General features: G+C 42.2%; 2 protein-coding genes across 5 annotated transcripts in view; one reads left to right on the top strand and one right to left on the bottom strand.

Annotated features, from left to right (window-relative positions):
* Nucleotides 1-3,243: 3,243 nt before the first annotated feature.
* Nucleotides 3,244-37,666, top strand: ZNF217 (zinc finger protein 217). 4 transcript variants are annotated; one of them, XM_081867563.1, is made up of 6 exons: nt 3,244-3,473; nt 23,498-25,263; nt 27,940-28,065; nt 29,022-30,563; nt 33,185-33,311; nt 35,001-37,666. In XM_081867563.1, the coding sequence occupies exons 2-5, from the start codon at nt 23,862-23,864 to the stop codon at nt 33,292-33,294; spliced, it is 3,180 nt and encodes a 1,059-aa protein (XP_081723689.1). In that variant the 5' UTR covers nt 3,244-3,473; nt 23,498-23,861; the 3' UTR covers nt 33,295-33,311; nt 35,001-37,666. The 4 variants fall into 4 exon arrangements, with proteins under 4 accessions (XP_081723689.1, XP_081723686.1, XP_081723688.1 ...); XM_081867560.1 differs by lacking the exon at nt 3,244-3,473 and adding an exon at nt 5,219-5,316; XM_081867562.1 differs by lacking the exon at nt 3,244-3,473 and adding an exon at nt 5,434-5,603.
* Nucleotides 37,667-63,826: 26,160 nt separating this feature from the next.
* TSHZ2 (teashirt zinc finger homeobox 2) overlaps nt 63,827-72,089 on the bottom strand; it is a 335,004-nt gene continuing 326,741 nt past the window's right edge. The window contains exon 3 of the mRNA XM_081867567.1: nt 63,827-65,490. The gene's annotated coding sequence lies outside the window, so the exon portion shown is untranslated. The remainder of the gene's footprint in view (nt 65,491-72,089) is intronic.

A 72,089-nucleotide genomic window follows, 5' to 3' on the forward strand; every position in this document is an offset into this window, starting at 1 on the left:
CAGGTGACAGGGTGGAGTTCTGCTCAGAGAGTTGTTGGCTCAGATCTCAGAAATTCCCACTGAATTCTGTTACATCACAGTACATTAGCAAAACCTCACAATGACTCTGAGTGTGCACGTTATCCATTAGAAATTAATGGATGACATTCATTTCTAGGGGGGAAGGCTATTGTGAGGTGCTTGGAGACAACATTCCAGTGCAGACAAAACATGCACACTCAGCCAGTGCCAGTGACCTGGTTGCACAGAGAAGGTCACCAAAGAGGATAATGCGCTTTAATATGCAGGGTACATAGGCTGTGTACACATTACTGGCTTAAAACATAGCCAGGTCATTCTTTAGTTCTAATTTGGATTCAAGTTGGTCTGGAGGGGAAATGCCAAAGGGATGCCACTAATTTTTCAACCCAGAATCACATAACCTGAAGCATCTGTAACCTGAGGTACCACTATACAGTTCAGCTGCCAGTCTGACAAGCTTCTCTATGTGGAACTGGGAGCAAAGTGCCTTATTTGGTTATTTTTTATTAAAATATTTCTATACCACAAATATTTCTATACTTACTACAGCAGTCCTGAGGCAGCATAGCATCTATATCATCATCACCATAGAACTGTAGAGTCGGAAGGGATAACAAGGATCATCTAGTCCAACCCCTGCAATGCAGGAGTCACAACTAAAGAATCCCTGACAGATGACCATCTGTCCTCTGCTTAAAAACCTCCAACCTCCCAAGTAAGTTCATGCCATTATCAAACAGCTCTTACTAGAATACAGCTGGAGAGCACAGATGTATTTTTGGTGCATCAAAACGGCTTCTATCTGCCTATCTGAGCTCTGGCCTTGTGGCTTCTAATGCCAGAAGTAAGCCTGGCTGGGAAAAATGTATGGGGATGGGCTGCTGGAAAAACGGGAAGAGTACAGCACAAATACCAGCTTGTCCTTTTAAAGTGCAGCCTCACCTTACTGAGTGGGTAGACGTGTGTTCAAAGATCTAAAGCTAGGCAGTCATCAGGAAAATACCTGTCTTTGCTCTTTTTGTTTCATCCCCATATTGATATGTGTGGGAAAGTGTTAATGTATTCTAAATAAATGCAGCCTGACTGCCACACTTCCAAGATTCCAATAGGTAAAGACAGTAACAGTGTTGGATACAACATTACCGTAAAACACAGTCTTCCAAAACTGCACAGCTGCTGTTTATTGTTGCTCGAGTAGCCTTGGAGGACAGATCAAAACAACAATGCCTATTACCGGTATTTCAAATTTACAGAATGCTGCAGTTGTTGGGTGCCTGTTAACCTAAACTATGCCAAAGGAAGTCAGATAGAAGAAACAAAGTAAAATTTACAGTAGTGTAATTTACAGTAGTGTCCTCTTCACTATTTAAAAAAGAAATTTACATGCACAGAGAGAAAAAGAGTTTGCTCAAAATGTACTTGCACTGATAAAGAAACAACTCAACTTTTGTTAATAACCTTAGTCACTATTCCAAAGCAACCTTGAAAGCTATTGTTTTGATTGATGAGGTACAACAGCTCAGGCCCAATGCATGGCCTGCTCTAGAAATGTACTGCTCTATCTGACCAAATTGTCAGAGTAAGGAGTAAATTAGAATAGAATCATAGAGTTGGAAGAGACCACAAGGGCCATCAAGTCCAACCCCCTGCCAAGCAAGAAATTACAGAACTCCATTCTCCTCACCACAGTTGTGACCATTATTTCTCCTACATGTTGCTCAGTCCCTTTATTCTTGCTGGTCCTCCATTGTTTTTAAATTAATTCTTACACCACTTAAAATGCACTGAATAAATGGGGACACATTTAAAGAAGTACTAGCAGTGCCTTTTTTGATTCACATCCACCAATTTTAAACAGCACCACCATGCTAGGTTCTCTGCTGCATTGAGAGACACGCACCACCCCAGACAGTGATAGCATATTGTTTTGCTGCACTTTATGTGGCAGTCCAGAATTCAAATCTCACCCGTCATGGTTGCCATCTATCTGTCTCGGGAGACAATGGAAGAGTGCGCTATCCGGGGTAAAGTCAAACTGCTGGCGAATTACAGTGTTGTAGAGGATGTAGAGACCAACATGGGAGAAACATGTTATACTGCAGCTGGGGCAAATGAAGCCATTCTCTTATATATAGATATATATATAGAGATATATATATATATATATATTAGGTAAATAAGGCTTCAATTCTATTAGACAAACCTCTATCACTCAACCTGAGGACCTCATCTACCATTTAGAAATAATAATGCTAGCCTGCCTTACCGAGATAATGCGAGGCATTTCAAATGCTTAAATATTGTTTTATAACTATTAAATAATATATCAGAGGGCCAGAGGGTTGCAGGTAACGCTGGGGAGATCCATCCCCACGACCTGGATAAGTGACCAATAAGACATTAGTTTTTGGCCTCCCAGATGAATAGGGAACATTCCCCCCCCCGCAACATCTGGGGGGGCAACGGTTCCCCACAGCAGGCCTAACTTACTTCACAAGGGTGTGAGCCTGTGAGGGTGGGGCTCCATGCACAACTCAATGTGCCAGATTCAGGGGTGGCTGGGTGACTGCACATAGTGGGGAGTGGGACAACACTGACCAGTAAATAAATATAAAACAAATGTATCTGCCTCCCAAAGCTAAACCGAAAGCATTTTTTCTTGGCCTCATAACTTCCTCACTTCCCTTGTTCTTCATTCCATGTCTGAAATCTTTGGCCCTCCCCCCAAAACAAACCCACACATTTTCTCTCCTCAAATTTATGGGGGAGGGAAGGAAGATAAATAGCATTCCTCTTTGTTTCGGGGTTCGCTATAACGCTTTTTCTTTGTCGCCACGACTAGTCTTGCCTGAGAGAGTGACTCGCCGCATCCCCGCGGCAGAAGCGAAGCGACCTGCAGCCCGCGGAAGCCGACGCCACGGTAAATTTTGCTGAATCTTTTAAGGTGCCCCCTCGTTGTCCTCTGCTCTCACAGACTAGGGAGGAGGGGGGGTCTCTCTCTTTCTGGAAACTTTCTTAAAATGCCCCCCTCTCCGCCCTAGATGAAAGAGCCCCACCACCAACAACCCCTTCTTCTCCTTCCCGCCCTCAGGCCCAACCGCTCTCCTTGGCGCGCGCGCGCGCGTGTGCCTTGATCTCCTCAGGCCGCGGCGGCCTCATCTCTCGTTTCCCTCCTCCGAGCTGTTGGGGCTGAGGCGCCACGAGGGCAAGGGAAGAGCGGAGGCGGCCCTGATCGAGGGCTGCGGGGAGGCCGAAGCGCCCTGCCCGCTGCGGGGCGGACGACGAGACTGGGCCTAGCCGAGTGGGCCGCCATGGCGACAAGCCAGCTCCTCAGCTTGGGCGAGTCACTGTGCAGGGAACCTGCAAGGCCACTAAAACAGCCCCTTTCCCTGTGGGATTTTGTGTGCTTGACTATGGGGATTATGGCTCGAGGGTCATTTTCCCCCTCGAAGGTGACTAGCCTTCCCCCCCTTTCTCCAGAGGATGTGCCCATGGGCAAACCACTAAACGTTAGGCCGCGCTTTTGTAACCACTGCCCCGGGAGTAAATGCCATTGAACTCAATGGGGTTTTTTATCTGAGTAGACGGGGATAGGACTGTGCCTTAAGGATTCCGCCCCCACCCGCCCCCTGCTGCCATCCAGAGGGATTAAAATAACAGAATTACTGCCTTCAGAGCTGGCACTTTGCGTTGGGGAATTGTTATCATCCTCATAATCATTTATTAAATTTGTATTCCGCCCCTTCATCCAAAGATCACAGGGCGGGTCACAATTTCAAAATACAAAATAACACAAAATGTGTAACGAACCAACACACACACACACACACCCCCCTACCTCCCACAAACACCTTTAAAAGACTTTAGAATATTTCTTTCAGCCAAAGGCCCTGGTTATACAGAAACGTTTTTTGCCTGGTTCCTCAATATATGTTATAATCCCACTATTTTGTTGTTGCTCAAGTGTGTTTGATGAGGAACGAGGCATCTCTGGAAGGAGGTGTTGAGTTATGGGATTAGGGGTTTAGGCCGCAACCTTTGGGCGCATTCACCCACAAATCCCATTGTGTTCTGTAGGTTTGTTTTATTAAACGTCTTAGTAGTTGTGCCAAGGACTGTTCACTACACAGGGCCTCAGTGGATCTCAGCAAAGCCTTGCGACATGGCAGTGGGTATGGCGCTTAACAGCATCCTAGATAAGTTTTGAAACGGCTTAGTATTTGATTGTTATGGTAATGATGCATTGATTCTCATTTTAGTTGTTCTGTCGTAAGCATATTTACATGGGAAAGTGGCTTACTAATTTTAATAATAATAATAATATTCCTTGCTTCAATGAATATTCTTCGTTTTAGATTTTTAGATTTATGTGTTTTCCATTTGGTTGTGTACTTTTTGATGTGTTTTATTTATTGCTTAAGACTTTTGTTATGTTGGTAACTATGTAAATCTTGTCATGTTGTAAGCCACCTTGAGCATTGCTTTAACTATGAAAAGGTGACATACAAATAAGATGATGATGATGTTTACAATTTAAAATAATTGGGGAGGGCATGTAGACACTTTAAAAAGCATTTTACGTATATGGGAGGGGTCATAATCCTGTCCTGAAATTTTGTAGGGAATTATGGAGAAAACTATGGCAACGGGATGATCATGTGTATGTACTCTTTAATCAGTATTTTAGTGTATGATTGTTTATGTTTTCATGTTCCTCTTTCATTCCTTTTGGAACTAAGGCAGTGTATACATGTTTAATGTAAAGTAAGCAAATGAAATGTCCTTTTACCAGCATCCTTGCTAAACCCTGGGACATAAAAGGTGTCACATTAATTCATCTCTGCTATTGAATTGGGGAGGAATCGCCCCCTCCCCAGTAAAAGTGGACAAGTGTGTGCTTGCATACACCTAACTCTTCTCCCACCCATCCCTTTTCAAGACTGGTGGTTTCCAGCAGTGCCCTCATTGCAGCATCTCTCCTCCTCCAATGACTTTTGTTGGGAAATGCCCTACCTTAACCTTTCTCCCCAATCCTCCTTTTCCCCAAATGGTATCAGGAAGAGAAAAGCCAAAAGGATCAGGGGTGTGTGTGTGTGTGTGTGTCTTTAGCTCACGCAACCAGCCTTAAAAAAAAAAAAAAAGCTAACTCCCAATAGCCCTCCTTCCTCCTCCCACAAGAATCCCTCCTCCCTCTCTTCTTTCTCATTCAAACGCAGCAACTCCTGTTGTGTCAGTTTTTATCTTCTTCCTACCACCACCAACAGCCACCACTAGGCAGAGGAAGATCAGCAGCAGGTAAAAGAAACCTCCCTCCCCCCCCTCAAAAAAAGCACCCCATTTTAAAGGTCTCGTCGTTATGCTATATTTCTTCCTCTTTCTTTCCACCCCTCCCACCCACCAAAAGGGAGGAAGATAGATAGATGAGGAAGGGGAAGATTAGCCTCGCTTCCTCTAAACTTCTTGCTGTGTGTGATTTCTGCCTCGTCTCTTCTGCCTTGCAGCCTCTCTCTCTCTCTCCCTTCCTCCCTTCCTTCTTTCTCTGCCATCCAAGTAGAGGTTTGAAACTTCCATTAGAGACATAGGTATTTGTTTTCAATACTCGATATGTCGATCTTAAGGAGGAGGAGGAGGTGGGGGGAAGAGGAAGGATCTTCTTTGTGAGTCAGGGATGTTCCTGGAGGAAAGGTTTGCAATGTGTTTTGCTCCTGGTTTGGGGAGGGGGGGCGCGGGTGGAGGGGGGGCTTCAGATTTGCTAATGAAAAGTTTATTGATCCGTTTTTTGTCAGTTTCATTTTGAATGCTGCTTCTGCGGAATCTAATCTGCCCCGGGGCGTTGCAGAGTTATTTCTCCCCCACCTCAAATTGTGTGTGTGTATACAGTATATATACTGTATGTGTGTGTACACAATTTTTTTTTAAAAAAGGGGAGTGGAAAAGGAAGAGCTGTGGCTCTTCAACAACAATAGACTTTGCTAGGAGAGGAGGAGAATACAAATTCATTAAAGTGTGTTTGGTGATGTGAACTGACTTCCGTATACTGATACCTTACCTATATATGGGGAGACATTAATTATTGGCTAATCGGCTTCACTTTGGGTGTGTTAGGGTTTCTGCAGTTGAAATAAACAAAAACCTATTCGCCAAAAGCAGTCATTCGACACGCAGTCCCGTGTGCCCACCCCTCCCCTCCCCTCCCCCATTATAATGTATGCTGTGTGTGAATCGCCTTGTGAGTATCAGAATCGAAGTGTTAAAAAGAGTTTCTGAAGTGGTGGCCAGCAAAATTTCTGTCTTGGGTTTCTAGCTTGAAGGGCTTTTAGATGTTCGAATAACTTCGGCATTGTGGTTCAGATGGAGTGTTTGCAAAGGAAAACAAAACGAAAAGGTTCCTTGTGGTTATTTTTTTGTCCTTCCTAAAATGACCTTGAAAGCTAAAATATACACATTGCTTCTGATGGGTGGAAAGGGTGGGGGGGGCTGAGGGGCGAGTAGAAGAAAGAATCTAGCATATAGCCAAAAGCAGAAATAGGAACTTAATCATGTAGATGAAGTGAAATCTTTTACAGAAGAATGTGAAAAGGGAAGTTTCTGCATGTGAAGGGAACAGAAGGAAATAACACACTTACAAATATGTCGTGGGGGGGAGAGAAGAGTCATATCATTCTTCACAATGTATTAGGCCTTGAGAAGCTTGCCTGATATGATCAGGAAGGCAGAGAAATAAAACTCCTAACTACACACTGAATAGCAGGCATTGACTTGCTGACCACTTCTGTTGGCAGCTAGGGGCTGGTTTTTGTGTCTGCAAAGGTATCTGAGCACAGTGCTCTTATAACAATGGCTTGCAAATGTTTTCTCTCGCCATGTTTTGTTACACTTCAGGGGGTCTTCTGTAGATTTGGGACTTGAGATGCCTTTTTTTAAAAAAAAATGTTATGACTTCATGATTAGTTGTTTTCTGGATCATCATGAAAGGATTGGCTCACAAAAGTAGGTTAAACTGCTTTCTTTGGGGGTGGGGGAGGGAAAGTAGGTGGAGTTTGATCCTCTCTTCTCCCCCCCCCCCCAGTTTTATGTGAATTGATGAGTCAGTATTTAATATGTGCAATAGGCATGCCAGCTTGTGATGGGACATCAGTTACTTCTTTTTATTAAGAACTCCCACTTGAGAGAATACTAAAATGTATATGTTGTATGGTTAATAAATCTGGGGGTGGGGGAAAGAGAGAGAGGAGAATTCCCTTGGTTTTCTTGAAGTGATGCTACTGTTGAGGCTTTATTCAGATAATCATCATGCATAACAAACAGCTGTAGCTGAGAAAATATTTCAGTGGACTATTGATTGATCTGACATACCAAGTTATATTCCCTTCTGCAAAGTTTGAGTCGTTGATTTCAGTTTCATTGTGGTTGTGTGTGCATGCATTGGATTTGTTTTTGTTTTTTGGAGAGAAAGAAGAGTGTTAGCCTGTTTGGAAAAACTTAGCATGTACATATAGCTAATTGATAATAGTGGGTTTTTTAAAATATAAAATAAAAATGTATAAGGTTGATTCAATTATGTCTTCATCGCTTTGGAGCTGCTTGAATGACTTGACATGAGATTAGGTGCAACAAAAGAGAAGGCAGGGGAACAACAGCTGCCTTCCAGTTCTGAGGCACTATTGCTCTTAGCAGGAAGGCATTTTATCTTTTAGTGCTGTGTTGTCAGGTTTAAATGTTAAATATTTATATTCCTGTGAAAGGTTGTTAGACTACACTTGTGTGTTAAAAAAAAAGCACACACAAACCATGCATTTACTAGAGCCTTAAAAAAAAAAAAGATGGCTTATATTTCTGCCTTTACCACAGCCTGTTTAAGATCTGATGTTAAAATACCAAATCATCCCAACTTTTAGCTCAACTTATTTTTTGGCTCTGAAAAGAGCCACCACTAGTTTGTACTTGCTTGGCTGCTGTGTGGTAAGAACTTTTTAAGGTGTGGCTTTAATGGCAGCTGACGATTCTTGCTGAGAAACAAGTCTTATTTTTGGTACGTGTCTCTATGGAAATTCTATGTGAGGCAAAATTGCAACATTTAAAGTTCCCATTTAAAGGGGGAAAAAGATTTTATATTGTCCACTGAATAGCTCTTCCTTAAAGGAAATAAAGAAGAGTACTGAAAACTTCCTCCCAAGTTACATATACAGCATACATATTTTAAAGTATGGGTGTCTTTTCTATAAAGTAGAAAATAACTTTTTCATGACCTATAGATGTTGGGGTTTTCTGGTTGTTGTTGTTCCAAACCACAGCATGTCTTATAATGGTAACCCATTTTAGAGTAGATGGGAAGCCATTTCCTGGATTTGTTTTAATTAAGCAGTGTTATTTATAAATTTGTGGTTCTTAAAAAGTGCCATAGCGAAGGGAGGCTATATTTATAGGGGTTTTAAGAGGATTGCTATTGACTCCTTCAAGAGAAATTGCATTAGATTCCAGATGGAGAGCTATTGGGTAGCTTGGAATATCTCCTTTGTTTTGGTGGAGACTGGCAAGGCGAGGGGGTGGCGATATGACTGGAAAAAAGGTACTCTGCACTATTCTTTCACATTTGTTTGTTTCATTTAGGGCTTCTTTGAAAAACTCTCTGCCTCTCAAACACTTAGCTGCATTACTTAAGAGTGTTGCTACACTTTGCATCAATGAAATTGCACGGTTGAGGATTTTATTTGCCTCCTATATGTACAAGATCAAAGTGAAAAGCACGTCCCTGATACTAATCGTGTTGCTTGAAAGTAAGTCCTACTGCTATTAGTGTGGTATAATTCCAAGCAGTATGTTCAGCATCAAGGTGCAAATTATTGCATGTTTGCTTGGAAAAATAGTTGAAAATGAAATTACAGATCTCATTTGACTTTCAGTATGGTAGCAGCTGTGTAAAACTGAGACTTTGTAATTAGGCTTTTATAGGCCAGGGAAGTACTGTAGTGATAAATATGGCCTAGTTTTAAAAATATCTAAAAGAGAAAATTCTCACTACTTCTATGCCAGGTATGGTGAAATGTTATTCATACCACATACAAAAAAACACACTCTATTGGCGAATGAAGGACTTCTTTCAGCTCTTTACCTATAGTTAAAATGACTAAGCTTTCCTATCTTTAGGCAAATTTGAAAGAGAAGCTTGACCTTTGAGTTTACTTGCTTCCACAGAGATTCAGATGATTAAATAAGTAAGGTTATTGGACTGTCATTTACTTATTTATCTCATGTCATCCTTTCCAGTTCAACCTACTATTTAAATGTAGAAAATCAGCAAAATTTCTGCCACAGCAGGGCTGCCATTACTAAGCTTACAAGCCCTCCTTTATTCTCATTCTCTTGATTAGAACATCAGGAGTCCAATACAATTGCCCCCCTTCACATAATTACATTTGCTACGCCTTTGGCATAAAAGATATTCATTCATTATGAACACTTTTTGAGCATTTTTAATGACACTCAAATCTGTGTAAGGCTCCAGCAAATAAAAATTAGCAGATGAATAATACAGAAAAGTATAAAAAGGTTGGATCCTATCACTGGAGATTTGTAACCACTTACAGTATTTGAATTGGGGAAAACATGTTTGTATAATGTCTTGTGTAATCAAGTTTTTGGACCTTAGAAATTGGGTGAGTAATCTGTGCAGCTTGTGTGTGTAAATGTGGATTAACAATTGTAAATTTAAGTTTACTAGCCCAAAGTTAGTGAGCTGGTAGCATTTATATTCTTGTCCCCAATCTGGGGCAAACATGTGGTGGTTCTTTAAAAGTATGTTTTGTAGTTTATCAGTAGTTAGCTGAATTCTTGGTTTAACCTTTTTAAAATTGGTTCATAATAAAGTTAAATAACGTTTTGCTCTAAGCAAGGAATCCTTGGGTCTGTTCAAGAATTAGAAGAATTCCACAAGTAGGAATTTTCTCCTTTTCTCAACCTCCTGAACTGTTCACATCAACTATATCAGCAGCTTTAATTAGCATCCTTGAATGACATAGCAAAGGAGGTTAGTAAATAGCATTTTGTGTTGCCTGTTTGTGTATGTTAGAAAAGTAGGGGGATAGCACATAAATTGGCTCATGAGGGCGTTCCACTTTTGGGGAAACAATTTCTGGCACTTTGGATAATATGACAAATTCCTTTTTGTCAGATGAGTCTCTTAGTCAGTTGGGTTGATCAAAAGGACCTCATATTCTCCACTTTAAATATTGAAAATAACCGTCCAGGTTTAGAAACCATAGATCAGGGTCAGCAACCTTTTTTCAGCCGTGGGCCGGTCCACCGTCCCTCAGACCATGTGGTGGGCCGAACTATATTTTGGGGGGGAAAAAAAAAGGACTTCCTATGCCCCACAAATAACCCAGAGATGCATATTAAATAAAAGCACACATTCTACTCATGTAAAAACACCAGGCAGGCCCCACAAATAATCCACAGATGCATTTTAAATAAAAGGGCACATTCTACTCATGTAAAAACACGCTGATTCCCAGACTGTCCGCGGGCCGGATTGAGAAGGCGATTGGGCCGCATCTGGCCCCCGGGCCTTAGGTTGCCTACCCCTGGCATAGATCTTGCATCTGATATATATTTAGATTGCAGTGCTATGCACACTTACATAGAAACAACACTTACATACCTGTGAATTCCATTTAATACAGTGGAGTACACATGCATAGGATTGTGCTGTTAGGAGTCTTCTGGTTTTGCTTCAGACACATTGGCTTGGTGTCCAGTAAACATTAAATGTAGGATTGTCTTCCTAAAAAGAAACAGAGATCTCCAGAGTAGGTAAAGGGACCCCTGACAATTAAGTCCAGTCACGAACAACTTGGGGGTTGTGGCACTCATCTCGCTTTACAGGCCGAGGGAGACGGCATTTGTCCGCTTCTGCAGACAGTTTTTCCGGGTCATGTGGCCAGCATGACTAAGCTGCTTCTGGTGAAACCAGAGCAGTGCACGGAAATGCCGTTTACCTTTCTGCCGGAGCGGTACCTATTTATCTACTTGCACTTTGACGTGCTTTCGAACTGCTAGGTTGGCAGGAGCTGGGACCGGGGGTTTGAACCACCGACCTTTCAATCGGCAAGCCCAAGCGGCACAGTGGTTTAACCCACAGAGCCACTAAATCTAGGGCAGGGACAATGACTTGTTTCCTCCCCAATACTAGATATCAGAGAAGACATTTAGTTCTTTGATACAGTTTTATTATGTAAACATCTACTCTGAAAACAAATTAGCATGTGATTTTTCTTTACTGGTGAATACATTTTGCTTGTAGGTGTCAAAATTAAACTGTAGGAAAGGTACTTGGAATAAAACAAAACTTGTTGCAACATTTTTTCACATGATCCTCAAATGCATTTGAATGGAGTAAATAATTTTACCCACTGGGAAATCTTTGGCCTATACTTTCAAGGATTATTGGGCTCCTGAGCTGCACAGATGCCGTGAAGTGATCATATTCTTGCTTGTTTAACTAAATATAATTTTTGTTCTTATTAAGGCCGAGTGATTGTAATTATATAACTTGAAATCATGCTGCTTGATAAGTTGATTACAGCATATGCTGGGTAAGCCAGGGTTGGTGACTATTTTAACAAATGTTGGTTGTTTGGTCAAAAAACACAAATACCAACCATTGCCTTCTTAAAGGTAAAGGGACTCCTGACCATTAGGTCCAGCTGTGGATGACTCTAGGGTTGTGGCACTCATCTTGCTTTACTGGCTGAGGGAGCAGGTGTACAGCTTCCGGGGCATGTGGGCAGCATGACTAAGCTGCTTCTGGTGAACCAGAGCAGCTCACAGAAACGCTGTTTACCTTCCTGCTGGAGTGATACCCATTTATCTACTTGCGCTGTGTGTTTTTGAACTGCTAGGTTGGCATGAGCAGGGACCAAACAACGGGAGCTCACCCTGTTGCGGGGATTCAAACTGCCGACCTTCCGATCGGCAAGCTCTAGGCTCTGTGGTTTAAACCACAGCACCAAGCTCAATTATGTCTTGTGTATTGTTAAATTGGTCATAGTGATCTTTACAAAGAAGAAACCAGCTGTATTGCTAAATGTTAGTTGTACTGCAATGATGTTTAGGTTGTGAATTATAAACACCTGGGAGTTACTTCCATGTACCTTCCTTTTTTATCCTTTTCTTTTTTTTTAGTAAAACCTTGGCAATAGGTTTAGTTTTTATTTGAAGAGTTGCAGCTAATCAGAATAGCAATAATCTTTCAGAGCTGTGGTTAATCATAGAAATTGTTCTATATTAATTCATGATTTCTATAGAACTGGTTAATTTAGGTTATATGTCGGCCATGAACAAGTAAGACTGTGCTTTCTAGGGTGAGATAGAAGAAACTTGAGAGTATATATATATTCAGAAGGAAGAGTTCGGTGTGTCTTGATTTTATAGCTACAATATTTCGGTGCTTACTGCATTCTGCAGTCAGCACAAAATGGTAGAAATTCCTAGGTGTCATATAATGTGTGAATGTTTGAAGTGGCACACTCAAAGACACACTCTTATCAGCTAGAGGCCCGCATGATGAATGTTCTGCTGGAGTGTATCTCTTCAGACTACAGGTGGGGGAATCAAATGGTTGAATCTTTTCTCCATGTATAAAAAGTTTGCTAGCTTTTGTAGCTTTAGGGAGCCACTTCTTATTCATTCTCTTACATTAAAGTTGCAGGCGAAGTGTTCATACTACAAGTGAAGTATTCAAACGTTTGATTTTCCCACCTGCAGTGTGATGTAGTATAATTTAGCAGCAGATTATTTGGGGGGGGGGCTTCTGATCAGTTGGCTCTTAATGAAAACTCATTTATTGGCTACAGTCTTATCAGGCCCACTGAAGCATTGACTCTGAGACAGTTCACATATTCAGATGAATAAAGTGGAATGAAACTCTGGGAATTAACCAGTTCTTCCTGCAGGTGTTGCATCATGTGTTTATATGCTGCCCATATTAAACAAAATTAAACACATCACAGTATATGGAAAGCAGCAAGAAGTTGGTGTTTCATTTCTTTTCATTTCATGCTGAGAAACATTTGAATGTCCAATACCGTCCAGAGTTTAAAATGGTACAGTCCAAGTAACTTTGTGCCATGCAATTTATTTGACTATGTTGTAAACTGGTTTGGCAAAACACAGATGAGGCCAAACAGAAATTCTTACAGCTTTTCTACCTTAAGTGATGTAGGGCTGGTAGCAATATCAAAATCTGGTATTTTATACATGGTAGGCCTTAAATAGTAATAGCAGTAGTAGGATTTCTTGCTGCAATATTACACACAGCATCCAAAAGAAATTAGATACTATTTGCCAGTTTGGGGTTTCTTTAAAATCCTTTTCACCGTTGAGAGCCTTAAATACTGGGCTGAATCATCTATTTTTTTTTTTTAATATAAATATTTATTAAAATTTTTGAATACAAATGCACAAATAATAAACAACCTTACTTATATCATAACGTGGTTTCATCACTTCTTTGGACTCCCTCACGTCTCCCGCTCCCATTTACATCATAAAAAGGTTTTTCCAAGCAAATTATCAACTTGTTTAGGATCTTATATCCACTCATTTAAATATAATCTAGCAATTCTCCAAAAAAATTATGTTTTCTTTAATCTCACTTATCATCAAATTCAAATCTAATTTAGTGGTGGCCAATTTTTTATAATCTAGCATCCTTCTTAACATTCAACCAAATTGCAATGTTTTTGTAAATACGTCTTAAATTTCTTCCAGTCTTCCTCAATCCTCTCTTCTCCCAGGTCTCGGATTCTGCCAGTCATCTCGGCCAGTTGCATATAGTCCATCAGCTGCATCTGCCACTCTTCCAGTGTGGGTAGATCTTGAGTTTTCCAGTTTTTAGCGATGAGTATCCTTGCTGCCGTTGTTGCATACATAAAAAATGTTCGGTCCTTCTTTAGCACCTTCTGGCCGACAATACCCAGAAGGAAGGCCTCTGGTTTCTTAGTGAAGGTATACTTAAATACCTTTTTCAGCTCATTATATATCATTTCCCAGAAGGCCTTCACCTTAGGGCATGTCCACCAGAGGTGAAAGAATGTTCCTTCATTTTCTTTACATTTCCAACATTTATTATCAGACGAATGGTATATTTTGGCAAGTTTAACTGGGGTCATGTACCATCTATATATCATTTTCATTACATTTTCCTTCAGAGCATTACATGCGGTGAAGTTCAGCCCAGTGGTCCACAACCTTTCCCAGTCCTCAAACATAATGTTATGCCCAATGTCCTGTGCCCACTTTATCATAGCCGATTTAACCATTTCGTCTTGTGTATTCCATTTTAACAGCAAGTTATACATTCTAGATAGTACCTTAGTCTTTGGTTCTAACAATTCTGTTTCTAACTTCGATTTCTCCACCTGGAACCCTAACTTTTTGTCATTTTTAAAGACTTCTTTAATCTGAGCGTAATGTAACCAGTCTCGCACTTTATCCTTCATTTTCTCCAAACTCTGCAATTTCCAATTGTCTCTATCTTTTTCTAATATTTCCCAATATTTTGGCCATTTGGCCTCCATATTGGGTCTTTTTCGGGCCTTAGCTTCCAGAGGCGAAAGCCACCTCGGAGTCTTGTTTTCCAATAAGTCTTTGTATTTTGTCCAGACATTAAAAACTGCTTTCCTAACAATATGGTTCTTAAAGGCCTTATTGATCTTATTGGGCTGAATCATCTAAAAGTTGATACCCTGCAATAAATCGATACAAATAATTTTTAGTACTTAATCCAATACTTATGAGACATAGGATAGCTGCACATTATCACCATGGAGGTATTTGATTATACTGTAGAATTATTCTTGGTAGGCTAAAGCTTGATCTTAATATTATTAAAATAAAATTGCTTTATAAAGTGAGGTGTTGGGGTTAGATTAACCTTTTATAAGCAGTATTTTAAGGAAATTCAGAGAGTCTGAGAACTTTTTTGAGGACATAGAATGTTTAAGTGCTTCCTGCTCCTATATAAGAATGAGAACCCCTAACATAAGGAAACTAAAGAACATTGGGCATTTTACCAGGACCCATGCTAATAAGGGGTAGCACCTCTTCAAATGGGAGCCAGCCTGCATTCCACCCTGCCTCTGCCAGCCCTGTAGCATTTACATATAAAGGATTACCAAATACTAAACATTCCCCGTCACTTCAGTGGATATTGTTTTTCCTAGACTAAGGTACTTTTAAAAAGCACCCCTTTTAAGGCTGAAGTATTTTAATGGTAGGTCTTAATGTTTTCACACATAATGTATCTTATCCAAATGTAGAACTCTTTAGCCTAGGCTCCAATTCTCTCAAATATGCTAATCCATACACCCAACAAAAGGCAGATACAAAAAGACAGAAGGAGTGTTTCAGCTGTTTTGTTTCTGCTCTGGGTCGGGCTGACAGAACTAATTGGTCCCTACTCTGTATGTGCTGGAACTTCTAGTACTAATTAGAATGTGTTTAGTGTCTTGTTCGAAGCTAGACACAGGTCTCTCTCCATCCCAAAGATACTCCAGTGTGATAGTGTTCTTCTGTCTCAAACTTCAGATGGGAACATAGAAAGGGATTAATAAAGGATATGGGGGATAAGATAATTTTTTTAGAGATGTCTGGCAATTCTTAGGCACATTACATGCCATGAATATTTTTCCATTGTTAACTGGAAGCTACTGCATGTTTGCTGGTTTTAGTGAGATGTGTTGGTGATTCTTTGGATTGCAACCTCTTTCTTTCAATTACAGATAGGTAGCCGTGTTGGTCTGCCATGGTCAAAACAAAATAAAAAAATTAAAAAAAAATAAAAAAAGGTGCTACTGGAAGGAATTTTTTTATTTTGTTCTTTCTTTCAACTGGGCTAGTCCTAGTGGGATTTTGGTTCCCTCTCTCTCAAATAACAGGCCCTTGAGATATATCTTACATTAATTTCTGTAATTCTGCACCAGCATTAAAAGTAGTTTGCCAAGCGGCCCAGAGGCTGCCCTTCTAGAAACATCAATCCCCAAACCCCTTGGGCATGTGAAGCAAACGGAATGACTTCTTTGAATCCTGACCACTACACTAAAAAGCATGAATGCGCCAAACTAAGACAGCTGTGATACTGTGTAGATTGAATTGGCTCAAGTGGCGGTAATACTTGTAGAAATAATTCATTTAAAATGTTTGCATTTAGCCAAATGGTGTGTGTAGTAGAGGGAGCAACAGCAGTGCTCCTTTCTGTGGCTACTGGGAGGGTTGACTGCCTGGGGAGAGATTCTCAAAATCCTACAGACTTTACGACACCTTCCCATGGACCATATGATTGTGCCCTCAATATGCTATAGCAAAAAAAAAAAAAAGGCCCTTTCCAGTTCTGATACCCTTATGGAACTTGTGTATGGAGATGTACATTGGCAACCTATTAACATGTAAAATGTTCTTGTGGCAAAACCTGAAAATGTCCTTAAGTACCAGCATTCACTATTTTATGGACATGCTTAGTAAAGAAAAGGAATGTAGCTTTCTCTAATGAAGGCAGTCAACAATTGATACAAAATATGTGACTCTCGACTGGCTGTAGCTGCTCATGGCTGTAAAATCTGTGCCTGTAGTGATACATGACTATTCTAGCTTACTTGTAAGATCAGTACATTTTAAAATAATGTTTATGCTAAAACTATGCAGCTGTTGGAAACATTTACATGGGAGTTAGGGTCAAATGCCCAAACTTCTAGATTATTTTATTTTGATCTCTTCTGCAGCTGAAACAATATGTAGGGAGTTCTTTTTCTCACAAAATAGTTATGCTTTGTGTCCTACTGATTTTAATCTTTTGAATCAAGTATACTTTGTTTCCTATGCATACACAGGAGTTAAATAGTTCCAAAATTGGGCAGCATATATTCCATAAATAAAGCGTAGGCTGTAATACACAAAGTCCAATTTAAATGTTTCTCCCTTTTATGTGTGTGTATTTAAAGATACCTTCTCTGAATCATGGATCCTACCTACACTCTAGATATGTTATTATATAAAATACTAGGTTGATAAAATGGAAGGAAAACTTTCAGTTGGTTTATAAACTTCTATTTCAAGTGATTTTTCAAATGTTCTCTGATACCATTACCCAGAAATAGATCTTACAAAATTATATGATGATATAAAGATTCTTAAGTTTCTCTTCTATAAGAAGAAACTCAATCTGAGTACTAATCAGGTCTTTAAAAATTGTAGCACCTCACATTTAAACAGGAATTTGAATAGATGATCGTCTGTGCTCATCCAATGCAGAGTGCAAAACAGATTATCAGTTTGCATTTGTTGTCTCATTTTTGTGTGTAACACCAAGAATTTTGAATGAGCTGTGTGAAGTTGTTGTGCTGTGCCTTGCATTTTGGCTACCTTTTTACAAATGCCTCTTAATTGGTCTTGGAGTTTGTTTAATAAGAGCCTTAATACACAGCAGAGTTGAGTGTTGGACTAATGTGATGAGTTTTCCCAACTGACATTCTTTATCTACACAGTTGAACTTTTAATTAAACATCTGAGTTCATACAGATACCTGCTCCATTCACACATGACGTCTCAGTGAGTCAGCACCTGTACAGAAGCCACCCAGAACTTGGAGTGTTGGTTGCTGCCTACTCACTCCAAAGTAGCCTCATCTTTTCTTACTGAGAAGCACAAGGGAGTTGTGTTCCAGCTATTTTGCTTTCTGAAGCCAGCTGCTTTGCTTGCTGTTCAGTCAGGAGCCAACAGGGAAAGAAAATGGTCAGGAGGCAACTTCCTTGTTCCTTTTTTATGAAAAAGTGAAGCCCTACAAGAATGCCATTGTTCTTCCTCCACTGTTGCAGGTAGTATGCAACTAAACACCTGTTGCTAGGAATCACAAGTGGGAGAATTCAGATTCTGCTTGCAGGTTTCCCATTGTCATCTGGTTGGCCTTTATAAGAACAGGATGTTGCACTAAATGGCCTTGGTCTGGAAGGCTGAAACAGAGTGTTTGGCTTAAAGGCTGTCGTGTGAAGAGAGTATAGAGAGGTAAAGCATATTTCCTCATTAAACTGAAGCAACAGTAAAATGTAAAACTGCTGTTGTTTCATTAAAGTTTATTATTCTTGCAAGATGCATTGTGGTCTCAAGGTCCCTTAACACTTAAACAGGGAAATTGGAAGTGCTGCAATGCCAGGTCAGAATTAAGCTACACTAAAGAAATGCAGTCTGGTCTGTAGAACTCTCTCAAACAGAAGTGGTCTGCAATAACATACATTGGTTATGTTTTATGAAGGTACCACAGATTCACTTCTGTTTTCACAAAATACCCTATATTAAAAGCCTAACAATTGGACTATTATGTTAATAAAAGGTATATCTTCATATACTGTATGTATAATTTTTAACAACCAGAGAATGAGAAAATAGATTTGAATACTGTCAAGTAGAATTGAAAATTCGTAAGGTATTTTTGATCTTTCTGTCCTTCCCCCTGCCCTACAAATGGTAGACATGAGATTACACAGAGGACTTTCAGGCTCATGTTATTCAACAAAAAGAAGCACACAGAGGTCTGTTCAGCTATCGGAGAAATATGAGCAATGTAGTTTTGCATCTAGCTTAAGATTTAAGGGCCTACTGACATGAATGGTTTCTAAGGTAATGCCTGTAAACACAATTATATTGTTCACAAAGAAAAGTCAGTTGACTGGTGTACAGAGAGAAAACATAGCACACATCTGCCAATGTTTGTTGGACTTAAGTAACAAAAAACAAAACAAAAAACAGCCATTATCCTTGTTGGATGAAGTAATTAAGAAAATATTGATATTTTTCATTACTAGGATTTGCTGGTAGCTTGTTAAATACATGATGAATTTAATGTGCAGTTATCACAGGACAGACATAAATTCAATATATGAAAGTGTTTCTGTTAGTTATGAAGTCAAGGGAAATCTATACAAAACAAGAATTAGCTGTTGGACAGGATTGCTGTAGATACATGTCTGAAAACCACTAGGAATGATTGGTTCCCTGTGAGGAAAAAGGAGCAGTTCAAACTGCTTTTTTTAAAGCTGCATGTGATACATACTACATTTTATGTATGAGCACAAATGTGTATTACACAGGAGTTTAATTGACAGGAATATGCATGATCCTGTGCCTTGTGTGCACACAGGAATATTGTATGATGAAAATGGGGTAGTGAAACTTTTTTCAAAACTATATCCATTCTAGCTAGTTGAATGGCACCTTTAAACACACACACACACACACACACACACACACACACACACACATTTATGGGTATCATACAGTGAGTTGGGCATGGAAACCTTTCAGTTTGGGCTATGATCCCAAGGCTATGATCCTATGACTGACCCTGTAATGTAGAAAAAGCTCACATAGGTAGGTTAAGTGGGTCCAGAAATCCAGATGTCATGTCTGCATGGGCAACTCATCATACCCCCAGGATTTATAGCACAAGGATTCTTTTCCATCTGCTCACCCACCCTCTCTTGTGTATTTCCTAGAATGCATTAGTTTCTATTGTTCTCCAAAGCATGGTGTAAAGTGAAAGGAAAGACCCTTCCCCTCCCCTATACGTGCCAAAGGCCTTTGTGTGGGGGTTGGAGGCTCCTGCAGTACTGGAATTTAGGTTATAGAGAGGAAGATGCAGTGCTGATCTCTCTTGCTGCTTCTGCCACTTCCCATCATGAAGTGATGTGAACTTCAGTGGGCCTTGATTCCCAGTGATAGGCAAACTCTTTCCTAACTTGAAAGTAGACACGTGGTATACTGTAGTTTTAAATACGTTAACTCAAATTCTCTAGTTTTTAAAAAGGAACAATTTAACCTAGCTGCATGGTGATGGTGGTTTGGCACTGTTGCCTTTAGAGAAAGAAAGTTCTGTAGCTTTTCATGGGTGAATGTTCAACAAAATGAGGAAAGAAGATGATCTAAATTTGTCCTAATTGTGGTTTTCTGGACACAGATTTTTTTTTTTTTAAAAAAAGGTACAGTCTTGTGCCTTATTTTGTATAAAGTCTGCATTGTAGACTGTTCTGTTTCCAAATATAGATTGACATCTCCCATTGGTTTCTATCATTCTCCAAAGCCTGTTTACTGTGCTTAAAGTGAACACTTGATCTTGAAGCTAAAGAAATTCTCATGTTGATTTATTTTCTATGGTCAGTTTTCAGTACAGTCCGTGGTATGCATGGGTGTCATTTCTGCATAAAAAGCTCAGTTCCTGCTCCTAAAAGCTTCCTGTCTGATCATTTCATTTGTCATATCTTCCCTTATGACTTGTCATCTGCTCGGTGTTAAAATGAAGTGGTTTGCTCCAGAAGCGGTTTAGTCCTTGCTGGCCACATGACCTGGAAAGCTGTCTATGGACAAACACCGGTTCCCTCGGCCTGAAAGCGAGATGAGCGCCGCAAACCCATAGTCACCTTTGACTGGACTTAACCATCCAGGGGTCCTCTACCTTTAACTTTACTAAATGTAGTGTGTGTACATGTGCCAATTTTGGAAGTGGCAATTTGGTGTTAAAGGGCTTTGGCTTTTCATACTGACTTCTTTGTTTGCAAGAATGGAGCTTCTGAACCCTAGAGTTACATCCAGTACCCCATGTGGAAAATCTGATCAAGGATTTATGAGTTGTGGGTTCAGAAGACACTGAAATGAGTTGTGAAACTCCAGGTGCCTTGGGTGTTGCTTCTGTAGTAACTAGAACATTTGGATTTCAAACCACAAGGAATTTGTGGTGTGCCTGCATGTTTGGCAAGGTCATTTTAGATTTGGAAATGGTTGCAGTGTTTACCATTTTTTAATACAGTACTTACAAATAAATTCTAGCTGCACTGGGATCCATGGAGCTGAAAGCGAAGAGACATTACATCTAGAATAGGCATCAAGCATGTAATGGAAGGATGGGGAACCTGTGTTCTTCAAGGGGTTACAGGACTACAACTTCATTCCTCAATCCATGTCACTCTTGGTAGACATAATGCTATTGACAAGTGACATCTCTTGGTTTAATCAAAAGAACCCATGTGGTGGTGTGCTTAGAAATGTTCGACTAGGACTTGGGAGTCATGGGTTCGGATCCCCTGTCAAGTCATGAAACTCACTCTTGACTTGGATCATATCCTAACAGGGTTGTTGTGAGGATGAAGTGAGGGTGGAAGAACTAAGTGCCTTGAGCTCCTTGGAGGAAATGTGTGATAAAAATGTAGCATTTCTTATTAATATGTTTTGGATTGTGAGTGAAGGCATAAGCCTGGTACGCTTGGAGGGAATGCATTGTGTAGTGTGGTTTCAAATTGTGGTGTCTACGCCAGTCCTGTGTCAGCATTTCACTTTATTTAACAAAGTTTTTATACTGTTTAACTGTAAATAACATCTTTAAGTGGTTTACAAAGAATATGAAACAGAGAATTGGAAGGGACCATGGGGGTCATCTAGTCCAACCCCTGTCAATTGGGGGGTGCGGGTGCTTTTTAAAGTAACACAAAACTCTCCTCCCCACATCTTGGAGAGGAATAGAAAGCTGAACCGTGTATAAATACTAGTAAATAGGGATAAAATTGTTCCCTGTTAAACGGCATATGCTGGTGTATTGTGGTGACTGACTTGGGGACAAGCTGGTAGTCTTCTGTTCAGTCATTATGAACTCATTAGGTGGACTCCAGGAAGACACTCTTTCCAACCTCTGCCCCTCCACTCTCACCATTTTATTTGCTTTTATAGTTGTAACCTTTGTGTGGTATACACCCCCCTTTTTATACAAAAGTAGTTTATAAATATTTAAATACATTATTAAATGGTGATAATAATACTGACCCATCTTATAGGGTGATTTAGACAAGAATTAAGCTGAAGTACTTTGAAATGCCATTTTATTTCTGCCAAAATGCAGCCCTGTACAACTTGTTGAGCTTTTTTTTTTTTTTTAAAAAAAAAATCAGAAATAAGTGCCTTGAAAGCTAGATTACCAGGTCTACTGGATCAGTGAAATTAGAATAATTTTTTATTCTGCTTGCTTCTCACTTGAGATTTAAACATGTTATTGCTTAGAATGGATCACCAAAATGCAGCTGCTCAGAAGAGTTTTATTTTAGGGCTAACGTAGTCTTAATCTCTTATCTGGTAGGTCTGCTGCTGATGGTGCTGTTAAGTAATCCAAAGGGTAGGAACTCCATTTGCTGAGTTGGCTGCCTGTTGAAGTAGCAGCAGACAGTGTAGCTTCAAAATGGCTGCCAGATGGGCACTATCCACAGCAGATGTTGCATATAGTCATGAATAAGAGCTTTACTCACACTTTAAATTAATATTAAAAGTTCAACCATTTTTGCAAGGTGAGGGCTCATATAAAACAATCCAAATTGTTTGGATGCAATACAGTGGAATGTAATTCTGCTTCACCTGACTTTTTCAGATTTAGGATTTTGGAGGCGAAAGAACTTTAGTAACAATTTCTTACTAGATTTCTTTCACTGAAGCAGCTTCCTTCATATGAATATAAAAGCATGATGTGAGTGTTAACAGTAACTCCCTAGGGCAGGTTCCTCGCAGAAATTAGTAACTTCCTTTGACAGTTGCATCATTTTAAAGATAACTATGTATTGAAATCTGAATTCAATAGCTGTGTTATATTTACTTAATTGTGGAATACACAGAATTGTTTTTTAGACTTGCCTGGGCAAACTGTTAGCTGTAGTTGCAGTTGTTTTTAAACGAATTCTAGGAAGAATAATGTTGTTTGGACTAAATGTGTGTGTTTTGCAATAATTTTAAAAGGGAGAAGTCACTTTTTATAAGACAGCCTTAAATATTAGCCATAAAAAGCTACTAGCATGCCAAAAAATAAGACAAAAGAAATACCTGCCCACTTTGAACTCCGCAAGAGGAGCTTGGTAGGATAGATAGATGGTCAACCTCTCTTATGAATAAAAATCAGGCTAGTAAAAAGCCGTGAAATGCAACAGACTGGCTGAGGAGGCATTAAGTGTTTCCTGCTCCTCTGCCTTCCTGCTTGATTTCTGTGCTAGTCCCAGAGAAAGGGCTTTGCCTCCCTTTTTGCCAGCTCATAAATGCAGTAGACTGGACAAGGAGAAATGCTTCACTCTGTCCCTTTTCCATAAGCCCTGCTGCATTTCTATGCTGCGTAGAGAGAAATGACCTTCACTTTCTCCAGCATAGAAGCCTAGTAATACACATATTTTCCTCTAAGCTGTAATTTCTTTTATCAAATTCCATACATTTTCCTCCCTGACATTCCTGGTTATCTATGGTGACTTAAGGGAGTAGTTTATTACTTAATCTGAATATTGGTAGCAGTATAAAACATGAATAAATCATATAAAATATACTAGTTTAATCTCTTGTTTTTAAACAAAAGTATTTTATTACATCCATGTTTCCTTTGTTAATGTTTGTGTGTTAAATCTTCTCTCCATAGGTGGTGAATTTCTTGGTGCTGCTAAACCATTTCCATATTTCTTTGGGCTTAAGAAGAGCTAACTTTTTTACATGTGGAGATATATGCAGGCTAGTTTCTTTGAAGTTTAAATGAACTGAAAAAGCTTCACGGAGAGCATAAACAATCCAATACCTTCATTGGAGAACTGATGGGACACTTTTATAAATAGTTTGTATTGCGTGAGGCTTTCTACCCCTACCAATGAGCAAAAACATTCAGCAAACTTCTCTTGATGGTCCTCTGGGCTTGGACATTTGTGAGTAAACAGGTGGGAAGCCACTGAAGTGGCCTTAATCTCCAACGCAAAAAAACCTAGAATCCATGTTAACATCTTCAAAGGAATATGCCTACTCAACCTCTTTTAGCATATATGGATGGACCAGATGGCATAGCAAGTACTGTTGGTTCACGTATGGAGAACAATGATGCCACTATGCCAATAAAAGGGGCCAACACAATCTCGTACAAGAACTTGCAAGACAAGTTCTTAATGCAAGGGGAAGGATGCATGCCTTTGGATTGCATGTTTTGTGATCAGACTTTCAAGCATCCAGAAGATCTTGGTAAGCATGTCTTAATGCAGCACAGGCCAACACTCTGCGAACCAGCAGTTCTGCGTGTAGAAGCGGAATACCTTAGCCATCTTGATAAAGGACAAGTGAAAACAGACTTGCCACCCTCAGATGCCAATGAAAAGGATAGCCAAGATTTCAGTTGCGTGGTTTGTGGACAAACATTTGAGGAGGCATATGATGTTGAGGCCCACATGAGAAAGCACAAGGACTCTTTCACTTACTGGTGCAGTGTTTGTGGGAGGAGATTTAAGGAGCCATGGTTCCTCAAAAATCACATGAGAACACATACTGGTAAGCCTGGTTCTAGAAGCAAGACACCTCAAGGATCAGAGAGTCCTATAACCATAAATGAGGTTGTACAGGACCAAGTAACTGAAAGTATTACATCACCTTACAAAATCTGCATGGTTTGTGGCTTCCTATTTCAGAATAAGGAAAGTTTAATTGAGCACAGTAAAGTACATACCAAAGATTCAGTAGCCAGTGATGATGGCTCACAAGCTGATCCAGGTGACAAAGGAAATGGATCGCCCAGGGAAGAGTTTTTGCAGTTTTTAAACTTAAAACCACGTATGCCTCCTAGCAATAAAAAGCAAGAAAAGCCTGTGAAATGGATAGCAGAGTTAGATCCGTTCAGTACGTATCAGGCATGGCAACTGGCTACCAAAGGAAAAATTGCTACTGGCCATGGGCAAGTGAAAGAGCCAGGGCATGAAGGAAGTACAGACAATGATGACTCCTCTTCTGATAAAGAAGAGCTTGGGGAAATTTGGAATGCAAACAAAGCAAGCCAGATTGAAAGCACGGGGAAGATCAAGGCAAGCAAAAGTGGTAGTTTCACAGCGATTGGTAATATACCACAAGACAAATTCAAATATCCTGGCCGTGAAGTGCCTTCTATGGAGATGGATTCAAAATTGTCCCAGAACAAAGACAAGCCCACACATTGTTCAGAGTGTGGCAAAGCCTTTCGAACTTACCACCAGCTTGTCCTTCACTCAAGAGTACATAAGAGAGACCGAAAGAATGATTTAGAAGCCAGCTCTGTTGAAGGAAAGCAGCCAAGAGCATGCCTTACAGATGTTGGGACTGTGGATGAGAATGGAGTAGGAGAACGAGGGGAAGGAGGCTCTGAAGATGGATCAGAGGATGGACTAATAGAGACCTTAGGTAAGAGCTACTAAGAAGTTGTGATTCCTTTTTAGCTCACTTGTTTTGTTCACGTATACATTATCTAAACCACATTGATTTTTTTTTTAAGTCACTGACAGAGATTTTTGCTAGTAATGCTATATTAACTAACACCCTTCTTCCTAGGTACAGGTACTCAGCATTTTGCTGCTTAAAAGTCATGGCATAATTCCTTTCTTGTAAGTGCACTTAAGGGAAGGATGCTTGCGTAATCCTTTGTACAGCATGTTCCATGTACACATGACTGCATCTTGCCCTTTCTAGCAATGTGCAGACCTGTAGTTCAGGTTAGTATAATGGAGCACTAGCAATTCTGTTGATGGCTGAATGACTTTTGTTTCTTTGCCATAAAACCTTGAGAAACTTTGTTGTTTCTTAATTCTTTGCCAACTGGTACTGAGGTCCAAGCACTATAGGGACATGTTTGTATATATTCATGATCATTTAGGTTGTGTCAGTGCATAGTTGCTAGTGCATTAATTTTTAAAATATGAAAATTTTGAGAAGATAAAAATTGCTCTTATTTTATGAAATGACTAGGTGCATTTCCTGTCCATGTTTTCTGTGTGCACCACCATTCTGCAGCCTTAACTGAAATTGCACCTCTAAGCAATGGCATTAGAAAGAACCTGAAACTCCCTTTGTTGATTATAATATTGTGCTTGCTGCCCTCTAGTGTTATTTCTTGGGAGTTGCATGTAGGAGCTAGAGGGAGGGAGAGAAAAAACTGTTTATATGACTATCAAATGAAGAACTGGAACCTGCTGTGATGAACAGATAACAAAAGATTTCCCTCCTTTAAATGTATTACAGAAAACCAGGCACTTGTTAGGGTGAACATTTTTTTTTTACTCAAAACAATTAATTTTTATAAAAGAGAAATTCTTCTGTTCCAATACTATGAAAGACTTATACAAGCAAATGAACTATGAAGGTGTCCCACACTAGCATTACAATATTTGAACAAAATTCTGTTTACTGTTGAACTAAAATACTTCCCGTAGGGTTGGGTTTAATACTGTACATTCAGTAATAATAATAAATAATAATATTTGTACCCCACAGATTTGGTAGATTTGTTTCAACTTGTGCAGTGCACTTTGGGTTTGTTCCTCTTGGAAGTCTAACTTTACATTTTGTTTTTCCAGTACATCTATTGTTGAACTAGCAATGCAAGTCTAATAAACTCATTATGCCCACATACACCATGCCACTTAACATTATTTCTAGATTGGGGTGGGGCTGGGATACAGCAACCATACATATTGCTGTTGCATGCTCAATAACCCAGCCGAAGTGTGTGTGTGTTAAATGGCCAACAAAACTCCCAAACAAACATATTTAATCTCCATTCAGGTGACTCCTGCTGTTTCCCCCCTTTAAAATGGCCCTAACACAACATAGCATCAGGTCATTTGGGCCACCTATAGACTTGAGTTAAAGCTGTGTCAAAAGCTAAAACTAAAAACCACCCCCTTGTTGGTATGGTTCTCCATTCTCAGGTGCCCAGTCGGAAACCCCGTCTGGTGGAAATTGCTTGAAACTTAGGAGACCTCAAGGGAAAGAATCTGTGTTCTCATGGGGTTTACAAACTCAAAATTAACTCAGAGTTAATTTTGTTAGAACACAGCGCATAGGCCAATTGATAGTGATGTTGATGCTGATAGTGTGTTAATACACTGCATGGTAGTAAAGGAAAAGGAGCAGTAGGGGTAGGAGATGCATGGCGCATACTGTATATGTGTCTAGTGGTGGTAGCCACAATAACACATGCTGTTGTCATTATAGATGCCGAACATGCTTGGATCCAGTACAGTGGTACCTTGATTCCCAAACTTAATCCGTTCCAGAAGTCCATTCCAAAACCAAGGCACGTTTTCCCATAGAAAGTAATGCAAAACGGACTTTTAAAAACAACCCCTAAAACACCACTTTTACTATCTAACAAGACCATAAAATGGATCAATAAAATGAAAGCAATAATCAGTGCACTGTACTATAAAATAAATAAGACAGTATTGTAGATGATAAAAATTAAAAAAAAATTCTTGCCTACACTGATGATAGTCATTGTTTGGAAGGGGGACTTTTATCCATTTCCACAGTCACACAGTCAATCAATGAGTTGCTGAACTGGGTTCCAGTCCAAAAAACAAGTCACAAAAATGAAGTCACAAGTCAAAGTCCCATCAAAGTAAGAACAAGCCACACAAACAAAAATGCAAAAAAATAGCAAAAACAAAAGCACCAAATATCACCTCAGAACACTGCAATTGGAAACGGAAGGCTTCAATTACGGGGCGGGGGGGGGGACACACAACGAAAATAAGCAGTGCAACACTACAAACAGAAGGCAGGAAGATTTAATTACAATGGGGGGGACACAAATAAGCAGCACAACAGTACAAACGGAAGGCAGGAAGCTTTAATTATGATGGGGGGGCACAAATTAGCAGCACAAGAGTACAAATGGATGCTCAGGAGCACATTCGGCTTCCAAAGCAAAGTTCGCAAACTGGAACACTGACTTCCAGGTTTGCAGTGTTCAATTTCCAAGTTGTTCGGGAACTAAGCTGTTCGAAAACCGAGGTACCACTGTATTCACTTTTATAATATGGTTTGTCTGTGTTTTTTCTTTTCTTCCTCTGTCCAAAGATAAGAACGAAGATGGCATAGAAAGGGCAAAAGTTAAAAACCTTGGCGCCTCTAGAGAATGCAGCTATTGTGGGAAGTATTTCCGCTCAAACTATTACCTCAATATTCATCTCAGAACTCACACAGGTAAAATGAATTGAACTCTCTTCATGATGGTTGGTGCCTGAACTGAAGGAAATTTCATGATTAGGATAATTCCAGCTTTGGTGTTTGATACACTTCCCAGAACCAACTTACTGCATTCTGAGGAAATACAGTAGGCCCTAGTTGTGACCTCTAGACAGATGAGGTGGTTAAGAGCTATGCTATTAACTCCAAATGTCCAGAATTGTGAGCCAACTGGAAAGGATATTGGAAATCGAGGGATTTACAAATAAGAGAGCACTGCTGCTTGCTTTTTAAGATTTTAGCCTCTTTCCATAGTATGTGGTGTTCAGTGAACTCCAGAGAACTGTGATGTTCAGTGCTGGAAGCTATATGTATGTTGGGAGGAGAGGCTGTTACACATCCATATTGACTCCAGGAATGTAAGCATCTTCATCAACATTGATGGCTCAGAGCCCACCTCAGAAATTTAGCTTGTAGAAGGACGTGGAAATTCTCAAGTTGCTTTGCCACTTGCTTGAGGGTGGGGGAGTGTGGTAAAGGTCCTTGACATGCCTTATGCTATTCCAGAAGGATGTGATGGCACTCCTTAGTGTTCAGCTTCAGTTGCTTACTGCTACATGGCTCAATCCTGGCCAACCAAGAGACTCACATATGTGAACCAGTGATGCTGACCTCTTGAAAATGTATGCAACTATAGGGAGGATTATCACCTTGGCTTATATGCTTTGTTGTTTATCCTTACTTTTGTCCTATGTTTAGCAAAATGGTCATCTAAACTAAAGCAGCTAAAACTTCCTCTAAATCAAAGAGATATTAGTACTTAGTGAAGTACTTAGTACTTAGATTTTGGCAAAATATTGATTCCCCCAGCATATTTAGTGGAGATGGGAAAGGATAGCACAGATTTCCTGCTTGTGTTTTTTTAGCAGAGGGAAATGGTAATAGCTCTGACTTCTCGTTTGCAACTCTTTCAGGTGAAAAACCATACAAATGTGAATTTTGTGAGTATGCAGCAGCCCAGAAAACATCTTTGCGATATCACTTGGAGAGACACCACAAGGACAAGCAAACAGAAGCTGCAGCAGATGTGAAAATTGACAGTAAAGGTTTGCTATCTTCTCAGGAGATGGGCTTTTTGCCAGTCGGCGATTGTGTTCCAGAAACCAAAAATCTGAAAAGGCTCCTGGAAGATGCCAAAGATGCTAAAGGAGGCCCACCTGTAAAACAGCAGAAAGAAATGCTTTCCTCTTTTCAGACTGCACTGAATAATATCACTCAGGACACAAATAAAGGTACAAACTATGGTGGCTCAGATGATGGTGCATCAGTTCCATGCCTTGAAAACTTAAAGTTGGGAAAAATTGAAATAGAGCTTCAGGAAAACAAGCACGTTGATAGGTCTGAGAAAAGGAATTATGTTTTGCCAGAAAGTGTGCTTTATTCTGGTGCTGTGAAAGGTGAAACAAATATGGCTCTTCTAAGCGACATTTCAGAAAACTCGAAATGCAGACTAATAGCTCAAGAAAAGCCCTTAAATTTATCTACTGGCTGTTCTCTGGATGCTTCAGCAACTGCTGCCTCTCAGTGCTCCTTAGCAACCAGCACCTGCTCCTTTTGTACTTACCGAACACTATATCCAGAGGTTCTAATAATGCACCGGCGATTGATGCATAAGCCCCCCAATAATTCCAACGCTGCTAATAAAAATAGCATCAGAAATAGGGCAGCTCTTAAAGCCAGACGTACTGGATGCCCACCTTATCTTCTGGGAAAGGATGTGCACCCTCTGCCTCTTAACCCTGGGAAAATCAAGTCTTCCTTGCCTACCCAGTCAAAATCTCCGCATGTGGAGAAGGCTAAACATTGTGCCACTCTACGGAGCAAAGCACCCATTTTTTCAGCGTTGAACTCTAGCAGCTCGGCACCAAGTAACTTGAAATCATGCAAACTGCAAGTGATTGGAGGTCAGATTACTAGCTCTAGACCACAGCATGAAACCCACAACAGCCCCAGTAGCACTCCTGTACAGGATAGAGGGAAAAAGCTGGATCCTAAAGCAAGAGTTTTGGCTTCTCAATTAGGCATAGCAAGTAGCAACATAAATGGCTCTCTTGAGACTCCGTTGAATGAATCTGCTTGGTCAAGCAATCGAGGAATAGAGTTTCTCAGTAACAGACCTGCAGGGAATATAAACTTGGAATTTGATGGACTGCCTTCTAAAAGAGCAAGGTCTAATCTTTTGGCTCCAGAACAGATTGACCCTATGCTGTATCGGAGAGGGAACGATGCTGGCAGATTACATATTGCAGGCAGATATGCAGGTCTGCTACCTCAGGAATATTCACACACCAAACCTGCTGCCTCATTCCTCCCAGCCAAACAAGGGCTCATGAGCTCTGAAGTAGATGCTATAAATCCAGTGACTATTCTGAAGCCATACGAAACATATGGTCCTGGGCCATATTACAGTTCCTGTGGATCAAGTAGCAGCCAAGTCCCCAGCTCTTCAAAAGAAGGTATTCACATTGTGTTTCAGCACTTTAAAAACAAAACTAATGCTTTCTGCTTGCTGAATCAAATTATCATGTTTTAAGTGACTGCACTGCTCACAAAAACTAGAATTTACCAGCCATTTATCTAATCCTCAATGTGTATTTAAGAACTTGGATGTGATTGCTGTTGTCTCATTAATCCTGGGCTTATTAAATGTATCTGGGGGAAAATAGGATAGCAGACATATATTTATTGGCTGCTACAAAGTGGTGCCCAATCACAACTATGGCAAAAACTTGGATTTCTCTGTGGGATATTTTGACTTCTGCCCCAGAGGAGATCAACGCATGGCTCCCACTGTGAACCCCAAAATTTCCCATCTAGACATTGTAAGATAGGTCACTCTGTTTTTTCTTTTTCTGACCAATCGCCAGTAATAATTTCTTTTTTAAAAAAATGAGAGTGATCACTTACCGCCTCCTTTACTTCCCCAAGGGCTTACATTACCAGAAGACAGGGATTTGGCACCACACTATGTTTTCACACAGCATGTTGCTAAGAGCAGCTGCCTTCAAGCTGCATAGTTTCTGTTTTGCAGAAACTGTTGTGCATGTAGATTTTATGTCAGCCACCCTGGGTGCTCTTTTGGGAGGAAGGGCAGGGCAGGAAAAAAGAACAATTAATACAAAATTAAGGGAGGGAGAACAGAGCCCTAGTTCCTGCTCTTTGTTATACAGCACTGGGTGGGTTGGGGGAGGCTAGGTGTGGGACTCCTTGCCTCCTTTTCTAAACTTTGTCAGTAACTTCTTAAAGCTAGAAAGAAGAGTTATGCCCTATGCCAGATTGGAGAAGGCTGCAGACATGCCAAATTCATGTGTATAGCTAATGACCACACCTGCTGGCCTGAGTCTTTAGGTTCAGGTGGTTACCATTTTGTGCATGTCCAGTTGACATGTGACCAGTGACATATGGGTTGTTTGAATCCAGAACAAGGGCAGAACAGTATGGGCTTATGCGCACTTGGGGGCCAGGAATGGAACCCCCACACAAAATGGCGACTGCCTGTATATGTATGCCAGCTCAGAGAAAAAAACATCAGCACAAGATGTGCAACCTGGACTTAGATCCAGGGCCAGCACAACGCTTGAGAGTACCTGGGACAAAGTACTCTCACTAAAATGCTGCCTTGTTGCCCCTCCTGAAATAATAGTTTTCCAGGTGCAAGGGGAGCAGCAACAGGCACAAGTGGGAACAGACAGCAGTTGGGGGCCATGCAGTACTGAAAGTAGCGGAGCTCCAGGTTCCTCAGCACAGGGAAGCACTAGGTTCGCTCAGGTGGTCGCAGCCGCAGATTTCATTTCCCTAGAATGCTTCAGAGCTGCAAACTGAAATTGCAGAGGGATTACACATTTGGGTAGGGCATTGGGTTTAGTGAAGATGGCGGCACTGGAGCTGCTGGACCCTTCACAGGTCCCCCCACCTAAATTTAAAAAGGGAAGGGGGATGCCATCAACAGCTACAGGACCCCTGGGATTTTTCCAGCCATGCCGTGTGCTGATTCAGCACTTGCCTGAATCATGTGACTAATACACCACATGAAGCAGTAGTGTGGTAGTGGCTCATGTAGCTTTATCTCTGGGATGGTATGGACTTACTGTGGTTGTTTGTCACAGGAGCAGTTCCTGAATTACATTAGTGATATAGTTGCTATTCGCCCTTGGCTGCAGTGAAGTAAGAATAAAGAAAGCATGAGGAAGCATGTGGGAAGTGCCTGCACCTACATTTTCATGGCTGTAATAGTGACGAGGCTTTCTCCATGTGTTCAGATCCCTCTTGTGCAGCTTCTTTATTCCTATTTTCCAGAGTGGTCTCAATCGGATTATTTGTTTTGAATACTTCAGGAAATTATGTATGCTAAGAGTTGGGACAAGCAGCGGCTAAAGCGCTTTGCTGCCTCAGGCCAGGGTTTTCGCTAGATGATTTGAACCCACGGTTCTACAAACTCGCTGCCTTGTTTTGCAATAAAGCTGCATTCACGTGGTTATTATTCCAGCACAAGTCCGCCCCCCCCCCCCAATTTGGGTATAAAACTAGCAAGTTAGTTGTCTTGTGGAAACAAATTGGTAACAGTGCATAAAATGGGAGCTAGATTTGGCTTGGGCAAGGAACTTGTGCTAGTCTTGTAACATTTTTTTGCACCTCCCACCCAGCTTTAAAACAATTGGATTCATGTCATGCTACAAACTGCTTTTGGTTTCAAAAGCAGTTGGTGTTGTTTTGAGGGGAAAGCTACTGTATAGCAGCCCCCCCCCCCCGCCGCCGCCTTGAGCTTGTGCAAAAAGTTTCATGGTTCATTGGGTCCTGACCATTGTGTTTCATTGAGGTATGCAGATCATTATCATTGTCTGATGTAATTCTTCCAGCATTTTGCATTCAAGATAGATTCAGCTGAGTTCATGAAAACGATCAAAATGTAATTGCAAAAAGTGTGTTTATAGACAAGTTATTCATTTGAGCAAGGGCAGAGGAAGAATGCCATGGTTATTTCACTAAGTTCTTGAAATTAGTTTTGTGGCTATTTCTGGCCTTAGTGGTAATGTCTTCTAATGTGCTGGGGGTTTTTTTTGTTTGTTTGTTTTTTAAGGAAAAAGGCCAGTGTCGTATCAACACTTGTCTAGCACCATGCTGCAGAAAAGAGGTTACGAGAGGCTTATTGGCAATACACATAATCGACTGAATGACAAGAGAACATGATTTTGCTACAATGAATGGTAAACAACTTTTTTTATTAAAAAAAAAATTAACCTCGGGAATAAGGATCTTCTCCCCTCCCCACAATTCACATATTGGCAGGAGGAACACAAAAAAGTAATGTGAATTGATTGTTGCAGACCCTCTTATCCCAGAACAAAAAGTGGGCATTATGTGCTTGTCAGTGGTCAAAATGTAAAAATATCATGAGATACAACTAAAAAGGAGTTACTGTCCAGCATGCTTGTGAGGTTCAGCTCATTATATGTTGTGCCATCCTGTTGTAGTTTACCGTATTTTTAGCCCTGTAGGACGCACCGTCCCATAAGGCGCACCTAGTTTTTTGGGGGGGAAATAAAGGGGAAAAATTATCCCCCCCCCCAGGCGCGGGGCTGGGGCGGGGGAGGCCCGAGCTTCCCCCGACCCCAGTCCCCAAACAGGCAGCTCTCTGCAAGCCGTGGGAGCCCAGGGCTGGCTCCCGCTGCTTGCGGAGAGGTCCGCGAAGCCTGGACGCGCTGATCTCAGCGGGCGCAGGCTTCGGCATGCAGGCAACTCTCCGCAAGCAGCGGGAGCGCTCCCGCCGCTTGCGGAGAGGTCCACGAAGCCTGGATGCGCTGAACTCAGCTGCTTGCGGAGAGGTCCGCAAAGCCTAGAGAGCGAGAGGGGTGCGCACCGACCCCTCTCGCTCTCCAGGCTTCAGCGAAAGCCTGCATTCGCCCCATAGGACGCACACACATTTCCCCTTCATTTTTTGAGGGGAAAAGTGCGTCCTATAGGGCGAAAAATACGGTAGTTTCAGTGAGTTTTAAGAGCTTTGCTTCTTTATGTGAAGGACAGAATCTTTATTGAATGGCACTGGTTTATTCTTGTTCTCATGGTATCTAAAATAATGCTTTGATTTGCTTATGCTCATCTTTCGTAATTGAGATGGCTACCCAGGACTATTCAGTTTAAATATTCTCTGTTCTGTGGTCCTGCTGCCTGTCTGTCTGAGAAACTAGGGTGCATCCCTAAGCTGTGTGGTTTCTCCATTTTAAGGAAAAAAGGGTGCTGTGTGAGAGGATTTGCTCTGTTATGTAAATATGAGTTACCAAGCACTCTTACTGGCCCAGTAGCTTTGATGTTCCAGTGGTCAGGGTTGTCCTATATTGCTGCCCCAAACAGTTTAAGTATCAACACTTTTTAAAGTAAAAATGTTTGTGTGTTGACATATCTCAAATAGTGTATGATTCACGTGAAGATTCCCCTCTTCACCTTCCTGGAAATGTTTTCTTACTTAGTTTTCTAAGTGTGTGTCCTTCATTTACCTTGCTTGACCCCCCCCCCCCAGTTTGACTTGTTTACAAGAGGATACGTGGTTAAGGCCATTTAACTGGAACATTCAGGTCCTTGGTAGTGCACTAAAACTAAAATATAACTCTTGTAAGGCAAGATTGAGGGGAAATGGGTAACACAATGGCAATGTGTCGCTGATCAAGCATTCCTTTATGTAATTGGGGAGAATTTGCCAACAGGTGTGTGTGCTATATTTTCCATGTTCTGGCACCAGAGTTTATAATCTGTAGCCTAAAGTTCAACACAGTTTTTCCTACATTTGTAATCACTTCTAAGTAGTATTCTTTCTGAAGTTTCCAGCCCCACTATGCTTTTTTTTTTTTGTATCTGTTGTGAGTCATTGCCATAGAACCCTTTTTGTTTGTGTGTTCCAGGTATGAAGATGCAAATTTTGATTTCCCTTGCAGTTCATCTCTTGAGAATAATGAATGATGAAAGCTACCAAACTAAGCTGTGATTGTACTGTTGTATAGAGAGAAACACTACAGTTCTGTAATGGAAGGTCTGACCCCATTTGTACATTGTGGACCTAAACACTGTCTTCTCAAGACTAGCTTGCAAAGAACTGGCAAATGCATCTGTTCCTGATCTTGAATAATATTTTTTCTCAGAATTATCATTGACCAAATATTCAATATAAAGTATATTTTTGCATACTTGAGTGCTGCTGAAAAGAGATCCAATTTAGAAGCTGTGTGTAACCCTTGCACCTCAGGTAAATCTGTGCATTGAGATGTGTCTGGTTTAAATACTGGGATTATTTTTGTATAAGGGTAGTAGTTTGTCAAATTTTGTTTTGTGCTTTAACCTATGTACATTTTTGAAAACGTTTCCAAATGAACAACATACTTTTGTTTTCATCTTATGCAGTTTAAATACCAGCTGGAATAAGGCAAAAACATTAACACAAGTACCACAATCTTTTCAAAGAAACCGTGTACTTTATTTTCTATCAATAGGGAGTAACACGTCTCATAATCCTTGGCATGCAGTCACAATTCAGATAAAATGCTTTTTGGCCTCCAAGCTATTACTGAAGAGGGACTTGTGCTTGCATGAGATAGATTCAGTTTACCCCTCTTCCTCCTAAATACTCAGTTTTGACTCCACAGATGCATCATATTGCAAAAATGCATAGCTTTAAATTTTTTTTGTACATATGCCTGAAGCAGAAAACAGCATTCCTGTTGAACCCTGATGCAACTTGTTGTACCAGTTACAAAACTTTATATTTGCAAATATAGTACTCCTTGTTTGTCCAGCAGCCAAAGCAAGGACATGACCCACCCATTCATATAGCTGTATGCATGGGAAAAGATTTCCACATGGTACTATGAAGTCCTATTCTACTCCCCACTCTGCACCCCACCCCACCCCACCCCAGCATTCCTTTCCATTTTGGGCCAGAATATAATGTCATGTGCACTGCCATTACTTTCAACTGAAGGCCTGTCTCGCCTCCCCCTCCCACCTCAACCCACTCCTCCATACGTCTATGGGGCAACTGTGGGCCTTCCCATGTTGAAGGCAATGGCTTGCACATTTCATTGTGCCCAGGGCTATATTCACCAAAGCAAAGAGGAATGGTGGTGGCTTTACTTAGGGACCCACTCCTTTACATTTGGAACTGTGTGCTGTGCATGCAGTACAGCCCCAAGTTTTTTGATAGCCTTGTCAAGGAACTGTTGGGGTTTTTTGTGTGTCTATGAACCCAATATTTTTTCCATTGCACATGACAATAATGAATGGAAGAGCCGTCTTGTTACCAGCCATGTTGCTGTGCATATTGATGATACAGCATGTGAAGCCTTTAATGACTCATTCTTTTCTTTGGGTTTGGATGTCAAACATTTCCAGGAAACAAATGGTTTCAAAAATAATTTTTGCACTGTTGATTGTGTGTTTCTTATCAGATGTAAAACAGCAGAACACAGACTTTCTTGGCGATTACCCCACAACCCCATATGCAACTTTGAGACATTTTAAATTAATTTCTTACTTCCTGTGTATTAAGGGATATGTAATTTTGATGTCTCTGTAAAACTGGCAATGTAATGAAGTGCTGTGTATCAGGAAATTGTACACAATTTACCATTTTCCTGTTCATAAGCTGAGCCATATGTACATAAAATCTAGATTTGTTTTCCTAGTTTTGCACTTTTATAGCCTATTTTTTGAAGATAAATTTGCGTGGAAGATGGTTATTCTATTTTTGCCTTACCCTTCAACGAGTCTTATAGGATGTGTAAAATAACTTGTCTGTATCCTTTTTTTCAAGTAATAAATCTTAAAATATAAAAGACCAGGGCTATGTTTAACTATAGTTTGTATGTTTTTAAAAGAATCTTCCTCTTCATTTTGGTGCAGTTTTTCTAAAACTCTCAGTCTCTTTTCAGTATGGAAGAGAACGAAGAACGCTTTCAAATTTGATTCGGGACATCTCTCTCGTGTTACCTTTATTATGTCACTGGAGCTGCTCCAGCGCAAGCTTCTTCCTTCCCTGCAGAAATAATATCATAAGTCCTGCACTTGCTGGGTTGGTTTCCGGAAGGGGAGACACTGGTGGACCCTTTCCCCATGGCCTGGGGTTTCCAGTGCTCCTTTTGCAGCACAAAACAACGCAGCTCATATATTGTGATGTTAACACAAGAGATGCCCTCAATTGCAGCTGTACACCCAAGCATTTCCACACGGGAGTGCCATGAAAGCCCTGTCAAAACAGAGGATCTGCAGCAGCAGAGCTTTGTAGATTGCAGCCCTGGTCTCCAAAGTAGGTTTTGCCCATCAGTATTAACTATGGGATACTACTGGGGTTTTTTTTGGTTTTTTGTTTTGCAATAGCAATGAGTATACTGGTACAAATTATCAATTTGTTGTATTTATTTCCTACCATCTTGATTTGTTTTAATTGTGGAACCTCCCTTAAGTTTGTCAGGCTGTAGACACCAATTCAAGTCATTTAATTTATGATGTGTTTTCAGTTTAGTGGAATATGTTATTACATGTGGATGTAAATACAACTTGGTGTTTTTTTTGCAAATACTCTCGTCCTTGTTTCACTTTCTGAACACTAGACAGTCAAAATTTTACAGGGTGGTTGCGTGGTTTTTGTTTGAACGCAAGTTGCATGCAAAATTCCAAGTACTGAACGGTCATTCTGCAAGAGGACTAAAGCAAGAAAATTACTGAGGAGTGTCTTAGGGGGATTTATGGAGCAAAGTGAAGTAGTAAAACTGATGTCAAGCGGGGGGGGGGTGTCCTCGGTTGTTTTCAAAAGTTTACTAGGGTTTCTTTTAAAAATATACCGTATATAGTGGTACCTCGGGTTACAGATGCTTCAGGTTACAGATACTTCAGGTTACAGACTCCGCTAACCCAGAAATAGTACCTTGGGTTAAGAACTTTGCTTCAGGATGAGAACAGAAATCGCACAGCGGTGGCGTGATGGCAGCGGAAGGCCCTATTACCTAAAGTGGTACTTCAGGTTAAGAACAGTTTCAGGTTAAGAATGGACCTCCAGAACAAATTATATTCTTAACCTGTACTTGAATCAGTCGTTCTTTGGGGTCTGCTTGTGGTACTGGTGGTCAATATTACTTTTAAAATACTTTATTTTGGGGGGGGGGTCCTTTTATTCAACAAATAGGTGTTCTTCCTTCATTATCAGTTCTTTGGAATCTGAATGAGGGAAAGGGCAAGGTTTGCTATATGCAGCCCCAGTAGTTAAGTGAAAATAAATGGAAAGGGCTCACTTTAGAACTAATACAAGTAAATACCAAGTTTCACTTCATTGCTCAAGAGAGGGAAAGAGCCCTTTCTCTCATGGTTGACATCACTGTGGTGTTTGAACTTCAATTTTAGAAATGCATCTTGACTGCACACACAAAATATCCACGATGTAGTATTAATCTTCAAGGCAGGTATAGCATTGTCACGCAAGTTGCATTTTTATTCTTCCCCCTAGAAAATGGGTGCAGAGGTCAAGCAGGTGTATGCATTAGCAATAAGAAAATGTCTCGTTGTACTTCTACTATTTATTAGTATTTACTAAATTTCTATACCAACCTTCATCCGAAGATCAATATAAAAACACAAAAAATACCATAATAACAAACAAAAACAATACCTTCCATACGGAGTTGAAAAGGCGACAGATTGATATAATGTTTTTGTCTGGCTCCTAAAGATATGTAATGAAGGTGCCAGGCGAGTACTAAGAAACAGTCTCCAAAAAGAGCAGTCTCAAAAGAATTATCACATGGAGCTGAGTTTGATTTCCTCCCACTTTTCCTATGTTGTTAATCTTATAATCAGCGATTCCAATGCAGATTTGCTTCTTGTGTCTCCTTCTGTGTGCCATGCAGGCAATCTGCCTTAAAAATAAAAATTAAGCACACACTTATTTTTTAAAAAAATCATTTGGCACATTTTAAAAAAAGTACAATCAGCTGGAAAAAGATTGAAAAACTTATCGGGGGTTGCAATGAGCCAATCCGTATCGTACAAAGCCAGGTGGAAGCTTCCTCTGCAGTTTCTTCCGAGTGTGATTCACAAATGGAACATGCACGTCTGATCAGCAGAAGGGCACAAACTTGTACATTAGTGTATCTGAAGAAGTGTGCATGCACACGAAAGCTCATACCTAGAACTAACTCAGTTGGTCTTTAAGGTGCTACTGGAAGGAATTTTTTTATTTTGTTTTGTACATTAAAGTAGCTTTAAAAAACAGGATACATCTCTTCCATACAGAATCATGAAAGTATCACTTTTTGTATCTGACAGGCACCCTCTCAAAATTAGGTAGCAATTTGGGAAGCGAAATCTTCCTAAAGGCTTTTGCTTCTGCTGGAGTTGGTTATGCATATTTCTCAGGTGAAGAAGGTCTCCTTGCAGCTGTTTGGATCGCTGCCAAAAAGAAACCCGGAGGACTAATGTGACTACTGTATCCAAGAGATGCTTCATACAAGCAGTTTTACACACATTACAAGTGTACACATCGGCTTCTTCTAAAGCAAGTATTGGCACAGTGAGCGTTGACTACTGCCTGATTAATGCTCACAATGAACAGATGAAAGTAACTCATGCCAAATCAGACCACAGGTCAGTGCTCCCATTCGCTGCCTGACTCACTCTCGCCACAGCAGCTTTACAATAAATCAGGAATGGGGGGCCTGTGCTCCTCACCAGATGTTGGCCTTTCTGACTGCAGCTGATGGGAATCGAGAGACCAAGAATGGTTGGTGAGCCACTGGCTCCCCATCCCTGAAGGACAGCATTAAAAACCAAAAGCTGAGGATAGCAGGGAGTGGCTGCCCCCAAAGCAGAGAGCCAGTCCTCTTGTCTCCCCTGCTCAGTTGCAACTCCCAGGTGTGTGGTTGTCTGTTCTGTTGAGACTTGACTACAGATTCAGGTACCGTGCATATATTTACGATGTAAACTGCATTACTTACAAGGTTCTATGGGAGACGGAAGGGTTAAAGATGCCTGAAAAGGAAGAGAGAAGCACCTAGGGACATGTTGTTTAGTCATTTAGTCGTGTCCGACTCTTCGTGACCCCATGGACCAGAGCACACCAGGCACTGCTGTCTTCCACTGCCTCCCGCAGTTTGGTCAAACTCATGCTGGTAGCTTTGAGAACACTGTCCAACCATCTCGTCCCCCTTCTTCTTGTGCCCTCCATCTTTCCCAACATCAGGGTCTTTTCCAGGGAGTCTTTGCTTCTCATGAGGTGGCCAAAGTTGAATCATAGAATCATAGAGTTGGAAGAGACCACAAGGGCCATCGAGTCCAACCCCCTGCCAAGCAGGAAACACCATCAGAGCACTCCTGACATATGGTTGTCAAGCCTCTGCTTAAAGACCTCCAAAGAAGGAGACTCCACCACACTCCTTGGCAGCAAATTCCACTGTCGAACAGCTCTTACTGTCAGGAAGTTCTTCCTAATGTTTAGGTGGAATCTTCTTTCTTGTAGTTTGGAACCATTGCTCCGCTTCTCTGGAGCAGCAGAAAACAACCTTTCTCCCTCCTCTATGTGACATCCTTTTATATATTTGAACATGGCTATCATATCACCCCTTAACCTCCTCTTCTCCAGGCTAAACATGCCCAGCTCCCTTAGCCGTTCCTCATAAGGCATCGTTTCCAGGCCTTTCACCATTTTGGTTGCCCTCCTCTGGACACGTTCCAGTTTGTCAGTGTCCTTCTTGAACTGTGGTGCCCAGAACTGGACACAGTACTCCAGGTGAGGTCTGACCAGAGCAGAATACAGTGGCACTATTACTTCCCTTGATCTAGATGCTATACTCCTATTGATGCAGCCCAGAATTGCATTGGCTTTTTTAGCTGCCGTGTCACACTGTTGGCTCATGTCAAGTTTGTGGTCAACCAAGACTCCTAGATCCTTTTCACATGTACTGCTCTCAAGCCAGGTGTCACCCATCTTGTATTTGTGCCTCTCATTTTTTTTGCCCAAGTGCAATACTTTACATTTCTCCCTGTTAAAATTCATCTTGTTTGTTTTGGCCCAGTTCTCTAATCTGTCAAGGTCGTTTTGAAGTGTGATCCTGTCCTCTGGGGTGTTAGCCACCCCTCCCAGTTTGGTGTCATCTGCAAATTTGATCAGGATGCCCTTGAGTCCATCATCCAAGTCGTTGATAAAGATGTTGAATAAGACCGGGCCCAGGACAGAACCCTGTGGCACCCCACTAGTCACTCTTCTCCAGGATGAAGAGGAACCATTGATGAGCACCCTTTGGGTTCGGTCAGTCAGCCAGTTACAAATCCACTGAGTGGTAGCATAGTCAAGTCCATAGTCAAATCAGCTATCATGAAGGAGATGAGCCCATCACATTTCGACGGGCACATGAACATTGCTCTTGAACCCTCAACAGCTGCATGACAGGCAGAAATTCAACAGATGCAAGTGCTTTACTACAGCTCTATGTTGATGGAAGCAACTGTTGGATGGGGGTGGCTACTTAAGCTATTTAATAAGGAGCAATATAATTCCCAGTTTGCTTGAATAATCCAACTAATAGATTCTTAGTATTGGAGCCTCAGCTTCCCGATCTGTCCTTCCAGTGAGCACTCAGGGCTGATTTCCTTAAGAATGGAGAGGTTTGATCTTCTTGCAGTCCATGGGACTCTCAAGAGTCTCCTCCAGCACCATAATTCAAAAGCATCAATTCTTCGGCGATCAGCCTTCTTTATGTTCCAGTTCTCACTTCCACACATCACTACTGGGAAAACTATAGCTTTTACTATACGGACCTTTGTTGGCAAGTTGTCTAGTACCAAAGATGGTACTAGAGTCCAGTAAAATGTACCAGGTGAAACAAGAGACCTAAAATGATATCTATTGATGCCCCAAATTTTCCACATCCCACATGATCTATGCAAGAGTTAGAGGAGTTCAATTTCCTTCCTCTCTCTTTGGGTGAGAGTTACAAAAATGCTTTCAAACAGGTTAATAAAATCTGTAGCTGTCACCCATTCTGAACCTGATTTAGGCCTGGTTATTCAATTACCTATCCCAGCGAAATGTTCTCCAGTTTAGCTAACTTGTTCTGTAGAGATTTAGGTGGGTTAAGTATTCCTTTTAAAATCAACAGCAGTATGTTTGGGTTTTCAAATGTGCCGTGAGTCATGCGACCACAAGGTGACAGTGTGAGCTCATGTTAGCACCTGAAATGCACACAAAGTAAAGAATGGGAAAATATTACTGAGTGCTTAGATACCAGCTGCAAAGTTACCTCTGCCTAGCAGCAAGCAGAGCACAAAAGGGGCTTTCTCCCCACACATCAAGCACTACTCAGTGATCTTTCCCCTTTCCCTATTATTTCAAGTGCTCTGCCATTTAACGCTCATAGGGCTAAACTGGCTGGAGGTTAACCAGCGAAAGAAGCGTAGGTACAGGGGAGATTGTGATAATCTGTACTGAAGACATTAATTTTTCCTACAATCTAAACCGATTTATTTGAAGGGTGATTTGAAGAATTAATTAATGCATGGCACTTCTGAACAATTTAAATATATTGCTTGAGCTTATCAATAAATGTGAAAGTAAATGCCAGCACCACCATCAATATATCTACTGTATATATGTCTATATATCTATATCTATATCTATTTCAAATATCATTTTGAAATGAAGATCTGCAGGAAGAGGATCAGAAGCTAAAGGGGTAGGGGGGAAAGTTTAATATCCAATACATTTTGGATCTCTCTGCTGCTTCAGCAGGCGGTTTCAAATACACAAATTCAATCTTTTGTTATGTTGGGTGGAATTAAACTTCACATTAAGCAGGGTATGCATGAGTGGAATGCTGTTCACTTGCACAACGGGACTTCCCTGCTCCACTGCAGCCCTCCCACACATGCCCTAAAGCTGTTCTGCCCCCCCCCAAGCCCCCCCATCCTGAACAGATTTAGGATGTGCAGGGTGGAGGGAAGAGAAGGCGGAGGAAAGTCCCATTGTGCAAATGGACCTCCTTCTACTTGCACAGCAGCTTGTTTGTATCCCATCTCCTCTCTCCCCTTTTTTTCTTCTGCTAGATTGGGAACTGGCTGAGGAACTGGCATTTCTCTTTGTAAAGATGGACGGGGGGGGGGGGGGAGAGAGATGTGCAAAAATAAACAGGAACAGAAAGAGTCGTCTGGAGGCAAAATACACTCTTTAATTCCAAGCCCACCTTTCCTCCAAAGATTTATCCTTGTTCTTCTCCCTCTCCTTCCTTCATGCAATCCTCCATTGTTTTGGGAGTTACCCCTCGCCCTCTGGAGCAGATTTGGGGCAATCAGGGGATGGAGAGAAGGGAAAGCCATTGTGTTAGTGCAAATATTTAGTTGAATACCAGCATATGGCTGTTAGGGTAGACATATGCTGCCCAGAGGGAGTGGGCAGGAAAGCATGCAATGACTGCTGATCCTAGCAGCTGTGACAGGATCACTTGTGATCTTGCCCTCTGTTTTGTGCATGAAAAGAAGGAGCCACCACAGGTGGGGATAACAACCCTGGGCAGAGAGGCCCAGCAAATAATATCTTATCAAATGCCCGCAAACCTAAAGAAACCCTAGGGTTATCCACTCTTCTCAAAAATCTGAAAGAACCTAAAGAAAATCCTTGGGAATATTGCAAATTGGGTTAAACGGATTTTTAAACTCGTGAACTCTCAATCCAGCAGTGCCTGGGCATCTCTAGGAGAGAAATGTTTTAATGGAAATGAAGAGGAGAGGGGGAACTTCCCGTATCACTTAAAAACACGGCCTTGGATTCTCTCTTGAAATATTTGTTTGTTCACCTTCTCCGCAGAACAGAGAGCAACAAGGGGGAGGGAGCTAGTAAAAAGCAGGAAAAACTAGGTTGTATTAAAATATCCTCTGCACTTAGGGCAGTAAATTACCAACGGGATTCAAAATGGACCATAAATTGAGTATTTTAGAGTATGTGAAGTGGGTTTCAGGGCTGCAAAGTGAGCTTAAAGTGTCTTTCCCCTTTTGTTCCTCTTAATCACACGGCTCTTCCGAAAAGCATTTCATCTCCTTGATGGCATAAAAGGGTAAAACCTGTATGTGGTGTTGTGTGCTTGTGCTTGCGCTTGTGCTCTACCAGACCCTGTACTTCAATTTCTTAAAGGGTTTCTTCCCCCTGTGAAAGAGGCTTCTCTTTGTTTGTTCGGTGGGGCACTCTGTAATTCATTTGGAACAACTGAGCTCTTCCTGTCATGACTTCTGGGCTATGCCTTCTCCTACCTCAGCCTGTTGTTAGCTTGCCTTGTCTTTTGTCCAACCAGCCTCTGCGATTGGTTCCCACCCTCTGTTCCTCTGGAGTAGCAGTAGTAGCAAGGAGGGGCTACTACTGACTTCTTGACAGGAAGTTTGCTGTCACTTACTGGGAGGAAGAGAATGAGGCAGTGGGGATACTGGTGCTGCAGGGGTGAACCAGGAGAGCTGGTCTACTCATGATCGCTCACCTTACTTGGACCAAAGGCTACATTCACCCTTGGCAAAACCTCTAGGGGCTGCATGCCAGCGGAAGGACCAGTAGCAGCTGGCAGGGAGGGCCATAGCTGTGCACCTGACCTCCCAGCAGCAGAGTCACTGCCATCTGTTGGGAGAGGGAGGGAGGAGAGTGATGGTGTGTTGTTTAGGTCCACCAGTGGGGGTTCTGGATTGGCATCACTGGTGGACTGACATTTCAAGGACCCTGAAGTCCAAACTGTTATGGGGGCCTCTTCACAACCAGCAGTGAGGTCTGGGTAACCTCTTCCATCTTCTTCAATGGAGTTTTTCTACGACAGATTGCAATTTTTTCTGCAAGTTTGCATTTTTGGAATCCACTTAAGCACTTTTCGTCAACTCATTGTTCTTCCTCTAGGGCAGAGGTTTTCAGCCTTTCTGTGCCAATGTCTTTCTTGAACTAACTACATTATTTCTGTGGCTCCCCTGTGGGGAAACACGCTCAGAGCTTCAGAAGCCCGGTTATGTCTCCTTGTGAGTCCTCCGGGTAGCCGTGGCCACTGCCCCTGGTCTCTGAGCCACCCCCCCACCCTCAATAGAGGTGCCTCCTTGATGGAGACTGGCCGAAGGTGAACGTGAGGCCAGCATCTTATTCAAGTTGGGAGGCAGCAGTGGCAGTAGCAGGCGTCACTGGGCCGACATGGTGCAAAGGCTCCCCTTTGACACTGGGCACTCCCAGGTAGGCATTGCACACAGCAAGCACAAGAAACGTCAGCGCATTGCCTGCCTGCCTGGCTTCCACTTGCTTGTCCATTCCCAACAGCACTGGCTGGCTTGGCTTCCTCACCCATGTGCTTGTTTACTCCAAGGCCACCTCACTCCTGGTAACCAGCACCCCCTGGCCAGCCCCAGAGGCACCATTTGCCTGGGGAGCTTGTAGCCAGGGCCGCTGCAACAAACAGCCACACAAGCCTTTGGGAGGCAGAGATGCAACAGGGCATCAGAGGAGGGAGGGTAGGAAAGAGAGATGGAGGCCAGTGTTGCCTGCGGCACCCCCGACAATCATTCAAGGCACTCCAGGGTGCCACGGCACACTGGTTGAAAACCATTGCTCTAGGGTCTTGACCTCTGTTAAAAAAAAGGGGGTGCATTAGCCACAGCAGAACAAGCAATTTAACACAATGCTCTACCTTTACATCATCTGTGGTATTGACTCTGAGACTTTGGGATTTTTGAAATATATACAGTACAACCCAAATTGATCAATCTGAGTTGCACGACTCAAATTGGGTCTGCTAAACCCTTCTTTTTTAAAAAAGCAATGTGGACTAAAGTTTCTTTTCAGGCCTCCTTGGATTAGGGGCCCTTAAACTTCATTAGTTTCGTAGTAGATCTGCCCCTGATTGGCATTCTGGGTGGACCCGATGGGAGTTGTAGTCCAAAACACCTGGAGGGCACCGGGTTGGCAAAGACTGCCCTGCAGGCTACAGCAAGCCATTGTGTCTCGTGATTAAGCGTTTTCATTCTTATTTATTGATGAGAGGGCTTTGGAAGCCTATGTCCCTGCTACTGCTCCAATGAGGAGAAGGGGAGGTGGGGGGACGATGACTCACACCTAAATTATTCCTTTCAGAGTATTGGCTTCTGCTTCAGAACTTCAGGATGTGAAGCATCGCCCAATTCGCAGAGAACATTAAAGGAAACGAGGGAGTGCTTAGGGAAACTAAGTGTTAAACAGGGCCATCCGTCTGGGGCAGAGCAGGGGAGAAGAGAGTACTTGATGTCTCAATCATGGCTGGTTTATGGCCTACAATCCTTGAATTTGTGTGACAGCAATCCAGTGCCTTACATAGATTGCATCATAAATAACCCAAGTCCGCAGTGGTCAGAGAATCTAAATGAGAGAAAGGAAAAAGAGATGTAGAAACAAAGAGTGAGTAGCCGAGCAGCAAGTTACCTTGAGTCTTTTTTAGGGTTTTATAAGTAAAGACAGGAAGGGATGGGAAAAGTGTGAGTCAAACACAGGCCACGTTCACAAACGGCACTGCTAATGCCTCTTAACGCAGCTTTCTTTCGTTTTCTTTCTCTTGTTGGTGAATATTGTTCACGCAGAATGAAATATGGTGAAAATCCATCGGGAATAAAGTTATATCTATTTCATGGGTCCCTTTTTATGTTAGTCAAACCTGTGTTTGACTAACACTTTTGGCCAGTGGTCAGCAACCTTTTTCAGCCATGGGCTGGTCCACCATCCCTCAGACCTTGTGGGGGGCCGGACTATATTTTTGGGGGGGAAATGAACGAATTCCTATGCCCCACAAATAACCCAGAGATGCATTCTAAATAAGGACACATTCTACTCATGTAAAAACATGCTGATTCCCAGACCGTCCACGGGCTGGATTGCCTTAGGTTGCCTACCCATGCTTTTGGCAATCACCCTACAAGAGGACACTTTTCATTTGGATGAAATTTGCATGTGCCAGTTTATACATACCTATAGAAATAATTTCTATAATTTAAATAGAAATACACTCCATCTCACCACAGTGGGGAAGACAGGGCACAAGGCTGCCTCCTTAGTCTGCTCTCCCAGGGAAGTGATGGAAAAGTTCAGGTTTTCTGCTGCACTCTTGTGCCTGATGCTTCTTCATCTATAAACTGGATCTGGACTGGATAGTCCTTCAAACAGAGGACTGACCTCTGTAACGTATGGCACATGGGCAGTCCAGTCCTGATTTTCTGGGAAATGCTCCTGGTAAATTGCAGTTCCTATAGATTGGAAGATGGGAAGACAGGATATGCTAACAGCAAATGCTCCTTAATAGTCATTGGCAAAGCAGCCAGGCACATCTTTTGCTAAGGAGATCCTTGGCAGGATGTTCTGCGGGTGCTTTCTAAAAGGCTAGGAAATACTTGGAAGGTCCCCCAAGGAAGCCTGTTTTTCTCCTCCTACTATTTGAGTTAGGGAGTGTCAGAGAGAGGGAAGGGAGGAGTTTGGGGCTCTTGGAGCGTAACAGCATTTCTGGGATGCTAGGCATCTCTGGAGATCTGGTGTTGGGTTGTGGATTCAGCTATTTGTTGGTATCTTTTAGCTGTCCCTCTCCACTTACTCTCGTATAACCGTAAATAAACTCAAATATTACAAACCTCTCCAAGTCTCCAGTGGTCTTCCTCCAAAGGAAACCAAACCTGGGTAAGCACTACAACCCCTGGAATATCAGAAGAGCAAAGTGTAGCAGTATTTTTGTTTTTCCCAGGATATTCTTTGCTATTCTGCCCACCTTCCTGTGATAACTTTTTGAGCTGCAGGAGCTGTCATTCTGCAAAGCCCAGCTCCCTCTCCAAAGTCTCTAGTAGTTAAACATGTGTGTGTGTGAACATGTGTGTGGTTCATTCACATGAACACCAAGGTGCCATGTAACATATTGCAGATGCTGGAGTTGACAGTAATTTTGTTTATCCCACAAGGATATTGTGAACAAACTAAACCAAAAGACTTGTCCTCCTTTAAATCACCACAGAACAGTCTCCTGTGCAGTGTTGGACAAAACCTTCAACAACATGCAATAGTTTGAGATGCTTCGTGACCTGAAAACTTCTGCACCCAAAACAGCTGCTGTACCCCTGAATGATGACCCTTCCCCAGTGTGCATGAGCTCATTTTGAGAAACAAATTCTGATGTTTCTCCATTTGTGCTCTAGATGGTGAGTGAGCTCAGTCATCTGCCTGTAAACGCTCGCTGGAGTGCGATATTGGCTTTGGAGACGGTTTTTGTGAATGCTTTCCAAAGTGCAAAATAACTCTTGCGCTCTTTTGATGGTGCACCCTCTCCTGCACTTGAAAATAGTGGGCATGACATTTCTAAGAATTTTTTTAAATTTTTGAAAAAAGCTTGATATCTGAGGAGGCCTGTGAAATGTCTGGTGTTACTGCACAAATACGGGAACCACAGGGAAAAGAATAATGTAAGTCTCTTGTAGAAAGAGCTACTGTCTGTGGGGCTTATTTCCTCTTGAGGTCAGATGAACCTCCTCCCTTCCCCTCCCTAGTCTCTAACGCGGAAGAAAAAAATACACACGCACACATAGGGAGAAATCAATCCATCAAATGTCATTACAGATTTATTAAGCCTGATGTATAAAGACTTTTAACATCTCCAGAAAGCATAAAAAGAGCACTTCTGTTCAGTCTTGTGCTTTGAAAATCTAAATATATTTTTATCATATAAATAATTCTTTTCATGTTTTTAAGTGCATCTGTGTGTTTTTTTAAAATTACTATTCCCTCTTCAAATTTCCATTTTACAATTGGCCAAAACTGAAGCCTGCCTTGACTGAAATGAAGCTATTTGCAAAGCAAATGATGTTGCGAAGCATGTCTATGGCAAACCGTATCAGCTAGATTTCAGAAAGGTAGTTCAATGAGGAAGGCATTAAAATGAGGGACAGCCTCCAGCAAAATCATAATTGAACACACCCAAGCCCTTAATGTCTGCAGTTGGGTTTCCTGATGCAAATTATGATAACATTTCAGATGGGAATGGTTGCTTTCCAATAACTGCGGTGAGAAAGAGATGTGGGTTTTATTTTCTCTACCCCCTGCCACACAGCAAAGAATTGCTATGTTTCTTTTTTTTAAAAAAATGTAAATAATATATGTATAGAAACCTTTTCTAATGGAAATGAGGCATTCAGGATTATATGCATAGTATGAGAATTACTGCTCCTCTTTCTGTACGCAACGGTTAAAGATGTGTGATCTGCAGGTTCCTGTGGACTTTAATTGCTGCTATAGAACTTGAACAATTTTATTTTCAGTGTTTGTGGGTGGGGAGGGGAACCCCGGTGTGTTTTCGGTGATCCAGCTACAGAACTTTACCCACCTCCAAGTTAATTGAGGCTGCAAAGTTATTGTATATTATTCCCTTGATATAACAGTCTGCTCAAATCATATGCAGAAATACTTCCGTTAATAGTCAGGCGTTTTCTTTTTTAATTGGGAAAAGTGGTCCTCCTGCAAATAGGCAGCCTAGATAAATTTGGGTCTGATTTATCAGCAGTGTTTTGTAAAAAGCAATTGAAGCAAAAAAGAAAAAAAGAGGAATCTGTAAGGAATCTTCCAAGCAAGTGATCTCACCCTCTCCAAAAGTTGCTGGCATATTAGAAAATATTGTTGAATCCCATTCAGCTGACTGTAGTGCAGGTGTATAGAGATTTGCCACCTACAATAGCTGAACAGGGCACTACTCTTAAAAAATTTCCTTGGTTTGAAAAGGAAAAAAGGATTTTATGTTGGGAAGATTCAGATCCAAGATCATTTTATTTGCAAGCACTAGGTGGTGCTGTATTCCTAAATGTGAGAGCTCTGTGGTTTCATTTTCTTCCTTCCTTTCTCCCCCCCCCCCCTTTATTTTAACTGTAAGGACCATTCATAATCATCAAAACCAAGTGAAACATGGTTTTGATTAAAACAGCCTGTTGGCTCAATAATCTTCGTAATTTTAAAAACATCCTTAATGTGGAGGAACAGTACTACAATGTCAGCTCTGGCCTTGGGGCCCATTAGAACAGCAACAAAATAAATAAGAAGGAGGACTGTGAGGTCATGAAAACAAAATTAAGCTAATGTTTCAAATTTTGACAATTACGAATTGTTCTTCGGAGAAGACTCCCTCCCCTCCTTCTTTTTTAAGGAAAATAAAATAAAATAAATTCAGGCACTATTAGATAAAATACAAAGAGGGTAATTGTACATGAGTATGAGTTTTCTCATGGGGGGTTTAGCATGCCTTCAAAGCAAAACTTGGACGCCGTTTTTATTTTTATTATCATCATTTCCCCTCCTGTCCCCAGAACCGGGCAGGTTTCATGCATATACAGACTTGTTTTCTCCTTCCTTCCTCTACAAGCTACATTGCAATTCCTCATAGCGGAATTAAGAGATGATGAGCGAAGAAAACAACACAACTGTGATAAAACGGAAAGAGCAGGCATAATGGCCCAGAGTTTGTTGAAGGGTAGGGTGGGGTGTTCTCCCCCCCACACACACTTTGTGTTTTGTAGGAAATGGAAACAAGCAAATATAAGGCGACCGGGGGGCGGTGGGGTGGGGGGGAATCTGTGTTCATTAACATGGCAATATAGTTAATTATATACAAATATGTACAGTATAAAAAATGCATCAAAGGCTTGAGTTTCCCATCCAGCCAAGCTGCAGTGCACACAGGAAAGCAGCTTGCTTTTCCTTGTCCCCGGTCCTTTTGCCCCCTCCCCTCCCCGCAAAACCCTCCACCCCACCCGTTCCACCCAGAACACATTGCCCCAATTATACAAGCAATATAATCTATACAGCATGCGGTTTGTAACAAAAGTAGTGCAGACGCACCAAAACATTCTTACAGATACAGTTGCTGTAATTTCTCAGTGGGGGTGTGGGGTGCGGAAGGAGTCTTGGATGGGTCAGTTGTACAGCTGTGTGAGTGTGTATGTGTGTGTGTGTGAGAGAGGGGGGGGGGATGGAGGGAGAGCGGCCCAGACTTGTCCACCTGATCAAAGAGGAGTGCTCTTTTGAGAACTCGCTCGTCTACCAGCACTGCCCAAAGAAGTCGTCGAAAGCATCCTGAAGGTGCAACAGAGAACATGCTGGCTGACAAGACCGCAGGCGTTTTGTACCACGCTGGAAAGGACTGAGTGTTTTTACTGGGCTTTCTCCAGCGAGGCTCTGTTGTTTTAAACAAGAAAGGGTTTTTTATTTTATGATTCATACTGTGAGATGTTCGAGACAAGAATGACGAACGAGAGGAAGGCGGAGGGAAATAAAAGACCTTAAAATAATTACGTGCGATAGACCCATGTGCTTGACAAAAGGCCATATGGTACGAGAGGTTATGCAAGAGTTAAGAACCCTGAACTCAAGTTGCCGCCATTTATGTCTATACGGCAGTATAAATCCAAACACTGGACTTTAAACCCTAAAGGGGAGAAAGAAGCTTTGTCTGTTGCTGGGTAAGGATGGCAAACTTCTGTGTTCTCAGAGACCTCCAGATAGTGTGTGCTAGAAGGGAATTTTGCTTCACAATGGGCCCGCTTCACGGCTCCATGATAATAAAGTTGTTGCCCCTTGTGGTAAGGACCATGAAATTAGGCCTGGCTTGGACTAGGATAGTCAATGTAGTGCCCTCCAAATGTTGGGCTGTAACTCCCAGCACCCCAACCATTATGGCCAATGGTCAGGGAGGAATGGAGTTGGAGACCCACAACTTTGATGGCTATTCCTGCCCCATAGCATTAGATACAAATGGATAGTGGGAAGAATCTGTTCCTTACAAAGTAAAATTAGTGCATATTTATTTATTTTTTAAAAAATCACACCTCCATTTAAATTTTCTGAGTCTCCAGAAGAAAACTACAAAGATCTTTCTGGGAATTTGGATTCAGTGCATGGACCAACAGTTGGGTATCCCTGATGTGACTCAAAGCATTTATTCCCCCTCTACCATTTTATTTGCAGATAACATAGGAGCATGTCAATTTGTAAGTCACTCCCAGCCTATAATATGGATCATTGAGCTACTGAAAACACTTCCATGTAGGACTTTCAACAGCAGAGGCATAACTAAGCGGCAGTTTCTCAGCTGAGACTCTGCTCTCGAATTTGAGCCCCACCCCTAGTTAATTAAGTCACAGTGTTATAAAATGGGTGGGCAGGACCTTGGTACTTTGCATGCCACTGAACTTGATCAGACTTAAGAAGGAACTGAAGCTTTGCTTCCAAATGAGGTTACTATTAAACGTGTACTAGCTTTGCTTAAAGGTCTTAACCTTGTACAACACAGAAAAGGCAAACAAAACAATTCTCTTCAAGAAAAGGCAAACAAAACAAGTGCTCTTCAAGAGATCAGTTCAGATCTCTGTCAAAAGGAATCTGTCCCTTCCCCGGCATATTTTGAAAGGATTCCACACATACCTTCCCATCCCTGAACAGTGAAACATATATTTCCTGTTTGGGATGGATTTGCATTGGGATTTTCAAGAAGCATTTTTGTTGATGTTGTTGTTGCTGGCTCATTTTAACGACATACAATTTGCAGAATTAAGGACTCAATAAAAAGTGCATGTAGGGAGCATCACTAAATCTGTTTTTCCAAGCCTGGTCCATATGCCAACTCAAACAGAGCCTATGACTTAGATTTCTTATTCTCTAGTAAAACCTGCTGAAAAGCTGATTTCACTAAGAGAAAGAACTGGAGAGGAGCCTGGTGCGAAAAGCATAAAGCTTCCATCCAGCCTTATCTGCCCTGGAGATAGAGGGTGGATCTACACATGGGGTGGGGTGGGGAAATGCTATCAATAAGTCAGAAATTAAATTGTTATACAAAAGAAAAGAAAAACGCTATGGAAAAATCGCAAAAATTGTTTTGCTCTCCAGTGCCATCTAGTGTTGCATGTTTATAATGCATTTAAAACTCTGTTTTTTGACCAATGTAGCTGAGTCCAGGGTGACTTCTCAGTCATTTTAAATTTAAATAACTTTTAAGAGTATCAACGGTTTGATCAACAGACCAGCTTTTAAAGGAGGAAGCAGTCTTCTGCACCACAGAGAACTGTAAAGCTTCATATAGAAGACAACGGCTATGTACACATTAGTGGCTTGAAACACAGCAAATTCATCTCTCATGCATGTGAAAAGTCACTTTTTTAAAAAATGATGCTGTTCACACCAGAAAGGGGGCAGGGATGTCTTCACACGATGCCCATTACCTGATGGTTTCCCCTGAGCCCAACTCCAATTCACTGAAACTGTCTTCTGCACATGCAGATCCACACATTCTTGAGTATTTATCAAGAAACTACAGGATACTGATGGATTGCGGCTGAGCCCATGTGTACTCAGCTTCGCGCACCCAGGGTGGGAGCGTGCTGCAGCCAGAGTAAGTGGTAATGTGTACACAGCCAATATGTCGAGATAAGATACATCATCTGTGCTGTATTATGGAGTGATGGTGTTCGGCGCAGCTGTCCCAGTTCAGAGCCCCACACATGGACTTGATCATGCTGGCTTCTGCTGTCAATAAAAGTAGCAATTCCATATAAGCAACAGGCTACAGGAAAATCTAGTGGTACAAGTGAGGTGGTATGTTGTAGATCATAACTTCCCACTGTGGAGGGATGATCAGTGGGAATGGGGGAAATAGTCCTTAGCAGCAAACGCTGGGCAGTGGCAGGGGAGAGAGGGGATGGTAAGTACCACGTATGCAAAGAGTTGCCGGTGGGATGGCAACTGTCAGTATGGGCTGTGTGATGCTGACAGAGGGTGCTTCCTGCTAGTTTTCAGGTGGGGTACAGTGCCATACAAGCAAATTCAGTTTGGGCAATTAAAGTGGATTTAGTGCTCTTGTGAAACCAAGCCACACAAAGGTAGAAAATGGGCTTCTTGCAGGAAGGAAAGTGATGGAGAAATGCACCGGAAAGGATGGGATATCAAAATTGCTTGATGCAACGTTGTACGAACAAATTGGAATGAATGCTCAATGAGCAAGTCATCTGGAAGAGGCCTCAGTCACTGCCATTCAATGCTGCTCACAGGTTACACTGAACACAGGCACAAGCTGTTTGTGTGAAATAAAAAGGGCACACTTGTTCATTTGGAGAGCTCAGCTATTGTGTACACAGGTACAAGGGCTGTACAGTCATTGAAGCCAATGTGAGAATACCCCTTCATATTCCTCTCCAGTCCACATCAGCCCATCGGCTGCAGAATGTATCAGCAAACATTTATTCGGCTGCCACAAATGACATTGAATGCTACAGAAGGGGTAGGGAACCTGTGCCTCTCCAGATGTTGTTGACTCCAGCTCCCATCAGACCCAGCCAGCACCACCTATGGCTAGGGATGATAGAAGTTGTAGTCTGGCAACATCTGTCAGCCCATGGGTTCAGCTCCCAAACGCTTTAGTGGTCTTGAACCAGAAGTCATTCAACTTTTCCCTTTGCTAGTCTTTTTTTTCTGGGTTGCAAGGAAAAAAAAGGATTAAAACCAACTGCATTTTAAAAAAGAAAAAAGCCTCACAGCATTTGACTGGCCGTTTTCAAAATTCTGCCGTAAAGATAGTCCTGCCCTTACAACATCATCTTCTCAGGAATTTAAATATATATTTTTAATTGCAAAAGGTAAAGCATAACCTCGAGATAATTCTGTTGAATCAAAATTATTTTTATTCTTCTTCTGTCAACGTTGAGTTTTCACTCCTGTTCTTTGGGGGATTGCAGATTGCAACTCGAACAGCTTGACTATGAGACTTTGCAGTGCAACAAGGGGCATCCATAAGAATGTCTACTCAGGATTTAGCAGTCCTGAATGCTCCGTGAGTTCCAGACACCAAAGCCTTGAGATAGTAACTAGAATTAATGAGAAATATTCAATAGGTACACCATCTTGCTTTACAACCTTCATAATGTTGTTGTTGTTGTTAATATTATATTATTATTATTATTATTATTATTATTATTATTATTACAGTGGTACCTCTGGTTGCAGATGGGATCCGTTCCTGAGGTCCGGTCGGATCCCGAGGTTTCTGCAACCTGAGGACTGCTTCTGCGCATGCGTGCATGGCGGAACCCAGTAAAAAACTTCCGGGTTTGCAGCGTGCACATCCCGAAGTTTACGTAACCAGAGGGTTACGTAACCAGAGGTATGACTGTATTATTATTTATTCATTTATTGCACTGATATTGCACCTTTTCCTCCAAGGAGTTCAAAGTGGCGTACGCTGTTCTCCCCATCTCATTTAATCCCCACAACAACCCCACGAGGTTAATTAGGCTCTGAGGCATTGACTGGCCCAAGGGCCACCCAGTGGGGGATTTGAACCCAGGTCTCCCAGCTCCTAGTATGACATTCTAACCACTACAGGCAGCAGTTCCACGGGGGTCTCTCATGCAAGTGCTCTCTGCCCTCAAAATATGTGCTCTACTCCTGAGTTCTCATCCTCCTCCTTGTTGTTGCTGGGCAAATTCACACCATGTATTTAACGCCCATCCAACTCACATTTGAAGCACATTGCCTGCCCCAAAGAATCCTGGGAAATGTGTTTTACCCCTCACAGAGCTCTGATCCCCAGTGCCCTGGAGAAACTACATTTTCCAGGATTCTTTTGGGGAAGTCATGTGCCTTAAATTTGAGTTGGATGTGCTTTAAACAACAAATAATGTTTTGCAATATTGAAACTTACACCTTGAGGCACATATAGTTCCAGAGTCAAGCGCTCTGGAAAAATAAGTTATGGCTCACTAGATTTCAACCTCCTTTTTGCAAATATTAATTTCTTGTTTGATTGGGTGCTTGGAAGATTTTTTTTTTAAAAAAAAATCTAAATATAATGTTTGTTGGTAATCATTTTTTAAAATTAACATCCGTTCTCTTGTTGTCAGAAAATTACAGCTTTGAAGATTTCCCCTCCAGTCTTTTCATCTACTGAAACTTTCAGAAGTCTGGGAAACGAAGGGGTCAGACAAAAATTATTTAATGGCAACAGAAGTTGGAATTCAGAAAGGTAAAAGGTTCATTAGTATGCTAAAATGCAAATTGTCAACATCATGTGTCAGACTATGCAAATACCCTTACATCAAGGAATCACATGTATTTTCACTCATCTATTCTAAAGGGAAATAAGTTTTGAAGCAGTTTTTGAAATGACTTTACTTATATATACGTTTTTCTTGTTGATGGATTTTTTTTTATCCATTTGTGTGGGAAGGTGAAATTAACATTTGCTGTAAAAGTCTAATTTTGCTTAGAGTATTTATATCCCAGTACATATGGTGCTTTATTTATTGTTGAGTAATATCTTAGTACATATGGCACTTTATTTATTGTTAAGTAATAAAGAAAAAAGATAGCTCTCCTTCATTTATATTGCTGGAAATATCTTTGACTAACAGTGTTCTCCTGTAAATGCTTTTGGGGAGGCATTAATATGTTAACTTATTGATTTTCAGAACGTCTTTTAATATCCTTTCAGATTTCAAAGGAAACAAGATGTGTTAATCTTGAACACGCTTTTAAAATAATGAATACATTGTCACATAAGCAGGGCTTCGTAAATTCTGCAGTAGTAGTAAGTGCAAAAACTAGCGCCAGATATGGATTTTAACAACCTAAGGGCATGGAGTGCATGTGTGTGTGTGTTTGAGTGTGTGTACATGAATTGAGTTTAGGAATATCTTTGGAGCTATTATGAGAGGTTGACAAAGAATACATACATACCTTTGAATATTTTACAATGATGGTGAATGGAACCTGGAAAACAAGTTGGGGCCAGCTGAAGGCATTTCAGACCGCAGACAGTCTCACTGGAGTGATGAATGCTCTAGTTATCTCTCGCTTGGACTACTGCAATGCACTCTATGTGGGGTTACCTTTGAAGGTGACTACAACTAATCCAGAATGCAGCAGCTAGACTGGTCACTGGGAGCGGCTGCCGAGACCACATAACACCGGTCTTAAAAGACCTACACTGGTGTAGGCTCCCAGTACATTTCCGAGCACAATTCAAAGTGTTGGTGCTGACCTTGAAAGCCCTAAACGGCCTCGGTCCAGTATACCTGAAGGAGCGTCTCCACCTCCATCGTTCTGCCCGGACACTGAGGTCCAGTGCCAAGGGCCTTCTGGTGGTTCCCTCACTACGAGAAGCCAAGTTACAGGGAACTAGGTAGAGGGCCTTCTCGGTAGTGGCACCTACCCTATGGAACGGCCTCCCACTAGATGTCAAAGAGAAAAATAACTACCAAACTTTTAGAAGACATCTGAAGGCAGCCCTAGTTAAGGGAAGCTTTTAAAGTTTAATAGACTATTGTATTTTTGTGTTCTGTTGCAAGCTGCCCAGAGTGGCTGGGGAAACCCAGCCAGATGGGCGGGGTATAAATAATAATTTATGGAAATGTTGTTTACCTTTCCGATGAAGCAGTACCTATTTATCTACTTGAACTGGTGTGCTTTTGAACTGCTAGGTTGGCAGGAGCTAGGACAGAGCAACGGGAGCTCACCGTGTCGCGGGGATTCAAATTGCCGACTTTCCGACCTTCCGATCGGCAAGCCCAAGAGGCTCATTGGTTTAGAACAGGCATGTCCAACTCCCAAGAGATTGTGATCTACTCCCAGTATAAAAAAACTGGTAGTGATCTACCCATTGTCATTGGAGGGAAGAGGAGCATGCGTGGGGTGGGGGTGGGTCCAGAGTTGTTGAACTTTTTTAAAAAAACTGCAGAGTTTTTTAGCCTTTCCCCCGTAAATTATTGTACACAATAAGGATCCCACGATCTACCAGGATCAGCCAGGGATCTACCAGTAGATTGCGATCTACTGGTTGGACATCCCTGGTTTAGACCACAGCACCACTCACTCCCCACTCCTGTTAGTAGGACCTGAACAAACGAGGTTCAAATGACAAGAACCAGGGCATTTTGGTCAAAGGTTCAGAATAACATCTGATGGTACAATTTGTTTGACAGTGGGACAGACTGCCTCAGGAGGTGGTATACTGTCTGTCATTGGCAGTTTTTAAGCAGTGGCTGAGTGGCCACCTGTCAGGAATGCCATAACAGCAGATTTCTGCATTGGCATAAGGTTGGATTAGATGCCCTTTGGAGAAGGGTCTGTAGCTCTGTGGTAGAGCATCTGCCTTGAGTTTAGAAGTATCCAGGTTCAACCTCTGGCACCTGCAGGTAGGGCAAGGAGACTCTTGTTGCCTGAAACTCTGGAAAGCCTCTGCCAGTCAGTGTAGATCCTCCAAGTGCCCCTATTTTGCAGAGACGTCCTTGATTTAGAGAAGCCGTCCCAGTTTCTGATTTGATCCTGGAACGTCCCGCTTTTTCCTTAGGATGTTTCATTGGAGAAATGTTGGAGGGTATGGAGTTATCTGACCATCAAGCCATCTGAAGGCAATCCTGTATAGGAAGGTGTTTTAAAAAAAGTTTAATGTTTTATATTGTTTTTATATATGTTGGAAGCTGCCAAGATTCCCTGGAGTAGCCCAGTAAGATGTGTGGGATGTAAATAGTAAAATTATCATTATGATAATGAAATTTTCATTGGAGAAATGTTGGAGGGTATGTGTATAAGGCAGATTCCTATGTTCCTTTGAGCATAGGTACCCAGAAGTCATAGGATGGGACATTAGTGCCCATCCTTATGACATGCAAAACTAAGGAAAACTGCAAAAGAACGAGATAACTTATTATGATCTCATTTTCTTTGACTATTTGTGCAGAAAGAACCAAATACTGGTTAACACGAGTCATCAGTGTGATGCAGCAGAACAACAAAAAATGGCTAATGCTATTCTAGGCTGTATCGACAGAAGTATAGCGTCCCGATCAAGGGAAGTAATAGTACCACTCTATTCTGAATTTGGTCAGACCACACTTGGAATACTGTCTCCAGTTCTGGGCACCGCAAGCTGGGCCACGCTGTGGGCACCAGCATGGGGGTACCTGGTAAACACCTGCCATGTACCGCATTGGCTGACTGGGTTCCCCCAGGTGGTGCAGCGCTGACCTGCTTGGCTCTGGGGTGGGTTAGGGCCACTCCAGCCGTGTCAGCAGCGAGGGCTGGGCAGCCATGATGGGATCCTTCATGCTCCATACCCTGCCTTCCCAGTGCACAGGTACCCCCTGGTGTACCTGCCCACTCCCCGGTGTGTGCATGCGCACCCCCTGGCATGTGTGCGCCTACTCCAGGCTCTGGGAGCTCACGCTATGTGGCTGCAGTGGAAGCTTTTGTAGATACAGTGGTACCTCAGGTTGAGAATTTAATTCGTTCCGGAGGTCCGTTCTTAACCTGAAACTGTTCTTAACCTGAAGCACCACTTTAGTTAATGGGGCCTCCTGCTGCCGCCGCGCCGCCAGAGCACGATTTCTGTTCTCATCCTGAAGCAAAGTTCTTAACTCGAGGCAGTGGCGTAGCGTGGGTTGTCAGCACCCGGGGCAAGGCAAGTAATTTGCGCCCCCTAACCCGTGGATTTGCACCCCCTAACCCGTGGATTTGCCCTAACCCCAGATGTTGCGCCCGGTGCGGCCGGCCCCCCCTGCACCCCCCACGCTACGCCACTGACTCGAGGTACTATTTCTGGGTTAGTGGAGTCTGTAACCTGAAGCGTCTGTAAACTGAAGTATCTGTAACCTAAAGTGTCTGTAACCCGAGGTACCACTGTATATGATACTGCTCTGCAGATGTTATACCCATCTTCACCTTGAGTTATCCTGGAGCTTTTCTTTTGCAGCAAGCATATACAGATGTGCACATGAGATTGCACTGACTAGTAAGCACTGGTTAGGACACAACGGTTCTCAACCTGTGGGTCCCCAGATGTTGTTGGACTACAACTGCCATCATCCCTGAGCTCTGGCCTTGCTAGCTAGGTGTGATGGGAGTTGTAGTTCAACAGCATCTGGGGACCCACAGGTTGAGAAAGGCTGGGTTAGGTAGGTCATCGGACTTTTGCGCTCTAAACCAGACACCGTTTGGAGGAGCACTGAGCCACTTGGCCCAGTAGGAACCTGTCCACAGCAAACTGGTCAAGTCCATCTTACCTACAGAAAAGATACGTGGTAAAGGGGGAAAGGCATAACTTAAATCTTCTATTTCCCACCTTTTTCTTTCATGTACTGCCAGTAAAAAAAAAAAAAAGGAGCTCTTGTTTCCAAGTAAATCTTTCCAGGCTGTAGGTGATTATGACAATTCCTTCTGCTTTATTGCAGTGTGGGAGAGTAAACAGCTTGGATATACAGTGTATCAATATGCCACTTGTTAATAAACAGGGATGCACATCATAAATATTCGGCTGTTTGATCACTGGTTTTTTAATTAATGTTTTGATGGTATCCAATGAGAATAAAAGTCAGGGTGATAATATTGAGGCCAGGCAACAGGGAAAAGAGGCAATGATTTTGTGTGTGTGTGTTACCTGATTTATATGATTGATAAACTATCAGCTCATCCAGATTTATATACCAAGAGGGGGATGGGGAGAGTGTGTGTGTGTGTGTGTGTGTGTGTGTGTGTGTGTATTATATATATATTTTCTCATTTAATTCAAATGTTTACCTAAAATGTTCCCAGAGGAGAGCAACGTAGGCAAAATTATCAGAGTTTAATAATGCAATATTGTAATTTGTAGACAGCTTTTCAATGAGGTCCGAGAGTTCGATCCTACCTGTGTATCTTCTTTTGAGGCGCATATAAGGACTCCCACTGATCTACCTTTGTGTCCTCGCTGAGGATGCATTCCAAACAACCAAGGCCACCAAACCATGATGGTCTGACAGTGGGTGGTATTGTAACTGCCATGGAGGCTGCCTGTGCAAATCCTTTGGCTCCACCCATGTACAAGAGATTTCAAAGGTATTTTCAAACCCTGACTCCAGACAAGCCTCAAAAACTAAAGCCCTAGCTTTGCCTTTGGGTCATTTGTTTCTAAGTAATGAATAGTTGGTGGAAAGGGGGGGGGGCAAGCTGAGTCACAACCACAACATAAGGAGAGGAGGCTTTAACCCTTTGCTGCTGCCACGGTCCCAATGCAGAATCATTCCTCCTAGTGGCTGCTATTTGCAGTGGCACCCAGGAAGGCTTTGATCCCACTGTGAATAGCAGTGGGTGTGGTGATTCTCCACCTGAGCTGCATATTTTAATTTTGGATGTAAATATTTTTAAATGTTTTAATGGGGTTTGCTCTGTGTATTTTACAGATGCGTGTTTACATTTTAAGGGCATTGTTTTATTGTGTACCTCAATTGTGGATTTTATATTTCGATGCTTGCATATTTGGTTTTTAGTCTTGCAAACTGCTTAAACACCTATTTTGGCATTAAGCAGTAGTAACAACAACAACAACAACAACCTAGATAATGCTGGCACTGGGAGGAATCACATGTTCTCTTCCTATACAGCCTTCTTATATTTTAAGTCTTCTTATAATATTATTATGTATTACTGCATTGCATTTTTGATATCCCATCCTTCCTCCAAGAAGCTCAGGGCAGCACACAGGGTCCCTTCTCTTTATATCCTCTCAACAATCCTATGAGGTTGCAAGAGAATGAGCAGCCCAAGGTGTCCCAGTAAGATTTTTGGTTACCTGGGTTTTGACCTTGGGTCTTCCCAGTTCCAAGATCATTAAATCATGGTGTCTTGTCCCTGAAGGAGCAGTATGCAGTTGTTCCCTCACCACTGTCAATGCAGTGGAATGCACAAATGGAGTTCTATTAATTTCTTAGACACTGCTTAACATTTTCTGAAGCCACCAGGACTACAAACTTTATAGAGTTAATTAAAAAAGAAAAGTAGGCATTATCCAGCTGCTAAATGGGCCGCCACGCAAAGAGAATTATACCTAGTAGCTATAAACCCAGAATGTCATATTGGAGTACAATGCGAAAGGTGTACATAATACTGTACCTGAAAGTATCTGCCCATTGTTTACCAGCGTAAGCAGAACTGTGATCCCTAATTCCTGAGTCCATGGAATTTTTAAAAGATTCTCCCAAGATTTCAGAGAATTTTGTATCTGGTTTCCACCGGTTCATTTCAGTCTGGACAGCTTCATGCCCACTAAAGCAACATGGGAGCTTTTCACAAGGTCAGTGGTTTTCTGCATTGACGATTGCTCTGCAAATGACAGAAGCTGGTGTCCGAGCTGTTAAAAATGGCTGATGATGTTAAGCAGAAGGTAATTTTTCCACTCTTAAAACACATCCACTATTTGCAAATCTAGGGTGCAATCCAGCAGGAAGTTATTTTGGAAGTGAGCAGGGGCTGCACATGAGAGCGCTGCTAATCATTCAATAATAACAATAATACTTGGCATTTATCTAGTGCCTTAGAGTGTTGAAAGCACATAGCTTACATTAACTTGCTGTAATCCTTACAAGAAACCTATAGAGCAGGTCAGTCTCATTATCCCCATTTTGTTGATGCAGGGACTGAGGCCAAGGGAGACCAGCTTGGGGGCCATCTAGTGATCTCATGGCAAAGGCAAGACCTGAGCCAGGGAATCCTGATTTGCAGCTTGTTCTCTCAGCCAGCTGCTGTGCTCCAGGGCTCCATACAAGTGCTCTTGTGCAAATCCCATTAGTTTCGGTGGCGCTTGCTCATAACATCTCCCTGCTGAATTGAACCCTCGTTCTGCACAATAAGCTGCTCATGGAATACTGAGCAACAAACAGAACGGGCTCGGTTTTGGTGTGCCGTTCAAAGCCAAGTTGGCGGTCCTTGCATTGCCTTTTTTGTGGCTCCAGAATCAGCTTCTGCCGAGAGGACGAGAGGGGAGGCCTTTTGCTTTGGAAATGGGTGCTGCTTCTCCCCAAAACTGAAATGTGTTGCTTCTCATTCCCACTCTCCCTGCCCGCCTGCACTCCCCCCCACCCTCCAGGCCTCACGGCGTTGCAGAGCTACCCATTATGTAACTTCATTTAATAATCCCAGGCTGGGCTTGGTGCAATTTAACAGCTTCAGAGGAGCCCAGCACTAATGCATCGATTTGGGCTTTAATAGAATTTCGTTGTCAATGGCCGGTGGCCTGCCGCAGCGCCTACATGCTTCAATCTTAACCCATCCGAAGGCTCTGTACGTTTCCAGTTGAGCTCCGTTTGTTTCCAGTTGAATAGGTTAAGCAAAGACAGACCTCACTGTTCTCAATTCACTTTATGATCCTCCCATCATAAAAAATAATATCAGCACCTTGCTTTTCATGTCAGAACTACATTTGAGCTGCTATTCCCTATGCCCATGAGTAAATCCCATAAAAGCTGCCCCGTTGTACTGTCGCTATTTTTCCTTGTGGATGATTGATTGATGGATGAGTGCTGACACTTCAATGAAGCTATTTCGACTGCCATCTCAATCCGATGATGTGAGGGGTATATTTTCTGTCCATGCCTCATTACTTCAGAATGACATTCCTGGAACTTCATTTACTTTTCCCCTCCTTCCCTCAAGCGCCATATTTTTTCCCATCTAGGTTATGCATGCCATAAAAAAAGCAATTTGCTATTATATGTGGCATAAGGGCAACACTTTCCCTAGGAGGTAAATAAGAAGGGAATTTTTTTCCCCTCTCCCCCCCTCCCCTCCTTGCTTCCATGTTGAGTTTAGGGATCGTGTCAAAATTTCTCAGACAATTCTGATGTCAGATTTTTCTGTTCTCAGAAACTGGAGGAAACACTAAACAGATTCCAGCCTATGTTTGTTCAGGATTCCATTTTATTTTAGCTTTAGCTTGTACTGCTTTTATTCCTCTAAGAATTCTGTCTTTCTCCCCCGAAACACTTTCAGTTTTATGCCTAGTGTATGCCCCTCTTTATATTTTGAGTAGCAATTTATGACTCAATGCAGTCTTATTTCTCCTTTAAGGATATGAAAACCCATTCTTTAAATGCACAGACAGATTGTCTCTTAAAGGCTGGCTTTGTATAGAAAATGCTTAGCTAGAGAAAAGGAGCTTGTGCCTGTATTTAACCCCTACAAACAATGTACTGGGTGACGGGGAGTGCTCACCATTAAAACGTCTTGGAAGCTATCCGTGAGTTGACATAGAACCCAATTTTGATCTGTGTAATACAGTATTCCTGTTAATAATAACATATAATTAAGACATCCGTTAAAAATCCATAACGTTAATTTAATGGAGAAAATCTAATACAGTTCTATTGGAATTTTTACGTTAAATTAACTTTAACGGGCTTTTAATGGATGTCTTAATTAGATCTCATTATTAACGTGAATATTCCACAAATTAAAATTGGAACCTCAAAAGTTTTAATGGGGGGGGGGGAGGGAGTTAAAAGAACCATTTTTAAACAGAATGTTTCCTTCTGCCTCTTTTTCAAGGCAATTTAGCTCCTTTGGAAAATGAGCTGGAATTTTAAAAATAGGTAACAGGAGATAGTGTTTCTTAGGGTCTTTGCATTACTAAGTATCCATAATAGTCCTGACAACAAGTGAGCTGTTTGTTCTTGCATTGATAAAAGCTGGGAAAAGGTTTGAGCCGTCGATACACATGTTAAAAACACACCCTTTCTCGTTTTCGTTTGTTTGGAGGGCAAAAGTTTCATTGCATACACCTTGAAATACAGAAATATGACGATGCTTAAATTAAAAAAGAAAGCAAAGACAATGTGAATAAAAGAGCTGGAGGAACAATCAATTTTCAACAAATCTTTGGCAACAACAGGGTTAACCGCAACTATTGGAACAACTTGCTGGGAAGATTAACGCTGTTCCGAGTTTTTTTGGCTCGGGATCTGTTTTAACTTAATAATTCTTCTGCTTACGGTGATGTATTGATCCCTAGCGCCATGACTGGATTGGGCAACCCAGGTGCACTACTAATAGCTGCACGGAGTTGAAACATTTCCTTTAGACAAACTATCCCAAAGGGGTTATAAATAGGAAACAGAGATTACCATGAAAAGCAAACCTTCCAGTGTGACTGCATCTTGTGGAGCACGCTTGGACATTAAACGATGAAGAATTATACTTCCCACCCCCCCTTTCCTGTCGAGTGTTACAAATTGACAAAATAAGTACATCAATGTTTTCAGTCATTATCCTACTTCAGTGGTACTTTGTTTTAGTGACAGCAGAAGGGGACAGTGGAGACCAGACAGCCTCGCTGCAGTTTATCAATGAAAATCTAATATCGTCCATAAGCAGGGGAGTGGAAATCAATACTTCATTACCAAATTGTTAGTGAGGATGAAGAAGAATAGCTGGAGGTTTTTATTATTCTTTTGGCAGTCTTCTCAGTCCGGGTTGTTGGAAGTTCAATGTCAGCCGCGGTGCGACGTGCGGAGAAGGTGTGGGCAGTCAGGGCGGGAGAGCTGGGGGTGGGGGTTAAGGCATTGGTCCTGCAATCAGAGATAATTAAAAACAAAACAAAATGACAATGCAAATGACAAAGTCAGAATTGCTTCTTAAAAAAATTGCATTTCTTTGAGCTGACGTGTTTTCTGTTCCAGAGGGATTCAATAAGAAAGCAAAAGTGCAAATAGACATGTATCTATAAGGTTGTTTAGCAGCTTCAGCAAACCTGGTGCCCTCTCAATGGTTTGGACTACAACTCCCATGCTGGCTGGGGCTGATGGGACTTGTAGTCCAAAATATTGGGAGGGCACCAGGTTGAAGAAGACTGCCCCATATGGTTTAAAATCAAAGAACCTCAAGGACTGCTTACTCCCATATGAATGTGCCCATGCTTTAGAACAATGGTTCCCAAACTTTTCATTTGCTGCCCGATTGGTTCCATAAACTCATCCCCAGTGCCTCCTACCCTATAAAAAAACCCCACTATTCAGAGTAGTGGTTTGCTCGAGGAAACTGAGGAAGATAACAACACAATGAAATTCAAAGCAGTAACAATCAATTGCACCATTTATTCAAAATCCAATTTTAGTTTAATTACATCAACAAAATGAATTAACTGGACCCAGTGGTACCAGCTTTTCAAAGCCTGGTGGTCATTCTGAAGGACCAGGTGTGCAGCCTGGAAGTCATTTTGGACTCACAGCTGTCCATGGAGGCACAGGTGAATTCTGTGTCCAGGGCAGCTTACCAGCTCCATTTGGTATGCAGGCTGAGACCCTACATGCCTGTGGACTGTCTCACCAGAGTGGTGCATGCTCTAGTTATCAGCCGCTTGGACTACTGCAATGCGCTCTATGTGGGGCTACCTTTGAAGGTGTCCCGGAAACTACAACTAATCCAGGATGCGGCAGCTAGACTGGTGACTGGGAGCGGCCACTGAGACCACACTGGCTCCCAGTACGTTTCCGAGCACAATTCAAAGTGTTGGTGCTGACCTTTAAAGCCCTAAATGGCCTTGGTCCTGTATACCTGAAGGAGCGTCTCCACCCCCATTGTTCAGCCTGGACACTGAGATCCAGCACCGAGGGCCTTCTGGCGGTTCCCTCACTGTGAGAAGCCAAGTTACAGGGAACCAGACAGAAGGCCTTCTTGGTAGTGGCGCCCGCCCTGTGGAACGCCCTCCCACCAGATGTCAAAGAGAAAAACAACTACCAGATTTTAGAAGACATCTGAAGGCAGCCCTGTTTAGGGAAGCTTTTAAAGTTTAATAGGCTATTATATTTTAATATTCTGTTGGAAGCTGCCCAGAGTGGCTGGGGAAACCTAGCCAGATGGGTGGGGTATAACTAATAATAAATGTTGTTGTTGTTGTTGTTGTTGTTGTTGTTGTTGTTGTTGTTGTTGTTATTAACCCCTCCAGTGCCTTCCTGCCTCTGCCTTACCTCTCCACACTGCCTTAGGAAATCCCACTGCCCCCCCCCACCAGAGCAATAAGACCGCTTTTTTTGCAGGTCTGATGAGGCCCTTCCCTGGGTTCCCACAGCTGTATTTGGTATACTGGAAAGCAGGTCTTTTTGACCATGCCGCCATTTTTGTGCTCAACCGTCTTGAAACAACAGGTGAAGAGCGATGTGTGGCCACCTAGTAAGCTAGCTCTGCTCCCTACTCCTGGTTTACACCTCTCACTAGGTGCAAAAGGTCACACAGATGGTCAGTGTAAGTGGCCATATAGTGGGCACCATTAGTGAGCTTTGTTGGCACAAAGGGCCCCGCCAGCAGCTGCCCTGTGCTGGGGTTGAATGTGAACTCCGCTCTCACTCTGAATGCCATTTCCAAGCCACCTGCTGATGGATCCTAAAAATATTTTCTATGGGGCAGTTAGCCCCTCTTTCACCAGTGAGGATGCTAAGCACTGGTTCACAAGGTGCTGTTTAACACGTAATAATTGCAGCCATCACATTGTAGCTTGGTTAGGTGAAACGATAACTGCAGCTCAGCTCTTTTGTTGAACTTCCTTATCAGGCAATCACAGTACCTGTCAGTCGTAACAATTAAGTAATGAGCTGTGCACTTAAGAACCACCATCTCAACATGTCATGCAAATTAGCTAGTAAGTAGCGACTGGAATATAGAAAAAGACGAGGGATGCGTTCTGTATCATTCTGAATGGTGGGCATTGCATTTCAGTTCAGTGTTATTTGGTTCTCATTCAGAGAATGAGAGTCTGACTAAATATACTTGCATATGAGAGCCACAACGGTTTGCATCCAGCTCTCCTAGGTTGTTCACCACACAACCCATTTTTCTTTTATTAACGAGTTTAATGACATCTAATCACACACATGCAGCTGGTTCTTCTTCTTTGGTGATCACTTGTGGCTGAGTAAGATTGTCTTCCATGAATATGGTCTTAATGGTGTGTCCGTAAAGGACTGTGGAGGCCGATTCTGGATCTGTACGTCTTCCAAAAGTGGGGACTGATTTCTGGGTAGGAGTTGATCACGGTGAGGATTTGCCAAACATGCCTTCCTTTTAGCTCAGGGGTCTGCAAAGTTTTTGTGGCTTGGGACGGTTCACGGTCCTGCAGACACCATGGTGGGCTGGAGTGCACGCACGCACACACATGCACAAACACTGTTTCCGGCACTCCTTCTGGTGCGGAGGAGGTATGCACAGCTTCCCATTGGCTGCAGGAACTTCCTGCAGCCAATGGGAAGCCGGCTAGCATTGTGGAAGGCAGTCCCCACTCTGCTCCGTGCCTGTTTAGCATGTCGCATGGAAGCCGACTAAGCGGGTAGCAGGGGTCCATGGGCCAGTTAAACGACCCCCATGGGCCGCTTGTGGCCCATGGGCATTAGGTTGCCAACCCCTGTCTTAGCTAACTTCTCCCTTTCGTCCTGAGTTTGTGCTTCTTCAAAGTCCATGGCGCCTTGGGTAGAGGCTATTCTCCAACTGGAACCCTTGCAAGTCCTAACCAACATGTGAAAAGCTTGGTTTCATTACTGTGATGCAGACTGTCACCTATTGGCTTCCAGAACTCAGTGTTTCATCAGTGGGAGCTGGCAGTGTTTTTCTTTCTGTGTAAACTGTGGAGAGGGGGGACAAGGGGGACAGCTGCCCCCCCCCAAATCAAGTGAATTAAAAAAATACTTAACCAACTGAGGTTCTTTCCCCTCCCAACATGATGCTTGCCCCCACCACAAAACCTGGCTATGCCCATGGTCAGGAGTATATAAAATCAATAAGTCTCCACCAAGCTTTTTTAAAAAAATATTTCTTTCAGTTCCTTTTCATGATGCTGTGAAATTTTCTTTGCTCATCGCTGACAAGTTTCTTAAATGAAACATCATGTCAACTTTTCTCTGGAGAAGGGGAAGCTGGCATTGCCAACGGGAAACTCTGTGTTTTGCAAGGCTAAAATGGCACACAGAAGTTCACCAGGAAAATGGAAGGAAAAGATGCACTTCTGCCAGCTTCCTGCCATGGACTGTCTCCACTTCAGCTTGGGGATAGACAAGATTGCCAGATTCAAAACAAAGCAGGCGTACTTGCCTTTTAAGAGCCGTGTGGGGGCAAAAATTCAGTGGTTGTGATTTCAACCATCATGATGATGAGTCGAGCCTCTCCTGTGAACATTTGCCCTCCTGTTCAACTCTTAAGGAAGAGGAAACCCACACCAGGACATCAGCAGACAAACAGCAGCAGTATCTTTCTATTTATGCCTCCCTCTCTCTTTAGATATGCCATACAGCCCCTCCATGGAGACACACAACACAAGAGCATAAGAAGAGTCTTGCTGGATCAGGCCAAAGACCCATCCAGTCCAGCGCCCAGTTCTCACAGTGGCCAACCAGATGCATGTAGGAAACTCACAAGTAGGACCTTAGCACAAGTGCATTCTCCTCTCTTGCGGTTCTCAGGAATTGCCATTCAGAAGCACACTGCCTCTCACCATGGAGACAAGAGCAAAGCAATCATGACTATCAGTTTTTGATAGCCTTATCCTCTGTAAATCTGTCTGATCCACCTTTAAAACCATGCAAGTTGGGGACTATCCCTGGCACACACTCATATGCACTTCAGCGATCATGGCTAATAGTCATCGATAGATATGCCCTCTATGAATTGCTTAGAGGGATCATAACTCAGCGACAGAGCACATCCTTTGCATGCAAATTGCCCCATTCCTTGGCATTGCCAGTTAGAAGGACCAGGGCAACAATTTCTGCTGGGGACCCTGGATTGCTGCTGTTAGGGTGGGCAAGTTTGGGGTCAGATGGACAAAGAATCTGACAAGGTCTAGTTTCTCTTATCTTCAGATCTCAGGACATATGATGCTAAGCAGGGGTGCCATCTAGTGGGGGCAGGGGCCGAGGCCCCCCAAATTTTCAAGGAGGGGGCCAGGTCTCCTCAAGATTCCACTGTGACCGTGTGCATGCTGAGGACAAACCGATGTGCTTGATGCTAAGCAAGATTCAGACTGGTCAGTACCTGAATCGGAGACCCCCTGGAAATGACTTCTTGGATGAAATGGATGAAAACAAGATATAAAATATACTATGAATTGTATTCAATGTACCACTAAGTTAAAGTCATGCAGAGATAATGCTGTTCTGCAGGCAACAGGTTTTGTGCTAGCAGTAAGCCCGCTGCTGGCAACTTGGTTGCACAATAGATTGTACAATTTGTTGTGCAGCGAGTTCCAGCTAATGCAGCTGTTGCATTGGGTTCCACTGTTGCACAATTTAAAACCCACCCATCTGCTAGCACTAGTGGACCAATGATGTCAGATACAGCTCTAAATGCATACATAAATAACTTTAAAATAAGTTATTCTAAGCTGAGATCTGTAACATCCTGGATCACAGAACATTGTTCATGTAAGTAGCATGGGTTGCCCTTGTGAGGGCTCCCCGTACCTCATAATAATGGCACAGACAACAGACAGCAAGGCTATGTCAGGGTCAGGCATTTCTCTGCAAGCCTTGGTTGTTGATCTCCCCCCCCCCCCCCGTTGTAAAGCAAGGGCCTTTAAGAAAATCTCTGGTGAAATTAGGCTAGGAAAAGGGACTCTGCATCTTTGAGTAATGAGACTGGGAAACTGGGAACGCGTTTCCCACTCACTCATTTCTCACTGTACGGCATTCCGATTTCGTGACACTTCCTAATAAATCATTGCTTATCACTCACATGGGAACGTAACACGGCTCAAGTTAAGATTCGTTAGCGATTGTAAAGAAGAAACATGAATTGCTCTATATCAGAGCTTTTTGATCATCATCCGGCCTGCTGCAGGCACACTTTTTTATTGTTATATTTACTGTAACTGTTGTTTAAGGCATAAATAAAAGAGCAGGAAAGCACAGAAAATATGAATAATGTAAATAAATTTATTTGTCTTATTTATGCATTGATGTAAGCATTTGGCAATTACTCTGCACAGCGGTTTGTATCCGGCATCAGAGAGAGAGAGAGAGAGAGAGAGAGAGAGAGAGAGAGACTGTTGTAGTGCCAAACAGATCTGATACATTAAACACAGCTGCACACACCTGGCCCCACCAAAAGGCCTTCTGCTGCTACTTTCAAGAGGGGGCACTGAGAAGTCCACCACCCACTGTGACCTTTCCTGGTCAAGCAAATCAGGGGTGGTTTCTGTAGGCAGTGGAGCTCCTCTCTTCCCTCTCCCTCACCTCGGCATTGTGGCTCCCTCTTCCGGAGTGGATGTTGATAATATGGCACCCTGTGCAAAACCCAAATTTGACACATCCACCCACTGCTCAGCCCTTGAGCAAAACCAGCTAAGCGAGGCACTGGGCTTTAGGAAGGAGGTATAAGGCTCTGGCAGAGTCCCAGAGCCCTCCCATCTCCTTCCCAAAGCCCAGCATGTCTTTTTTGGGAAGGAGGTGGGAAAGCACCCCCTCAGCTCAGCGCCCTGTGTGGGAGAACCGGACATGCCCCTCCATCACATCTATACATTTAAAGCACTCTTATACCACTTTAGCAGTTAAAACTTCCCTCAGGGAATCCTGGGAACTGTAGTTTCTTAAGCATGAGGATAGTTGCCAGGAGGCCCCTCCAGAACTGTAATTCCCAAGGGACTATAGCTCCCAGGATCCAAAGGGGAAGCCATGACTATTATAGCCATGACTCTTATAGTCAGTTAAAAAAGAGAATGCTTTAAATGTGTAGTGTAGATGATGTGACCCAGATCTCGTGTTTGTTTGTATGCTTTAAAAAAAATCATCTCTCGTTGCTTTTGTTGTTGTTTTAATTCATCTGTCAGCACCCTTAACAAACTACATTTCACACAATTCTTTAAGGGAAGCCATGTCTATTGAAGTGGTATAATAGTTAGAGTGCTTTAAATGCATAGCATGGATGTGAACCTGATTTTGTGCCTTATACATTACATTGGAGGGGGGGCGCTTTTGGCCTTTTGAGAAGGGCCTTAACTCAGTGGCGGAGACCTGCTTCAATCCCTGGCATCTCCCGGTAGGGTGGGGGAGAGATCTTCTCCCTGAAATCATGGAGAAGCTGTACAGGGTGGTGGAGCAATACATTTTTGCTCCACCTGCTTTTGTCTCTGGCCCTGCCCACCACTGACATGTGACTACAGGAAGGTGGGCCAGAAAGTGGCTCTCAG

The sequence above is a fragment of the Podarcis erhardii genome (genome assembly GCF_964252035.2).
Source record: "Podarcis erhardii genome assembly, chromosome: 6".
Lineage (NCBI taxonomy): Eukaryota > Metazoa > Chordata > Lepidosauria > Squamata > Lacertidae > Podarcis > Podarcis erhardii.

Coding starts and splice junctions, on each gene's coding strand:
- ZNF217 (XM_081867563.1), top strand. CDS start 23,862: ATGCCTACTCAACCTCTTTTAGCATATATGGATGGACCAGATGGCATA. Junction 25,264..27,939: donor TGGACTAATAGAGACCTTAG/GTAAGAGCTACT, acceptor CTCTGTCCAAAG/ATAAGAACGAAGATGGCATA. Junction 30,564..33,184: donor CCCCAGCTCTTCAAAAGAAG/GTATTCACATTG, acceptor TTGTTTTTTAAG/GAAAAAGGCCAGTGTCGTAT.